Source organism: Zalophus californianus, chromosome 17 (genome assembly GCF_009762305.2).
Source record: "Zalophus californianus isolate mZalCal1 chromosome 17, mZalCal1.pri.v2, whole genome shotgun sequence".
NCBI classification, from domain to species: Eukaryota; Metazoa; Chordata; class Mammalia; order Carnivora; family Otariidae; genus Zalophus; species Zalophus californianus.
The window spans coordinates 49,325,731-49,397,819 of record NC_045611.1 but is presented as its reverse complement, the minus strand read 5'-3'; the positions used below and the strand labels follow the sequence as shown (position 1 = coordinate 49,397,819).

Sequence of the window (72,089 nt, the reverse complement as noted above, 5' to 3'; positions counted from 1 at the left end):
ATACAACAGCGTGAGTGAATCTCAGATTATGTTAAGGGAAAGAAGCCAGACTCAGAGGCTACATATTGTGTGATTCCATTTATATGACATTCTGGAAAAGGCAAAACAGCAGAGACTAGTAACACATCATGGCTTGTCTGGGGATGGGGAAGGGGGTGAGTATAAAGGGCATGAGGGAAATTTTGGGACTGATGGAAGTGTCTCATATCTTGATTTTAGTGACACATTAGTCAAAATTCATAGAACTGTATACTAAAAAGAATAAATATCATATGTAAATTACACCTCAATAAACTGCCTTGAAATGAATGCCTGGACATTGCAAATAAAATTGTATAGAAAAACTCAACGTGTAAGTGAAAGTATTTGAAAATTCAAACTCATGAACTCACCACTCAGATATATACTGTGAATACTTTGATCTATGCCTCATGTTACGTAGGCAAATGCTTCTGTATATTTTTCAAAACTACAATTATAGCATGCATACTACTTTCTAACTTTTAAAAAATTCATCAATATGTTAAAAGCATTTACCCTATCAACAAATTAATCTACTACATCCTTTGATTAGCTTACACTGTATTCTACTATGCTTATGTACCAATTTTTACTTATTTCTTACTGATGACTGTTTTTCACTCTTCCAAAAAGTCAATGGAAAATTGAGAACCACAAAATTTATATTCTTTAAATTCTCCTGTTAACTCCTGCAGTCACACAAAGTAATCAAGTGTCATAGCAGACTCACATGAATCGTAATTCTTGCACAATGATATTATTAATGAATCAAAGCATATTCACAAAAATCACATCCAAATGCAGCTTTCCTTTAGGAGGGCCACACTTTCCTTACAAGTCCTGTTTCTTGCACTGGAAAGCATTTTGGGGAATAACAGATGAACACTAAAAATGTGTGTCAATATTTGCCCAAATCAGGTCCAGATGTAGCATTCCTTTTTTGAGCAGCCTGAAATGATGAAGCACGGCTTGTAATTAGGCATTAGGTAGCATTTTGGCTTCATAGTAATAGCTGAACATCAACAATGTGTGTGATGCATGTCAGTTCACAGGAAGCTGGTTTGGGAACTCTTTAGATTTTTATATCTGACTATTCATTCATGTAAGGATAAAGAGATTCCATTATGCACTTTATTTCTTCAGCAAACCATATTCCATATGTACATAAATTCTGAGTTTATTTGCAATCGGCAGTTTGGATAGACCAGGTATACCCAGTTAAAACCTTACTTTTAAATTAGAAATTTATTATCTTCATGCTAGTAAATACTATTAGCATTTTTACATGGTGGTCTGATTGATGTCACCATTCCTAAGATAGTTCTGGGAGACGTGGTGAGTTACTAGGCCAATATTAATTATTTTCTTTCCATTTTTGTGGGAGAAATTTTTAAAAGAAAGATTATTGGGCCCAAAGATACATATTTTAAATTTGATGTTTCCTGAACACCTTCTTTCCAAAAAGTGCATAGGAGCATCCACATTCCCCACGTCCTCATGAATAATGGATATCTATTTCCCATCAAATAAAGGTGATCTGCTTTTCCCACCTTCCCCCAGAAAATTAATTCTTTATGAAACATGGTAAAATCATCCAGAACCTTCATAATTGTTCATACAAAATATCTGACATTCAAAAAATTATCAGATTTGCCAGAAATCAGGACCAGATGAACAAAAACAATTTGGGTGATCTAAATACTAGAGTTATCTGATAGACTTAAAAATAATATTGATTAAAACATTCAAGAAGACAGATGAAAACATGGAAAGTTCCACCAAGAATTTGGACTCCTATAGAAACCCTAGAACCAAAAAATACAACTAAACTTATTGTGGTGATAATTTTGCAGTATGTACAAATATTGAATCATCATGTTGTACACATGAAGCTAATATAATATGTCAATTATACATCATTTTTTAAAAGGTGGTTCTTCATCACCCAAAGCAACCTGGATTCCATGGACCATCTAAGTCTCCATGCATGGGCTTCAGAGAGTCAGAAAATCTTCCAAAATTATCTGTAAAATTGTTTGAGCATGTTTATTTGGGGAGGAAGAGGGTCTATAACTTTCATCAGCTGCTAGAAAGACCTGACTCTGACTCCAAACACCCCCAAAAACTTCAGAATCACTGAAAGTCCTTGCTTTCTTAGCATGGCCTCTGCCACACTCATGATCTAGCCTGTTTCTACTTCTGGACATCTTCCAAAAATAAATATAAATATAAAAAACAAACAAAAGCTACCTCCTTTATTGTCTACCTGTATTAGTGGGGATAGGCCAGCTTCTGTAAATCAACCCCACATCTCAGGGGCTTAACACAGTAGGATTTTATTTCTGGCTCATTGTTCAGTGGAGAGCAACTGATTAATGGGAAGCTCCCCTATGATGAATCAGAGACCCTGTCATCCCCGTGGCTCCAGCCTCCTCAGTGCCCTTTTCATTCTGTTGGCAAACGTGGGAAGAACAAAGAGGATCAAGCATTGGAGTTTCCCTGGACCAGGCTTATAAATGGTGTCCAAGGCTTCCCTTCACATTCCACTAGCCTGAACCCAGTCATGTGGCCAAATCTAACTATGAGGGCACCTGGGAGATGTGGTCAAGCCTCAAAGGAATAAGTGGGTTTGGGGAGCAGACAGCAATCTCTGGGCTGAAGGTCTACATCCCTTTCACTGTGACTCTCAGTGTGTATCGCTTTGGAGGCCTCTGCATAAAACAACAATTGAGGGGAAAGTTAAATGACAGATTTGTCAGGAAACTGTCAAAAAAAGAGAAATTTGTGCACTTAATTGTACATTAAGTACAGTTTACACTCTTGTCTCCATAACTCACATTTCTAGGAAGTTAATAGCTCAGTAACTCAAGCTTCTCCAGGCTAGATAATCTGCCTTAAATGCAGTATGTATGTAGTCAGTGTTTCCAGAACAAATGGGCAAAACAAATCACATTTTTGGTGGAGGGAGACTTGAAAACCAAGATTTAAGATTTCAACTAAGTTAAAGTTTCTTCTCAGGCTAAAGGACTACCATAACAATAGTAGAGTTCTAGAAAATGAAAACAGGAGAAGTTCCCACTCCTTGGTAACAGGAGTTTTCCCTGAGATATCCCCAAGGAAGCAGTTCTGTAGCCTCCTATTCAAGTTATTTAGGACCTAGATGATGTCATTGCATTCAGAAACTTGAGAAAAAGGAAAACAACATGATGTGTGAAGAAATCATGCAGGTGAGAGAGACCCAATAGTCACAACTAGTTAAATGTTTTCATCCTGGGGCCCTGTAGACCCCACCTGTCTAATCCAGGTAGAGCAGGCAACAGTGATGTCATGGGCTTTTCCTTCTTCCTCAACTATGCCTTGTTATTACACTGCTTTTCTTCAAAAAATAGGATATGTTACCTAAGTTCCAGGTAATTTGGGATTTCCATTATTTCTCCTAAAAGTAGTGTTCCTATTCTGACAAAGTGGATACATCCTAATTGCAGAAATGAAAAAGAAAAACAAAACCAAAAACAGACTCACACACTCACTGCTTTATTTCACAAAAATAGCAGAATCTGAACTGATTGGGCTATGATTGCTTTTGAGTTTTGCTGTAAATTTTTCAAATACTCAACAAGAGTAGTAAAATGGACTTCTCTGTTCCCATCTGATTCCACAACAATAAAGATTTTGCCATATTTGCTTTATTTGTTTATTTATTCATTTTTGCTGAGATATGTTGAGTTCCTTTTTTTTCAGCTTCCTCCTTTCTGAAATCTGTCTCCCATTCTCTAGTTGAGGTGGGGTGTGGTGCTGCTTCTTTGCTGACATTCACTCAGTGCAAGGGACAGGGATAGTAGCACCTGGTCTGGAGAGAGAGGTAGCCCCTCATTAGTGCAGGGCAGGAATGGACAACAAGGCTCTGCCCACGGCCTCCCAGAGGCTTTCCCTGAGATATCCCCAAGGAAGCAGTTCTGTAGCCTCCTTTCAGCCAGGCTGAATGAGGTGGGGGAGAAGTTTGGCTTTTTTTGTGTGGCATTATAAGAGAAGGGATTTAGTTAAAAGGGCTCTGTCCTGTAAGGCACACACACACACATATCAGGGAGCTCATCTTCAGATTATGCCTCAAGTTCTGATGTCTTAGTTTACCTGCCATCTTCTTTCCACTTTTCAGAATTTTATTAGTTTCCCTATTTTTTTGTGTGTAGGAGTTTTACTTGTAAATAGCAGGAGGAATAGGGTAGAATGTGATTAGTCCATCTTGTTCAGAACTAGAAGTCCACTGCTATCTTTTTTTAAATTTTTTGAGATGGCTATGTATCTTACTGGTTTTCAGCATTTATTCTTTTCCAATATACATATTTAATTATTTATATTTCCTTCAAAGTATGGCTTTGGTTGCATTCCATAAATGTTTGTATGTGTTATTTTTATTACCACTCTGTTTAAAATATATTCCAGATTTCACTGAGCCCATCCACTGAACTCTCATGGATGAAGAATCCATGGTTAAGATTGATTTTCTTTATCTTCAGACACATTATAATTGTCTAGTAAGGATTTTATTACTGATTTTTAGCTTTATTGAATTTTGGCCAAAGAATATACTTATATCATTAAAGTGTTTTGAAATTTTCTGCTATTGCTTTATGGTCCAGCATATGGTCAAATTTTGTAAACATCCTAAATATGCCCAACTAGATGTGTACTCTGCATAAAAGTATTAGATCAGATTTCCTGATAGTGCCAAATCTTCCATATACTTAGTGTTTTTACTGTTTTTATGCATGTGTTTATTCCATTAGGTAATTGGAGAATATTTCACTTTGTAGTTATGCCAATTATTTAAAAAATATTTGAGGACACTTATTACATGTATAAAGATACACATTTGTGTTATGTTCTTGGAAGATTGAATCTCTTTTTCATTATGAATCCATTAGTAATTCCAGCCTAGTGCCTTTGCCTTAAAGTTTATTTTGCCCATTATTTATGTTGTAGTTTTAAATGTAGTCATAATTTATAACCAAGGATGATAATGTCTTTCTTCCACAGAAAATTTTATTTGCTTCTGCGAGTTAGCTGTGAGGCCATCAGCAATCCAGGATCAGCTTAAAACACTCTTGTGGATAGAGATGACTTGGAACTGGGCTGAAGGTCTACTTCCCTTTCACTGTGACTCTCAGTGTGTACTGCTTTGGAGACCTCTACATAAAACAACAATTGAAGGGAAAGTTAAATGACAGATTTGTCAGGAAACAGTCAGACAAATCCAGTATATGGGAATCCTACGTGACAACTGATATGCTTCTTCAGCAGGTCAAGAGGATTACAAAAAGGAGGGACAGAGGTCAGTTCTAGAATACAACAGACTCATCAGACATACACAATGATCATGCAATGAATGGACAGGTTTTGATATGGATTCAAGCAAACCAAGTATAAGGACTTAAGAGAGAATTTGGAACTTCAAATAAGGATTATTTGAAATTAATGTAAGGAAGTATGGTTAATTTTCATTCAGTGTGTTATGGTTGTGTAAGGAAGTGTCCTTATATTTTTGAGAAATATATGACAAAAGATTGATAAAATGTCATGAATTCGTATTTAATTTAGTTCGGTAATAAAAAAGAAAACAAAGTGAGATATAGTAAGTGTGGCAACATGTCAATAATTGTTGAATATGGAAGATGAATTTATGGACATTTAATTACTTTTTCCTCAATGTGTTTTTTTTAAAGCTTTCATAATAGAAGAATGTTGCATTTTTGTGCAAGAGAAAAGCAGACAAGACAATCTTTCTGGGTTGTGTGTGTGTGTGTGTGTGTGTTTTCTCTTAGTGGTGGTTATTCCAAAATTTTTCTGGACTTCAGTCCATATCTCACAGAATAAATCATGGCCATTCTGATTTCAATTGGTTTGTGGAATAATAAGGTATGTTATTGATTTATTTTATTTGTTATTAAGGATAGGTTAGAAGTAGGTGATGTTAGGGCGCCTGGGTGGCTAAGTCGGTTAAGTGTTTGCCTTTGGCTCAGGTCATGATCCCAGGGTACTGGGATCGAGTCCCACATTGGACTCTCTGCTCAGCAGGGAGTCTGCTTCTCCCTCTTCCCCTTCCCTGGCTCATGCCCTCTCTCTTTCTCTCGCTTACAAAAATAAATAAAATCTTAAAAAAAAGAAGTAGGTGAAGTGATACTTAAAGATGAACACAAAGAAGAAACATTTTCAAGGGTTTTTTTTTTTAAGATTTTATTTATTTATTTGACAGAGAGAGACACAGCAAGAGAGGGAACACAAGCAGGGGGGAGTGGGAGAGGGAGAGGCAGGCTTCCCGCAGAGCAGGGAGCCCGATTCGGGGCTCAATTCCAGGACCCTAGGATCATGACCTGAGCCAAAGGCAGACGTTTAACGACTGAGCCACCCAGGCGCCCCCACTTTCAAGGTTTTATACAAGATTTACTCCTTTAGATACTGCAATGCTTTCTCCAATCCTCTGCTACTGAAGCTTTCATTCATCTAAAGAGACCACATTTCTTTAGAGTCAGCAATTAAAACCAAGGAAATTCGAGAAGTTTTTGCGGCTTCTACATGACCTGATTAACATTTGCATTTTTGTCGTTTCTTGGTACCTTGGAATCCACAACTCATGCCAGCCAACACTGTTAAGAGTTCCAGATGCATCCAGGTACACATGGAAAAAAGAAAGTGCAGTCCAAGTAAGATTGACATTGTGTTCCTTAAATTTGTTGTCCAGTGCAGTTCAGGCCAATCCTCCCTCAAGATCTCCATTTTTAACCTACACATGGCTTCCATTTTATGGTTTTTATTTTGTGTATTTCAAACTTTACTTTTCTCTCCTATACAAGATATTTTCTTGACCATTGCTGATTAGTATAGTTACATGTATAATTTTTTAAAAAGCGAGAAAAAGGAAAGACTGGGCTTGACCGGAGGCGCAGAATTCATCCAAAATGAGCCTGATTACAGGTTTCCACAATCTAAAAGTACAGCGTTCCTTCGAAACCTTTACTAAACCAAAATGGCATGGCAGAAGAGTATCCCCCACTTTCTGAACATTGGAACTACTTAGTTTTTATGAAAGACTTATATTAGTATGGTAATGGCTTTTTTCGTAAAAGCGAAAATGCTCTTTGGATTTCTTCTGGGTAGCAAAGCCAGTACTAATGTAAGTCTTTTATAAAAGCAAAGTGGGGCAAAGCGAACTTTAGGAAACAAGAGATAGCTGTATTCAAAATACCAAAGGGCCAGCTGGCAGGAAGCACTTTTGCGCCAGGCAAGCGTGTCTGTGGCGCTCAGTCCACCAGACTTCTGGGTTTTTGGAGACGTTTCGGCTCCAGAAAGACATGTCTATGGAATATTTTCCCCTCCAGGATTCTGGGAAATTTAATCCCAAATAGTGTGGTAATCCACATCTCTGCCAGAGTGTCGGAATTCTAGTCATTGTTACCCTTGGGCATTGCAAGAAGCAGAGTCCAGACGCTCCCAATGGCCCCAAGCACTTGTGTCCCTGGGAAGCAGGACCCGTGGACTCGCTCTCCCCGGACACTCTGGAAAGTGGAGTTTAGAAGCTCGGGGTAGTGGGAGGACTTCTGTTCCCCAAGGGCGGGGCTGTGGGTTGTGTCCTCGTAGGCATTCTGGGAAATGTAGTCCCGGAACTCCATGTAGTCTCAGGCACTTCCGTTCCCGAGAAGCCAGTCCTGGGAAATTCTGGGAAATGTTGATCTAGAGGGGCTAGTGGGGGCGGGCACTTCCGGCCCAGGTGGGCGAAGTTGTGACCATCTTTTCCCTCCCACTGGTTGTCAGTCGGGTATCCCGCTTCACTTTGGAACTTTTTTAAACCTGCTCTTGAATCAGCAACAACTCGTAGTCAGTTTGGGGGGGCGGGGAGGGAGGAAGAGCTGATGCTTGAGGTATGGGGAGAACAGTTGTAGTTCACTTAGACGGAGCCTTCTCGCGTTTGGGAAGGTTCTTGCCTCCCTGGGGCGGTGCAGCTTGGGTTGCAATTATCCGCGTTCCACTCCCCGCCGCCTCGCCCACCTACCAGCCATATAACAGTACAACATTGGGAAGAGTTACTTAATCTCTCTGTGCCTTTGTTTGCTCATCTGTAAAATAAGTTGAGAATAGTGCCTTGCTAATAGTGTTGGAATGGCCAGTGTAGTTTGTTCCAGCAATGGTGATATTTCACAGCCTCCTTTCCTTCCCCAGCCCTGATTTCTCAAGAAGCACTGCGTGGAAGTGGAGGCAGTGACCCCTTGGCTCCTGGCAGCAGGGCCCCATGTGAGTAGGACTTAGCATTCTTCTCCTACAAAAATATTCACGTAAGTTGGAGAACATGTGGAATGTGTACTTGGTCGTGAGTAATGCCAGTAAGTAAGCCTTAGTTTTTAAGTTCCAGTCTAAGGGCTTTCTTTGTACTGTGAAAAATAATAAAGGGAAACCTCATTTAAAAGAGTGGGGAGACCAGAAAGGGGAACTCTCACACCCTATACCAATTGAGGTCAATCACAGAAAGAATTGTCAATTACAGACCCTTACAGAAGAATCTTCAACAGGAAAAGAATTAATTAAGGCCCCCACAGGAAAAGAGGTACATTGCATCTCCTACAAGGAATTGCCCCAACACCATAGCCAATGAGAAACCTCATCACTCTGAACTGTTGCCTTTCTCCAATGGACTTTCATTCAAAACCCCTCCCAATTTCCTCCTTCTCTATAAAATAACGTGCCTCTCCTTTGTTGCTCTTGACTATGGTTTTGCCATAGCTTCCATGTCCCAAATTGCACTTGTCTGCTATTCCCAAGTAAACCCGTTTTTCCTAGTAAAATAACTTTTATTATTTTTTAACTTTATTTATTATGTTCAATTAGCTGTTTTATTTTTAAGGTCAACAATACAAATTACATTTAGAGTGGTGCTATGAAATGTATATTGCTATTTAGGAATTAGTACTTAAGCTTTTAGTTTATTAATTTATTAAAAAAAAAAACCAAACCTATAACATGAGACCATAAGTAACAGCATTTATGAGGAAACTGTATTTCCAAAAACAAATTTAATGAGAAAGGTGGTAATGTTTTAAATTTTTGTAAATCTCTTTAATTTTTCTGCCTTTAAGAAAAACAGCTAGATTTTCTTATCTTCTGTGTTCTATCTATTGTGATAATATTGTTTTGGTTGAAGTAGTGAAGATAATCCAGCCTCAGTTAACCCATAGTTACAGTTGGAAAATAATTACTTTATCTTTTTCAAACTTTATTTATTTTAGGGGTGAGGGGCAGAGGGAGAGAATCTCAAGGAGACTCCCCACTGAGCATGGAGCTGGACCAGGGGCTCAGTGTCATGACCCTAAGATCAAGACCTAAGCCAAAATCAAGTGCCAGCCACTTAACCAGCTGAGCCATCCAGGCACCCCAGAAAATACTTTAATACACTACAGTATCTTCTTTGATACTACACCAAAGCTCCACAAGTGATAGTTTCTTCTTCTTTTTTTTTTTAAGTAGACTCCATGCCCAGTGTAGAGACTGACAAATGATAGTTTCTTAAAGATTATTGCAATGTAGAACCTGAAACCATGTTAGTGTACTTTTTGTGCTCTGTTACATTAAAATCCTTTAGTCATCTTGTACTTTGAGGGTTTTTTTTTTAAGATTTTTAAAAATTTATTTGGCAGAGACACAGTGAGAGAGGGAACACAAGCAGGGGGAGTGAGAGAGGGAGAAGCAGGCCCCCCACCCCAAGCAGGGAGCCTGATCCCAGCACACTGGGGTCACGACATGAGTGGAAGGCAGACGCTCAACAACTGAGCTACCCAGGCGCCCCTTGTACTTTGAGTCTTTTATACATTCGTGGTTTTGTGACATTATGTATTGCTCATTTAGAAAATATTAAATGGCTGCGTTTTGCATATCTTTCAGATATTGACACATTTGATTTTACAATATTTTAAAAAATTACAATCATCAATATCACCACTCATATCATCAGAAAAGTTTTGTTTCTAAAGACCTTAAGTCTTTAAGTAATGGGAACTTGTCAAGCTCTCAATGGTGCAATTTTTTCAAAGTTCTGATATTTGCTTTACCTCATAAATTTTGTCATTGACAACAAATGCTGTCAGTAATTTTCTCTCAAGTGAGTCTTATTTTGTTCATTTCCAAAAGTTCTGCCAAATACGTAGGTGTGAGCAACTATAGTTTGTCAGTTCTTTCAAGAGAGGGGTGTCCAATGGGAAAAGACGCCTAATTCACCTCATAGCTCAAAGAATGGCACAACTGCTTTTCCTATGAACAATCATTGTATGCAGCAGTGCTTTATGCTCATCTGATAAGTAAGTAAACATAAATTTTACCACAGAATATTACAAGAACATATACTCAAGGATTGAGATGCAATAAAATTTATAAGTTTACTATTTCATCAAGTAATTCTTAAGTGAAACTTGGGGCTCCTGGCTGGCTGAGTCAGTTAAGCGTCTACCTTCAGCTCAGGTCACGATCCCAGCATCGTGAGACTGAGCCCCACATCAGGCTCTCTGCTCAGCAGGAAACCTGCTTCTCCCTCTCCCTCTGACCCTCACTCATGCCTGTTCTCTCTCTCTAGTGCTCTCTCTCTCAAATAAATAAATAAGTAAAATCCTTTTTAAAAAAGAGTTCATAATAGTTGCTGACTTACAAGTGTTTATAAATCTAGAAAATATGATTAGGTGTACATGTTGTGCATTAAGATATAAGCTCTATGAGAGCAGAGACGTTATTCACTGCTGAAGCTACAGTCTTTTTTTGCCCAAAAAGCTTATGTTTTATTTTTTAAATATTTATTTTATTGCTTTAATTCCAGTACAATCAATGTACAGTTTTATATGAGTTTCAGGTATACAGTATAGTGATTCCCCAATTCTATACATTACTCGGTGCATCATGGTAAGTGTTCCCGTAATCCCCTTCACCTATTTCACCCATCCTCCACCCACCTCCCCTCTGCTCACCATGAGTTTTTCTCTATAGTTAAAGAGTCTGCTTATTTTTTTTAAAGATTTTATTTATTTATTTGACACAGAGAGATAGAGAGCACGAGCAGGGGGGAGCAGCAGGCAGGCAACGGGAGAAGGGGAAGCAGGCTCTCTGCTGAGCAAGGAGCCCGATGTGGGGCTTGATTCCAGGACCCTGGGATCATGACCTGAGCCAAAGGCAGCTGCTTAACCAACTGAGCCACCCAGGCGCCGCAAGAGTCTGCTTTTTTGTTTGTCTCTTTTTTGTTTGTTTTGTTTCTTAAATTCCACATATGAGTGAAATCATATGGTATTTGTCTATCTTTCTCTGAATGACTTATTTCACATAACATCATACTTTCTAGCTCCACCCATGTTGTTGCAAATGGCAAGATTTCTTTCTTTTTTTGTGGGTGAGTAATATTCCATATATATATACATATATGTGGAGACTGTATATATTTCTCACATCTTTATCCATTCATCTATGGATGGACACTTGGGCTGCTTCCATAACTTGGCTATTGTAAATAATGCTGCAATAAACATAGGGGTGCACATATGTTTTTGAATTAGTGTTTTTGTACTCTTTGGGAAATAACCTGTGCTGGAATTACTGGGTCATATGGTAATTCTATTTTTTAATTTCTTGAGGACCCTCCATCCTGTTTTCCATGGTGGCTGCTTGAGTTTACATTCCCACCAACAGTGAAGGAGAGTTCCTTTTTCTCCACATCTTTGCCAACATTTTTTGTTTCTTGTGTTTTTGATTTTAGCCATTCTGACAGGTGTGAGGTGATATCTCATTGTGGTTTTGATTTACATTCCCTGATGATAAGTGATGTTGAGCATCTTTCCATGGGTTTATTTCTGGGCTATTTTGTTCCATTGATCTGTGTTTATTTTTGTGTCAGTATTATACTGTTTTGATTACTATAGCTTTGTAGTATATCTTTTAATATGGGATTGTGATGCTTCCAGTTTTGTTCTTTTTCAATATTGCTTTGGCTATTTGGGGTCTTTTGTGGTTCCATACAAATTTTAGGATTATTTGTTCTAGTTCTGTGAAAAATGCTGTTGGTATTTTGATAGGGATTGCAATAATCTGTAGGTTGCTTTCGGTACTCTGGATATTTTAACAATCAATATTCATTCTCCCAATCCATGAGCATGGACTATCTTTCCATTTGTTTGTGTGCCATCTTCAATTTCTTTAATCAGTGTTTTATAGTTTTCAGAGTACAGGTCTTCTTTCACTTCCTTGGTTAAGTTTCTTCCTAGGTATTTTTTAAAATACCTTGTAAAATAGGATTGTTTTCTTAATTTCTCTTTCTGCCACTTCATTATTAGTGTATAGAAATGCAACAGATTTCTTTATATTGATTTTGGATCCTATGACCTCATTGAGTTCATTTATCAGTTTTAGTAGTTTTTTGGTGGAGTCTTCAGGATTTTCTATATATAGTGCCCTGTCATCTGCAAATAGTGAAAGTTTTACTTTTTCCTTGCTGATCTGGATGCTTGTCATTTCTTTTTCTTGTCTGATTGCTGTGGCAAAGGCTTCCAGTACTGTGTTGAATAAAAGTGGTGAGAGTGGATGTCCTTGTCTTGTTCCTGACCTTAGGGGAAAAGCTCTCTATTTTTAACCATTGAATATGATCTTAACTGTGGGTTTGTCATGGCCTTTATTATGTTGAGGTATGTTCCCTCTAAACCTACTTTAAGAGTTTTAGTCATGAATGGATGTTGTACTTTGTCAAATGCTTTTTCTACATCTACTGAAATGATCATTTGGTTTTTATCCTTTCTCTTGTGATGTGATGTTGATTTGTGAATATTGAACCACCCTCACATCTCAGGAATAAATCCCACTTGCTTGTGGTGAATGATTTTTTAATGTATTGTTTGATTCAGTTTGCTAATATTTTTTGAGGATTTTTTGCATCTATGTTCATCAGAGATACTGGTCTGTAGGGTTTTTTTGTAGTGTCTTTATCTGGTTTTGGTATCAGGGTAATGCCTCATAGAATGAATTTGGAAGCTTCCCTTTCTCTTCTATTTTTTTGGAATAGTTTGAGAAGAATAGGTACTAACTCTTCTCTCAGTGTTTGGTAGAATTCACCTGTGAAGCTGCCTGGTCCTGTACTTTTGTTTGGTGGGACTTTTTTGATTACTGATTCTGTTTCATTGCTGGTAGTTGGTCTGTTCGAATGTTCTATATTTCTTCTTGATTCAGTTTTGGGAGGTTATATTTTTCAGGGAATTTATCCATTTGTTCTAGGTTGTCCAATTTATTGGCATATAACTTTTTCATAATATTCTCTTATAATTATTTGTATTTCTGTGGCGTCAGTTGTTATTTCTCCCCTTTCATTTCTGATTTTGAGTCCTCTCTCTCTATCTCTCTGATGAGTCTGGCTAAAGGATTATCAATTCTGTTGATCTTTTCAAAGAACCAGCTCCTGGTTTCATTGATCTGTTCTACTGTTTGTTTGTTTCTATTTCATTCACTTCTGCTCTAATCTTTTTATTTTCTTTGAAGTAAATATTTATTATTTAAAGGTGTGATCACTGTGGCCATATCTTTCTTTTTTAAATTTTATTTTATTATGTTAATCACCATACATCATTAATTTTTGATGTAGTGTTCCATGATACATTGTTTGCGTATAACACCCAGTGCTCCATTCAATATGTGCCCTCTTTAATACCCATCACCAGGCTAACCCATCCCCCCACCCCCTCCCCTCTAGAACCCTCAGTTTGTTTCTCAGAGTCCATAGTCTCTCATGGTTTGTCTCCCCCTCCAATTTCCCACCCTTCATTTTTCCCTTCCCACCATCTTCTTTTTTTCTTTTTTTCTTTTTTTAACATATAATGTATTATTTGTTTCAGAGGTGCAGGTCTATGATTCAACAGTCTTACACAATTCACAGTGCTCACCATAGCACATACCCTACCCAATGTCTATCATTCAACCACCCCATCCCTCCCACCCCCCACCACTCCAGCAACCCTCAGTTTGTTTCCTCAGATTAAGACTTCCTCATATCAGTGAGATCATATGATACATGGTCTAATCTTTATTTCCTTCCTGCTACTGATTTGAGGTTTTGTTTGTTCTTTTTCTAGTTCCATTAGGTATAAGGTTAGGTTGTTTATTTGAGATTTTTCTTGCATCTGGAGTTCAGCCTGTATTGCTAAACTTCTGTCTTGGAACAGCTTTTCCTGCATCTCCAAAATTTGGGACTGTCGTGTTTTCATTTTCATTTGTCTCCATGTTTCTTTTTATTTCCTCTTTTTTTTTGAGCAGTACAAATAGGAAAGTTTATTAAAGTGAGAGTATACTCTTGAGACGTGAGAGTGGTGCCTGGGGTTTGGGTCTCTTTTATATTCAGTTAGCCAACATATAGAACATCATTAGTTTCAGATGTAGCATTCAGTAATTCATCAGTTGCATATAACACCCAGGGCTCCTCACATCACGTGCCCTCCTTAATGATTTCCTCTTTGATTTCTTGGTTGACCCATTCATTATTTAGTACCATGTTATTTAACCTCCATGTATTTGTGTTCTTTCCAAATTTTTTCTTGTGGTTGATTTCTAGTCTCACAGTGTTGTGGTTGGAAAAGATGTAAGGTATGACGTCAGTCTTTTTGAATTTGCTAAGACTTGTTTTGTGGCCTAATTCATTTGGGACACATTCCTCTGTCTCCTCATTTTGTCTAACTCTCTGTATCTGTTTCTATGGGTTAGGAAAGTCAGCTATGTCTCTTGATCTTGAAAGTAGTGACCATATGAAGAAGAGGTCCTGTAGTGCCCTGCAGTGCAATACCCCCTATTCATGAGAACCTGGCACTTCAAGTATGTTTCCTCTGTGTTATGTGCACCTGACTGTTGTGGCTGAGCTGCATTTGCCTTCAGTCCAGTCATGTGCAGTGCCTCTATTTCCTGGCTATGGGCAGGGTTTGGTCCTTGTGTTGTTAGTGGGAAGTCTGAGGCCACCTTGGGCTTGAGTTGGGTCAGATCAGGCATTTGCCAGAGATGCAGTAGTACTGAACTGCAAGGCACTCTCCCTGTGTTGTCTCCTGAGAAGCTTTCATTGGTTGGCAGGGCCTGCAATCAGACCAAATATTTGCCCCCCAGCCCATTGCTAGGGCCACAGTTGGATGGATGTGTGTGCTTATCTTTCCTTATCCCTGGAAAAGGAGTTACTTTGGAGTGGTGCCAGCCTCTGTTGTGGCTACTTGCAGACTGCCATGCTTGTGTCACCACTTTGGATGGACTCCTACTGAGGGTGTGTGCAGGAGAGTGCAAGGCATATGATATTAGCCAGGTTTGCACAGGTCTGCTTTGGGGGACCTGTAGCCACTTTGGAATACTGCTGAGGGTGGGCTAGAGGGGGTCATCTGCAGGAGATGTGGTGGTGGAACACACTGTTAGCAAGCTAGGTGGAGAGTGTTCACACTGCACTGGTTCCTGCAGGTATCTGTGTATCTAGACTGGGGGTTGTGGAGGGAAATTGTGCCTGCCAGTTCTTTTGATCTTGCAGAAGTCTCCTAAAAATCCCTGCCCCTCTAGCACATGTTCTGAGATTAATAAATAAATCTCCTTCCCATATACCCCAGGCATTTTTCAAACTGCTGCTTCTGTGCTGTATCTCAGTGGGGCTGTTTGTTATGCTCTTTTTAAGTGGGAGGGTGGGGAGGCTCTGTTTCCTATCACCCTCCAGTTCTCCCAGAGCCAAGCCCCACTTATTTTTAAAGTTCCAGGTATTAAAGCCCACTGATTGTAAGAACTCATGAGGTTAAGCCACTGGTTTTCAAAGCCAAATGTTCCTGGGATTTGTCTTCCCATTTGTCTTCCCCCATGCCTAGGGTGCCTGATATGGTCTGCTTCTCTCGCTTCTCTGTTCTTGAGGCATCCTCTCTCATGTACAGCCCTGCAGGTCAGCTTGGTTCCTATCCACATCTTCACCCTTCCTACCCTTTTTGATGTGTCCTCTTCTCTACATTTAACTGTAGAGAGTCTGTTCTGCCAGTCTAAGGGTCATTTTCTGGGTTACTTACACTGATGTGGGTGTTATCTAGACGTATCTGTGGGACAAGGAGAGCTTAAGATCCTCCTACTCCCCCCTTCCTGAAGCTACACAGTCTTACCACTGCTTAGCACTTTGTAGTTGTGCCCAGAACTTACTCGTTAAACAGGTAAAAGGGAGAAAATGATATTGAGTTAATCTCAAAAATTTCATATAAAATTTATTCAGAAGAATCCTGCAAAAGGTCTTAATAAAATGAATTCAGGTAAATAAAATGAAGGCCAGTGATACTGCAGTCTGTGGTACTAATTGGGCATGACACTGTTGTGATCAGCTGTATCCTCTCCAAGGCCTCTGTTCCTGTAGCTCGAGTATTTGGGGGGTGATCAAAGAAAAAGACATGACCACGAATTGGCAGTAACACACAATGAGTTTCATTTGGGTGGTGCTTTGACAGATATTCATGTGAGGGGGAAGTTTCTCACAACACAAGAGCTTCCAGAGACAACAGGGTTGTGGCCCCCACCCAGAAGACGAAGAGGCAAGGGAACTCGAAAGGGAAACAGAAACTGGAAAGGGAATTTATAGGTCCAAGTGATGGTGCAATAAGGAGTCTCTGGGGCAAAGACTGCAAAAGGTGGGAGCAGTTTAGGGTCTGTTATAGCTGTAGGATTTGCTTTATCTATGGCTGGCAGATACTGGCTGCAGTTTTGCAGAATATACAAAAGAAGCATGCCCTAAATGATTAAAAATGTGCTTATTTGGGCTATAATTAAACAATTGAATGTGTTTAATTGGATTTGAGTGTGGCACCATCAGGCTTCTAAGCTAGTGGTCCCAGCATGCTCTGAAGAACTGAACAACATAGGGCCAAGATACAGAGGCCATCTTTGGCTAATTTATAAAACAGTTCTCAAGTTGGTTTCTTATCATTTGGGATTCTGTCTAGTGTTCCACTGCTTATATACAATGTGAGTTTAACCATCCTTTGTGATTTTTATGACAGTACAGCCTAACTGAAAATTATTTTTGTTAGCTTTTCAGTAACAAGATACTACATAACACTTGAATCTTATGTCCCCACTACAGTGTTAAAGTAGAATTTTAATGTAACACTTAGAAAGTGTCAAAAGTACATAATGAAAAATAAAAAAAGTAGTTACTAATGACAAAAATTGTCATAGTAAACTCTCAATTGGTAATTGCTTTTTTATTCTGTATATTTTCTTTCTTTCTTTCTTTTTTAAGATTTTATTTATTTATCTGACCGAGAGAGAGATAACAAGAGCAGGAACACAAGCTGGGAGAATGAGGGAGGAGCAGGCTTCCCGCCGAGCTGGGAGCCTGATGCAGGGCTCCATCCCAGGACCCTGGGATCATGACCTGAGCCGAAGGCAGACACTTAACAACTGAGCCACCCAGGTGCCCCTATTCTGCGTATTTTCACTGAGGCTTTGATATGATTGTATTCAGAGTGTGGTAACATTTCTTCCATCAACTTTTCAGGTAGGGTTATGTTGAATTTAAAGGATAGTAGTTTTCTCAAGTTCCCTATCCAATATTCTCTCTCCCAACCCCCAAAGGAAAAGATTGTTTTTTTAATTGTTAGCATTTGGTCATTTAATTTTTCTTTTAAAAGTAGGCTCCATGCCCAGCATGGAGCCCAACATGGGGTTTGAATTCATGATCCTGAGACCAAGACCTGAGCTGAGATCAAGAGTTGGACACTTAACCACCCAGGCACTCCTGGTCATTTAATTTTCAAATGTATTCATTATTGGGACAGGGTTGACATCTTTACACACTTTTCTCTATGGGTGCCAGTAAAAACATGCATAGAGGTTGGAAAGGAATTGGCCAGTATATTTTAAACTGTTTAATGTGTATCTCTTAGATCTACAAATCCTAGAATAGGAAATTTAAAACAGAAAAGATAAGTATCGTATCAATGATGTCATTGAGTTTTTACAAATGGTTATAACAAGTGTTCATCAATAGGATTCCGAAAAGATTTGATATATTCTGTAACAACATGGAGTTGTTAAAATGATAGCATAAACATGACAAAACATGGGACACCTGGCTGGCTCAGTCAGTGGAGCATGTGACTCTTGATCTCGGGGTTGTGAGTTCGAACCCCATGTTGGGTGCGGAGATTACTTAAAAATAAAATCTTAAAAAAAAACATGACAAAACATAATGTAATTTACAGAAAACAGGTTTTAGTTTTCACAGATTAATATCAAAAATATGTGTTTGTGTCTGTATACATGCATCAAATAACGTGCAGGATACCTCACATAATTATTCTGATAAGGAAGATTTTATGTGGGTTTCTTCTGCTTTTAGATTTTGCAGTGAATGTCACTTTACCAAAGTAGTAAATCTATATGAAATGTAGTATCTGAAATTATTAAGTAAATATTAATCCTTTCTTAATTTCAGTTTTGGATTGTCCATTGCTAGTGAATAGAAATTAATTTTTTATGTTCATCTTCTGTAGTCTTGCTGAGCTTACTTATTAGTTCTAATAATTTTAAGTCAACTTCATAGGATTTTCAGTATACAAGATTGTCATATGCAAATATAGTTTTACTTCTTCCTTTTCAATCTGAATGCCTTTTTTTCTTCTTCTTGCCTACTGGCCCTGGCTAGAAACTCCAGTACAGTGCTGAAGTAGCAAGAGCAGATATTCTTGCATTATTCCTGAAACCATTCAGTGTTAGCTGAATGTGGGTTTTTCACAGATGTCTTTTATCCAGTTGAGGAAGTTTCTTCTATTCCTAGTTTATGGACTTAATAATGTGGGTTTTGTCCTTTATTCTATCTGTATGGTACATTGCATTAATGATAACTCAGATATTAAACCAACCTTGCATTCCTGAGATAAATCCCACTGGTCATGCTGTATAATCCCTTTTATGTACTGCTGGATTAAGTTAGCCAGTATTTCATTCAAGATTTTTGTATCTATATTCACAAGGAATATTAGTCTTTAGTTTTCTTTATGATGTCTTTGTTTGATTTTGGTGTTAGACTAGTACAGGCCTTTTAGAATGAGTTGAGAAGTTTCCCTTGCCTTCTATGTTCTGGGAGAGTTTGCAAAGAATTGGTGTCAATTTTTCTTTAAATATTTGGTGGAATTCACCAGTAAATCCATGGGCCCTTTTGTAGGCCTTTGAGGCTTACCCCAACCTGAGGAGGGCTCTTCTTAGCCATCTCTCTCTCTAAGAGGTATTCTGATTTGGTTGCTGCTACCATGGAGGTACCAGCTTCCTCTTAATTCCTCTTCTCCAAAATCTCCCTTGTTTTGAACAATGACCTTAGGCTTGAACTCACCCACACTCTTTCAAACAAAGTCAGTCCCTTTAGGGAGAGCTACAGAGTTCTCTGTTCTTATGGTCTACCTCTCCTCCTGGGCAGAATGACACTCCTCTGGGGCCCACAGGGGCTAGGACAGTGACCCTCCTCTCCATAAGCAAGGTACTATATAGGGATAGTAGCCCTTGGTTTATTAGCTAGCTTTTCCTGAGGTAAGACTTCTGTCCCACGAGCAGACTGGGACAGGATCAGTCAGGGTCCATTTTTCTGGTCCTCACTCCAAGTGGGGACTGAGTGTGGAAAGGAGTCCCAGACCTCTTGGCCATGCTTGCCTGGAATAGCGTTTCTGCAATATAAAGCTGGAGGGGAAGACAAATGATGTTAGCTTGTCCCTCCTGGGTAGAAACCATAGCCCCATACTGGGAAATGGAGGGATAGGGTCTTTTCTTCTTGGCCCTACTTGCCTAGAGTAGAGCTTATGTCACACTGAGCTGGGGGATTCAGTTAGAGGAGATGATTCATGGCTGACATAGCATGGACTCATTGGTCCTAATGAGATTTAGTGGATTTTCTTGAATAAGTGTTTCTCCATTTCCTGTATGCCTTTGGGACAATTTACAGAGACTAAGTGATTGTTGTTTTCAAATTTTCACCATTTTGGTGGTTTTTCTGGGGCGAGGCCCTGTGGAGCTCCTCACATTGCTATTCCAGAAGTACTTCTGAAAAACTTCACAAGAGACAGGGAATTAGATGCTTACACAACTGTGGGCAGGGCTAAGGAAAATAAAGATCAGCATCAAAATGGGTGGTTTTCAGGAGCTTCCCCTGAGACTTCTGTCAGTCATAAGACTTTCTGGGATGACTCCATCAACAATCTGAATTTGTAGCAGGAAAGTGGGTGATCTGGAAATTGTTTTATACTTTACTTCTTCCTCCAACCACCTTCAGAGAATAATTTCTCTCTTCTTCCACCTTCTAAATATTACACAAGGGCTTCCTTAATTGTTATTTGTAACTTAGAACCATGTTGGGAGGAGTATCTGGGAAATGGAGAGATACTGACTTATTTTCTTCAATGTAGAGTAGTCCTTAGAAGGGATCAGTGATGGTGCCAGGTCAACAGCCAATCCAACACAGGACTTTAAGGACTTGGCATACAGCACAAGTCTCAAGACACATCAGAATCCACACACCTGTGTCCAAACCATATAAAGGCATACCTCAGCGATATCACAGGTTTTGTTCCAGACCAACACAATAAAGTGAATATCACAATAAAGCAACTCAAATGAATTCTTTGGTTTCCCAGTGCATGTAAAAGTTATGTTTACACCATACTGTAGTCTATTAAATGTGCAATAGCATTGTGTATAAAAAAGTACATACCTTAATTTAAAAATATTTTTTTTATTGTTGAGAGAGAGAGCACAAGTGGGGTGGGGGCAGAGGGAAAGGGAGAGAGAGAATCTCAAGCATGGAGCCCAATGCGGGGCTCGATCCCACAAATCCCTGAGATCATGACCTGAGTCGAAATCAAGAATCTAACACCCAGGGCGCCTGGGTGGCTCAGTTGGTTAAGCGACTGCCTTCAGCTCAGGTCATGATCCTGGAGTCCCGGGATCGAGTCCCACATCGGGCTCCCTGCTCAGCGGGGAGTCTGCTTCTCCCTCTGACCCTCTTCCCTCTCGTGCTCTCTATCTCTCATTCTCTTTCTCTCAAATAAATAAATAAAATCTTAAAAAAAAAAAAAAGAGTCTGACACCCAACCAGCTGAGCCACTCAGGTGCCCCTAAAAATATTTTAATGCTGAAAAATGTTAACCATCATCTGAGCTTTTAGCAAGTCATAATCTTTTGGCTGGGGGAGGGTCTTACCTCTATCTTGATGGCTGCTGACTGATCGGGGTGATGGAGCAGCTGTGGCAATTTCTTAAAATAAGACAGCAACAGGCGTGCCATGTCAATTGACTCTGCCTTTTACTTGAATCTTTAGAGGCCATTGTAGGGTTACTGATTCATCTATTTTCAGTGTTATTTTGTCAGGGAAGAAGGGGCCCTGCAAGAGGAAAGGAGACAGGGGACCAGCTACTGAGTGGAGGAGTTAGAACACATTTATTGACTAAGTTTGCCATCTTATATAGGTACAGTTCCTGGTGCCCCAAAACCATTACAATGGTAACATCTAAGATCACCCATCACAAATCACCATAAGAAATATAATAATGAAAAAGTTTGGGGCGCCTGGGTGGCTCAGTTGGTTAAGCGACTGCCTTCGGCTCAGGTCATGATCCTGGAGTCCCGGGATCGAGTCCCGCATCGGGCTCCCTGCTCAGCGGGGAGTCTGCTTCTCCCTCTGACCCTCTTCCCTCTCGTGCTCTCTCTCTCTCAAATAAATAAATAAAATCTTTAAAAAAAAAAAAAAAAAAAAGAAAAAGTTTGAAATATTTTGAGAATTACCAAAATGTGACACAGAGACATGAAGTGAGCAAATGCTTTTGGAAAAATGGGGCCAATAGATTTGCTTGACACAGGGTTGCCACAAACCTTCAATTTGTAAAAAATATATATAAAATATCTGTGAAGCGTAATGTGATATGCAATAAAACAATGTATGCCTGTATGTGTTGCTGCAGTAAGGGCTACAAGTTCTTACCTGCTTGTAGACATCAGAGTGGTTGACCATCCCTATCAGTGATGTGTGAGGCAAAGGTTTTAGTGATAGCTCAGATGGAATATTTTCAGTGTGTCAAAAAAAACCCAAAGGATTAGAAATCAAAAGAAAACCAACAACACACATATTTAAAAAATCAAAAGGTAAAATTAATAGAAAAAAATTGCCACAGGAAATGAACATGCAAGTCACTGAAATAAAAGTCCAAATTGTCAGTGAAGATATGAAAGGATATTCAACCTTCTTGGTAATTGGAGAAATCAAAATCACAACCAGATCCATCCCTCCAAGGTTATAAAAATTAATTTTGATATCAACTATTAAAGGAATGGAGAAGCAGCTACTCTCATAAACTGCTAGTGGAAGTGTAAATTAGTGCAGTCACTTTGAAGGATTACTCAGCAGTAGCTATGAAATACTTAAATGTGCAGACCACATGACCTTACAATTCCATTCCTAGGCCTCTTTCATAGAGGGTGCTCATACTTGAATGATCACAAGCATGCATGAACACGATGTTTTCTGCAGCTTTGTTGTAATAGTGAAAAACTGAAAACAATTTCAGTATCTTCCATCAGCAGGAAGATTAAATAAACCATATGGGCACATTTGTAAAATAATTATGCAGCATATAAAGTGAATGATATTGTTTTCATCTTATAACAACATAATCTACACATTTAAATGGATAGAAAGTAGTCTTAAAGGATAGATACTAAACTGATGTTGGCTTCTACCTCAGGGAGTGGAAATGGGAGAGTACTAGGCAGCTATGGTGGTCAAAGGAGAATTTTGCTTTATCTCTAATGTTATGTTTACAAGAAAATAGTTTATTGTTATTTTTATGATTAGAATCAGTGTGAACATCACTACTAACAATAATGGAAATTAAATTAATAAATGGCCCATGGCATCATAGGAATAGAAAATGCAGTTTCTCAAGCTTGAATGAATGGAGGAAATATTTCTCAAAAGTTTAACTAAATATACTAACAACAGAAGTGTGTACTGGGTGATATTCCAGATTGGCATCCTTTCAGGGAAAGCAGGCTTTTTGCCCCACAGAGAGCCATTGTTGCAAGTTGGGTTCTTTGGGCAGAGGCTCTGAAATGGACATGCAGATTGTTGATACAAGTACTCTTGAGATCACCACCTGAGGAAGGGCCAGGAAGAAAGCAGGATTGGGCAGGGGGAGACACTGACCTGCAGTTCAGTCTAATAAAAGATTCATCAGACCCCTTGGGGAGCATGAAGATACAGTGGCCCTTCAGAGTTGTCCCAAGTTGGAGCAAAGCGCTAGGTCATTATACCCCCACGTCAGCTAGTCATTGGATGTGGGTCACCCCAGGAAAGACATGTGGCTTAGGAGATGTGTCACTTTAGCTGAGGAAGTTCCAAATGCACTTAAAATATTTGTTGAATGGGGGCCACTTGGTGGTTCCATTGGTTGAGCATCTGACCCTTGATTTCAGCTCAGGTCTTGATCTCAGGGTCATGAGTTGAAGCCCTGTGTTGGGCTCCACTTTGGGCATGGAGCCTACTTAAAAAAATATTTGTAGGGGCACCTGGGCAGCTCAGTTAGTTAGGCATCCAACTTGTGGTTTTGGCTCAGGTCATTTTCTCATGGGTCTTGAGATCAACCCCTGTGTCAGGCTCCATGCTCAGCCGGGAGTCTGCTTGGATTCTCTCTCTCTGCCCCTCCCCCCTTGATAAATAAATAAATCTTTTAAGAAATATTTGAATGAAGGAATGAATGGAAAAAAGTACAGTATTTCAATGCGCCAAGTTTATAATTCTTGCCAGACTTTCTCATTCTGGATATTTGCTTTCTCTTTTTTTTTCTTCCTTGCTTCCTTTCAAACAATTGATTTAAATTTAGTTACTACATAATCACAATTACAGCTGGGATGTATGCACCTCTTGAGCACAGCAAAACTTCTCAAACCTTGACATCAGACTGGATACTGATATCCGCACTTCCTCACTCTTGAGACACCCACTGAGGCCTTTTCCAACAAAGAGGAAGAAAGCTCTGGCTCCCTCACCTGGACTACAGGGAAGCCCATAGTGTTATTCACCTACAGGTCTGAGCAGCTGTGGGCTGTCTCAAAAAATACAGGTAACTGGGAATTAGGAGTAGAGAGGAAGGGGGGCCCATTCAGGACATCCTGTTCCTGTAATGAGTTGTTTGTTTGACTGTTTTTCTATTGGTTTGTGCCTCTTCTAATATTTTTAATATAAGCCCTCTGTCAGATATATATGTACTGTACATATCTTCTCCCACCCTGTGATTTACCTCTTCACTGTCTTATGACCTGTTTGTTTTTTTAAAGAAAAAATTTAAATGCATATAATATAACGAACCATTCTATACTTATTACTGAGTTTTAACAAATAACTCCTCATAGCTAATCTTATTTTATCTCTATCTCCACCTGCTTTTCCCAGCCTGTATTATTTTGAAGCAATTTCCAGACATTTCATCCACATGTATCTCTAAGAGAGAAGAATTTTATTTTTAAAACATACCACAATACATTCTCTTCCTCTATTTCTTTTACCCCTTCTTCTCCTCTCTGCCCCAAAGAATAAAACATTCCTTAACATCAAATATCCAGTCAGTATTCATACTTTCCCAAATGTCTTAGAAATGGGATTTTAAAAGTATTTTTGTTCACTGTTAAAATGAGGTCTCATAATGTTTTGTGATGAACAGATGCATTCTTAATTTGAATAGGGTCTAATGTAGCAATCTTTCCTTTTATTATTAGTGGACTTAGGTGCTTAATAACTTTTCCTACCCTGAGATCATAAAAGTATTCCCCTATGTTATTAGGTGGTACGATGACTTCTGATTCTAACTACCCAGAGGTAGGTCAGACTGCACATTTTAAGGGCACAGTCCCCATAAGACTTCAAGTCCTCTCAAGAGCTGCAAGTTCAGGGGCTCCAATGCCACCATTGCTTCTGACCAGCTGACCACCAACCCCTCAGGTTTGATAATGCACTGTAACAACTCAGAACTCAGGAAAGCACTATATTTACAAATTATAGTTTTATTTTAACAAAAAGATATAAATCAGGACCAGCCAAAGGGAGAGACAAATAAGCCGAGGTCTGGGAGGGACATGTTGCCATCTCAGCACACAGATGTGTGACAGCACACAGACTATTGCCAACTAGGGGGGGTGCCTGGGTGGCTCAGTCAGTTGGGCGTCTGCCTTCGGCTCAGGTCATGATCTCGGGTCGTGGGATCAAACCCCAAGTTAGGCTCTCTGCTCAGCGGGGGTCTGCTTCTCCCTCTGCCTCTCCCCACTGCTTGTGCTCTCTCTCTCTCTCTAATAAATAAATAAAATATTTTTTTAAAAAGAATATTGCCAACTAGGGAAGCTCACCTAAGCTTCAGTGTCTGTAAACTTTATTATGTATACATGATCGATTGAATCATTGGTCTTGTGGCTCAATCTCTAGCCTCCTTCCTCCCTACAGATTGATATCACCTGGTTCAAAGTCCCAGCCCTCGAATCACGTGGTTAGTTTTTCTGGTGTGATCAGCCCCCATCCTGAGTCATCCCATCATCAGAAACTATCTAGGGGCCCCCCATAACTCATCTTTCCGGCATAAACTAGCAGGTGTAGTCTGAGGGACCCCCATGAATAAGAAAGACTCCTATCACTCAGCAGATTCTAAGGATTTAATGGCTGTCTTCCAGGACCTGGAGACAGAGTTCAGCCAACCTATTTATTATACAGGTGCATACAATTTAGAATTGTTCTGTGTTCCTAGTGAATTTAACATTTTATCATTATGAAGGGTCTCTCTAGCAATGTTTTTTAAATGGCTGTATTGATATAATTCACATATAAAATTCACCCTTCTAAAGTATACAATTCGTGGGTTTTCAGTATATTCATAGAATATGCAACCATTATTCTTACTCCAGAACATTTCCATCACTCCAAAATGAAACTTGATACCTATGCACAGTCACTCCCATTCTGCGTTTCTCCTAGCCCCTGGCAACTACGGATCTACCTTCTGTCTCTATGAATTTGTCTCTTCTGGACATTTCATGTGAATGGAATCATTTAATATGTAGCCTTTTGAGCTGGTTTCTTTTATTTAGCATAATGTTTTCAAGGTTCATCCATGTATCAGTACTTCATTCCTTTTTTATGCCAAGGTATATTCCACTGTGTGGATAGACCACATTTTATTTACCCATTATCAACTAATGTGATAGACACTGGTTTCCACCTTTTAGGATATTGTGAATAATAGGCTATGAACATCCATGTGCAACTTTTCTGTGGTCTATCAATGCTTTTTGCCTTAAAATATGTTTTGTCTGATATTAACATTAAAAAATTTGTCAGAATAATTTCAGGCTTAAGGTGTTATCTTTTGTCCAAAGAGGATATTCACTTGACTCTCAGGTAGCTGAGGGTATTAGCAAATTCAGGATTCTTTTTATACAGTTTAAAGGATATAGCTAATTTGGATTTGGGCTTCAGACCCCTGCCAGGGCAGATCTATAAGCTGTTTACTCTTTCCCCTAGGTGCAGTGGTTCCTGGTATCAGGAACACAAAATATGTGTGTATCCAACACAAAATATAGGAGTTTTTTTTTATTAAAGATTTTATTTATTTATTTGACAGAGAGAGAGAGATAGCGAGAGCAGGAACACAAGCAAGGGGAGTGGGAGAGGGAGAAGCAGGCTTCCCGCGGAGCAGGGAGCCAATGTGGGGCTCCATCCAGGACAGTGGGATGATGACCTGAGCCAAAGGCAGACACTTAACGACTGAGCCACCCAGGCACCCCAAAATATAGGAGTTTTATCAGTTACCTACTTTTGGCAGGTCCTGGACTCAAACTTTTATAACCCTATACCCATGCCCATGTCAAAAATAAGTGTCTTGCTTCTCAACCTTACTGTTTGCAGAACTGGCCTATGCCCCTGAGGGGAATAGGAGCTCCAAGTAACCAGCTTTCTCTCTAGATTTCCCTATTCTCCTGAATTACAGGCTTATTCATTCTGTACACATTGTCAGCTTACTGATGCTTTCCAATAGACTTTGTGTGTGTGTGTGTGTGTCTAAGTTAATGGTAATTGCCTATTTTGCCATTACTCAAAATGGAAGCCTCTGTTATATTTTTTAATTTGGCAGTCATTTTTGTCTTTCCTATTATCAGATTGATCCTGTTTAATATAAGAAACTGCAAAACAAATATTACCAAACATTTTTACTTTTAGAGGAATCCTTTGATCTTAAAAATGGTTAATCCTTAAAATGGTTCTTTTCTTTAAAACCATTATTTTTCACATATTTACTGTTATTTTTCTATTCAGAGGAACACTGCCCAGGATTTGAATTGGCTTCAGTTGGCCTTGTTCAGATATTTCCAGTATCATCCATGGCTTTTTTGTCAAAAGAGATGAACCTAAATCTAATCAGGACTTTAGATGTAAACTTTACAGGAATTGAATCACTATATTGTACACCTGAAACTAATATAACACTGTATGTTAACTAATGGAATTAAAAACTTGAAGAGGTGCCTGGGTGGTTCAGTCGGTTAAGCGCCTGCCTTCAGCTCAGGTCGTGATTTTGGGGTCCTGGGATTGAGCCCTGCATTGGGCTCCTTGCTCGGCGGGGTGTCTGCTTCTCCCTCCACTACTCCCCCTGCTCTTGCTCTCTGTCTCTTGAATAAATAACATCTTTTCAAACAAAATAAAAACTTTAAAAAATAGGGGTGCCTGGCTTGTTCAGTCAGAAAAGCATGCAACTCTTGATCTCAGGGTCATGAATTTGAGCCCCAAGTTGGGTGTAGAGATTACTACTACTAATAGTAATAATAAACAACTTAAAATAATAAACTTTACGGGAAACACATAGGATAGAGGAACAAATTATTTAATGACACAAAACATAATTGGAGAGATCCAGGATGTGGGACATCATGACAACTGACCCGATTCCTCAACAGGTCAAAGGTTTGAAAAAAGGAACAGAAGGGTAGTATTCAAGAATAAATGTGCCTGAGCAGATAAATAGAATGAATGGACTCTGTTTGGACATTGACTTGAACAAAGCAGTTATGAGATTTTGGAGGTAATTGACAAATTTGAATAGGGATTGGGTATGTCAAAAAGCAATTTCTGCTTACTGAATAAAACAAAGCAGAAGGATGTGTTTACTGCAAGGCTTTTGACCTGCAAACCAGGAAACTCGAGGCTACAGAAACAATGAGTTCTGAGTTGTTCACAGGCTAAGGGATATTTATGGGATAAATATAAAAGTCATTTGGCTTTTTTAGTTGATTGGTTGCCTAGTCATCTTCTTTCTTATTTGGATCAGGGTAGCTGAGTTAAGGAAAGGAAGTCCAGAGATGGCCATGAAGAGACCTGGCATTTGGGAATTGGCTGGTGTCTTCTGCTGATTTCTGGGAAGAGATGTAAATTCCTTGAAGGTTAGGTTATAAGTTTCCTTTTTTGCACTTGCATTAACCATCTCCATTTTGTCCCTGATATAAAGAGACTCCATCTTAGTTTGTTTCTGTAACCAAACTAATGTGAGTTTGCTCCTTGGTGAGTTACAGATAGAGACTGTACCAGGTGGAGTTGTCACACAAGGGAAATTTTATTTGCAGCAAATAAGGCGATCACAGGAAATAATTTCCAAAGCTGTGACTCCCCTAGCAGGGATGAAAGGTTTCTTTTTAGGGGTTAGAATGAATATTCAGCAAAGGGAGAGTTGTCATTGTATGCAAAGGTGGGCATAGGTTATGCATACTATTTAGAAAACATGCCTATACAGGCATTCTGTATTATGTAAATGAATCTTGAGTTCCTCCTAGGGTGAAAACTTTAGTAGTATAATGAAGCAGAGGTAACTGTCGGACTACGGTAAGGGGCTATGGGCATTCTCTGAGACCCAGTATAAACTGAATGAAGGTCTTGGTCACATTGTCTTGGGTAAGGAACGCAGGGTCTTGCTTACTTTTGAAACAGCACTGGGAGTTCTACCACTGATTTATTGTCTCTGATATGGTTAGGCAATATCCTGGGCTGCTAGAGACAATTTTTGCATTTTCTTTGTTCCCTTAAAATCCACAACTACTGAGGTTTTTGCATTTCTTTGTAATTCTGACACCTCCTAGGAAGTTCTCAAAAGGTGTGCTAAGGCAAGTGGAGCCAGTAGGGCATGGATAATGGAAAATAGCTGGGGGTCTAAAGTAACTTCTGCCATGAAAGCCGTCTCTGCTTTCTTTTTCTGGAGACCCCTAACTCTTTCTGCTTACAGTTCTACAGGTATTAGGAGATATGAAGGATTTATTGGTAATTATTTATTGAGTGTGATAATGATATTGTGGGTTTGAAAGAAAATATTTTAAGCAAATACTTAGCAAAGTATTTAGTGGTTAAAAACATGATGCCAGGGGTTTGCCTGGGTGGCTCAGTCGGTTAAGCATCTGCCTTCTGCTCAGGTCATGATCCCAAGGGTCCTGGGATCGAGTCCTGCATTGGGCTCCTTGCTCAGTGGCGAACGTGCTGCTCCCCCTGCTTGTGCTTTTTCTCTAATAAATAAAATCTTAAAAAAAAAAAAATGATGCCAGAGATTTGTTTGAAAATTCTGTAACTAAAATTTAAAAATGACAGATGAATTAGATGGTTAAAACAGTATTAACTTAAATTTGGGATATGATTATATGGGGTACAATTTCCCTGCTTTTGTATATGCTTGAAAACTTTCATAATAAAAAGCTACAGATGCATTTCTGGCTGAGGAGAAAAGTCGTGGCTTCCTGGTTTCACTTGGGTTATCAATCACAAAATATTTATGTCTGGAGCAAAACAGTAAAAGTATGTAATGAAATAATCTGAAGCTGAACGTGAATTACAAAACAATTTAAATTTTATATAGACACACATCACTGTATTTTCTGAAATTCCCTGCAATAGAGCTATTTTCATCTGCCACAACTATAGAAAGAGAAAGAGAAAGAAAGGAAGGAAGAAAAAGAGAGAGAAAGCAAAAGAGAAAGAGAGAGAAAGAAAAGAAAGAAAGAGAAAAAGAAAGGGAAAAAAAAACAAAACAACTAACGAACAGGATTAAGGAGTCACTTGCCCCCAGGACAGCAAACTAAGACTTATTTCCCAGGAGTGGAATTTTAAACCCATCAGCCTGGAATTCCCTGGTCAGCATTAGTGAGGTAATTTGCTTGGTAAGACTCCCTGCCTTCCCCTAAGACAAGGTAACCTGGCCTGAAATAATCCTTTCCTTCTTTCTTTCTTTCTTTTTTTTTCTTTTTTTTTTTTTTTTGCTAATAACCTCCTTATATGGGAGCTCCCTTCCATTTACTAGAAGGGAATGCTGCTCAATTCATGAATCGTTAAATAAAGCCAATTAGATCTTTAAATTTGATTTTTTAACACAACTCATTTTTGTAAATGAAATTCAAGATATTTCTCTTTGGAGCATAATCAATGTTTGTATCAACTTTTTCTAAATTCCCAGCTTATTGGAATGAGTAGCTCATGCCACAAAACAGTGTCAAGTGCCCTTAGGTGCCTTGTGGAATAAAGGAGGCAGAGGAGTCAGATTCCCCTTATCTCTGTTCCCTCCCCTCCCCACAAGACACACTGCGTGGACAGCTTGGACAGTGAAGAATGAAACTTCCTATCTACCTCCCTCCCTTCCCACAATTTACCGTCTATGTTAACCTGTTAAGTTGTCATTAGCACGCCTTTACTATTCCAGGAGATTCCTGTCCAAGCAAATTGCTTGATTGTTCATCACAGGTTACATCAACTCTTCAATCTTCTATCAGCTCTTCAATCTCTTCGAAAGAAAGCAACAGTTGGCACCTAAAAACCCTTGCTGTTCCCCCCAATCCTGAACTGTAGTACCATGATCCTTGCGCAAACCTAATCCAGTCCGTCGCATTGAAACCCAACTTGTAATTCTCAGTGAATTCCAACCTTGACCTCGTGGCCGCGTCAAGGGGCTGTATGTAAATTACGTTTATTATCGACGGTTGTATTGGTGATATCGGAGGAGCTGACATTTGATGCAGGTTTAAGATCTTAAGTTCGGCGTTAGGCGGTTCAGCCTGAGTCATTACGTTTTCCATTTTTAGCCTACCTCTTGCTCCCGCTAAAGATTTTGGTTAACTTCACAGTGCAAGCTTCGTTTTTCTCTTTTATTCCACCGAATTTTTTCAATTCGCGATTACTTTCTCGTGAGCTTTAAGAAATGTATAAAACAAAAATAAATCTGACAGTTACAGCGCCAGTGAATGACTCAAACTGAACCCCCTCTCGGTCCGAAACGAGAGCCAGCTGGTGGGAAGCGCGGTCCCGCGAGCTGCATTCTGGGAAATGTAGTCCAGCAGGTGCGCGAAACCCGAGGCGCTTCCCCTTGGGCATTCTGGGAAGTGTAGTCCAGCAGCTGGGTACAGTCGGAGGCTCGGCGGCATTTCCGCTCCGGGAAGGCGAGGTCGGGGCCGAGATTGCTGGCCGTGAGGTGAGTTAACCCGCGTCCCTGCGGTCCCTCCGAGGCTTCTCGGCCTCGGCGTGGGGCCAGCAGCCAGCCGGCGCTCGCTCCTGGGGAAGGGGAGCCGCGGCCGGAGGCTGAGGGCGGGGACAGAGGCAGCGGCGGCAGAGTGCTACTGCTCGGCGGAGCCTCCGCGTCAGGGCGGGCGCGCGTGGCTAGCGGAGTTTGAAGGTCTCCCGCGCTCTCGGCGCCCTCAGCCTGGGTCCTGGACCTGCCAGCTGGCTCTGCGTCCGCCTCGCGGTAAACCCTGGGCGAGTGACAGAGCATCTCCTTGCCTTGGTTGCCTCTTGGCTAAAGAGCGTTAGTGTCTTCCCAGTGGTGGTCTGAGAATTAGATATGAAAGCTAAAAATCAGTGCCTAGTGCAGTATTGGATGGATCCATGAATTCTGTCATCATACTCGGGCCGCCTGTTGTTGGGAAGATCCTGAGAGCCTGCGTGGGCTTGGAGCCCCACCTGCAGCTCCGCTGGCCCTTCACTGATCTCTGCTGCGGGGCCGGTCCTGGATTCCTGGACTCTTCCGAGACACTTGTTTAGGAAGGAGAGTTATCTTCAGCCGGACCCTGAGGAAAGTTCTCTGTGGTTTATCGCAGAGAAACTATCGTGATTAGGCTTCGCAGAGTACCTGCGGCGTAGCGAGTCCTTAACTGTTCACAACGTGTCGTTAATTTAACAGCTGCGTGTCGTTAATTTAAATGCAACAGGATTTCTTAGTCTGCGGTTTTTATTAGTCGTTATTTGCCTCCGTGCACACGGGAGAAGAAACTTTGTTGAGGCCCTTCCAGCTTAATAACATGCTCAAGTAATTACACCTGTTAAAATGGTGTAATTGGGGGGAAAAAATCATGGCAGCTTATCATTAGCCGCAGAACAAATTATCTGTGGGACAACCAGTCAGAATTAGACTTTCCTAGGGTAACGGTAACTCATGGCTCTGAATTCTGGGTTTCATAAAACACTCATTTTCTGAACACATCTGCAAGGGAGGTTTTATGAAGCACAATAGCATCTGCTTGTCTGACACCGCAGGAAATAGGGAATACCGGCATTATTATGATCCCCATTTACAGGTGACTGGATTGAGGCACAGGAAGATTAACACCTCGCTCAGGGTTTACACTGCTAGGAAGTAGAAAGCAATAAGTAGAAATGCAAAACTTGAACCCAGGGACTTTGGCCCCATTAAGTTATATTAAATTATATTGCCTGGCTGTCTCTCATTACCTCTCCTACCCAGGCTCAGGAATCTACCAGAAGCACTTGAGTTAGGGACTGTTCATGAACAAAGGCAGCTGACTGAGGGGGCCCAGGGGATGCTGGAATCCAGCCCCTGTTCTAAGTTCTGCCTGGAGAAAGCAGCTTCCTGTTGGCACAAAGCGCCACACCGACTACCAGCTCTCTCCTGATGACTTTCCCTTCCACAGTTTTGCCTTTCCAGAGCTCTGCCTCTCCCCAGAAGGAAAAGGAGAAAAATGACCAAGTTCCAGGTAAGTTGGGTTTGCCTTTCTGTTACTTAAAATGACATTTCATAAAGATTGGATGCATTTTTCCCTTGCCTGGGAAGGGTAAAAAGGAACCCAAGGCACCTAATTGTTGTATACCAGGCTCTTTTTATTTCCAAATAATAGTGTGAAAAGTAATAGATATTTAAAAAAAAATAACTCCCACATTACAAACGTGTTTACACATCAGCAGTTTTAATTGTCCCGCATTCTTTCTCATTTGTGTTGACATGTCTAGATTTATAATCATAGTTTAAGTACCATTTTGGGTTTTTCAAATGTAATTTTATATTACCTACAATTTAAATGGTCACATCATTTCCCATAATTTACCTACTGCTTTATCCCATTCTCCATTTATATGTGGATTTTACCATTTTAAAGATGTTTGCAACAACAGTTTGCTAACATATAACCTTTCTTCCTGTACAGAAACAATGAGATTTCAGCCTTTTTTTTTTTTTTTCCCCACTCTTTAAAGTTCCAGGGACTCCATGGTTTTCTCACATGTGGTGCCTCACATTTTGTGATAAGAATGTCTAAAGTACGGTTTGGTGCAGCAGAGTCCACCTCAGACTGAACTCAGAGAAAATAATTTTAGTTGTTTTCAAACAAGAAGAGTTAGATTTGGAGTGTGCCTGGCTGGCTCAGTCCATAGAGCGTGCGACTCTTGATCTCGGGATCTTGAGTTCAAGCCCCACATTGGTCGTAGAGCTCACTTAAAAATAAATAATTTTAATAAAAAAAAAGCTAGATTCCCTTTTTTATTTTAAGTTAAACTGTGTGTGTATTATAGTTAGATGTTTATTTTATTCATTGACATGTTAATATGTTTAGTTTTAAAAATCCTTAGTACTAGGGATTTGCCAGGCATTTACTCTGTGGAACAGCTGTGTGAGGATATAGATGGTCTTACCTGCATTTTAACATGAAGAAACAGATTTGTGAACCTTCAGATACCTACTGAAATCCACTCAGTGCCCAGTGACACTAAAGTTTCTGTTGTCTAAGCAGGGAGTTTCAGGTGTTTAATCACAGTAAATGGAAAGACCCAGAAGAAAAGAGACTTCTATTTGGGGACCTGAGGCAGGCTGCATGTGTGCATGTCTGGTAGGCGGAAGGCTACAAAAATAATATTGTCCTCAGCTAATTCCTTTCCTTAGTGGCTTTCTCTCCTTTGTCAGATATATCAACTAGTTGTTTAATATATAGATGCTCAGAACTCTAGCTAGAGTTGAGATAATTTTTATTGCCATACAGAAAAAGTTGTGAGACATACAGGAAACAGGAGCCGGGGGTGGGGTGAAGGTGGGAATTTATACATACTAGGAAAAAGGCTTAATATTCTCAGTAGGAATTTTACTGATATATAAGATACTCCAGTAGGATTATGAGCAAAGGAAATTAACAGGTAATATATTTTAAAAAATCAAAAGATTTTTTATTATTTGAATATAGTAAAGACAATTTTTTTAAATTAAATAAGTGGAGGGCGCCTGGGTGGCTCAGTTGGTTGAGTGTTTGACTCTTGGTTTCAGCTCAGGTCATGATCTCAGGGTCGTGAGATCAAGCCCTGAGTCAGGCTCCGAACTCAGCACAGAGTTAGCTTGAGATTCTTTCCCTCTCCCTCTGCCCCTCCCCCTGCTCGCATACACACACTCTCTAAAATAAATACTTTTTTAAAAATTAAAAAAAAATTAAGTTAGTGGAAAAATTTTTAAAAAGTTTATCACTTACCAAATTACCCAAGATTTTAAAAATAAGATATTGTCCAATTTTGGCCAGAAGATAGAGAATCAGGGATACTTCTAATCTCTTACAGGAAGAGTTAATTGGGAAAATTGTCATTATATTAGCAAAATAAAGGTGCATATTTTTCAACAGTGCAATTGCCACTTCTTGGAACTTATCCTAGGGAAATAGGAAGCCACAGGACAGTTGGCTGAGATCTGTATAAAAATGTTTTCTGCAGCATTAATAATTAAAAAACATTGTTTCATTACTTGGAATCATTAAATATATTCTAGATCACCACTTTTATGGAATACTATGCAACGAGGAACAATGATGGTAGCAGTAATAATGATGGCTGACATTTGTTGAGTACTTAATGTGTGTCAGATGCTGTCCCTAAGTCCTTTATGTATTCTCTTTGGTCCTTTCAAGTACCTTATGATGTGGTACTATTACACAGATAAGGACATTGAAGTATTGAGAAGTTAGGTGACTTGACCAGGGTCCCAAAGCCAGTATTGGACAGAGCCTTAGAGGCATGTAGTCTCCAGAACATATGCTCTTAACCTCGACACTGAATGCTGCTGTGGTTGACAGATAGGGCATGCTCCTGAGATCATAGAGAATGAACTGCGCACCTGCCTGGGAGGGGTGCTGAAGGCCTGTTAGATGTGCACACGTGGACAAAATAGTGGTACTGCCCAGTGAGAGAAGGAGACAGGCACTATTAAATACTGTTGGGATGAATTCCTGTAACATTTCTTATAAAATTTGGCACTATCAGTCAAGTTCTAAAACGTATATATGCCATGATTTGATCATGACAGTTCTAGAGACTTAACTATATAAAGGGCACCATGTCACATGTACATAGGTATTTTTCTTTTTCTTCTCTTTTCTTCCCCTCCCCCCATGACTCTCGAATTTTTGGTATGATTGTGGAAGGGGAGGAGGAGAAACTATTAAGAGTTGCTCAGATCCCTCAGAATCTGGAACAACTTCCCACATAGCTCCTCCACCTCCTCAGCGTTACCCTGCTCCCCATGGCCACCGGGTGCGAGATTGAGGTTGCGTGTGCTCGGTGTTGTAGGAGACAGTGACATTCAAGGACGTGGCCGTGGTCTTCAGTGAGGAGGAGCTGGGGCTGCTGGATTCCACCCAGAAGAAGCTGTACCGAGATGTGATGCTGGAGAACTTCAGAAACCTGGTCTCTGTGGGTGAGCACAGGATTTTTCTGTAACTCATCCCCTCAAGCAGGGTTTCTTAACCTTGGCACTATTGACATTTGGGGGCAGATGATTCTTTGTTTTAAGGACTGTCCTGTGAATATTAGAATGTTTAGTGGCATCCCTGGCCTCTGCCCACTAGTTCATGGCTTCAGGACTCCTCAGAGACCAGAGTTTTCCAGTCCCTTTGGAGAATGGAGACAAGACGTTTCTAGTCTTTGTTCCAAGGCAGACATTGTCACATGTAAATGAACTATAAATGAACAGTTAAGCTTGTCTTCACCTGGCTCCATATTTCATAGATATTTTTTAAACATGTAGATCATGACCTATTGGTGGGTCAGGAAACTAATTTAGTAAGTTGCATCAGCAGTCTTACAGAATACTTACAGAACTGAGTAATAGTATCAGAGCTCCTTAGAATGGTGCACGTTGGTGCACATGGTAGCAGTAACAGCAGGCTGTTTCTAGTGAGGGGTGTCAGACTGGGAAGGATGTGACAAAAACAGACATTGGTTAGAAACCGCTCATTTGAGGGGTGCCTGGGGTATCAGTCGGGTAAGCATCTGACTCTTGACTTTGGCTCAGCTTACGATCTCAAGGTTGTGAGATGGAGCCCTGAGTGGGGCTCTGAACTTGGCATGGAGTCTACTGGAGATTCTCTCTCTCCTTCTGTACCTCCCTCCACCCCCTCTTAAAAAAAAAAAAAAGAAGAAACAGTTCATTTGATCATTTATTTCCAGACTTTGTGTGGTAATGATGTATCTCTAATGATACCAAGTGTATTTCTTACTATGGGTGGTGATAAGAAAGTGTTTGATAAACACTGCTTTGGGGAGGGGCAAGCCTTGTATTATGGGATGAGAACCAAAATTTTTCAGTACTTTCGCCCTTAATGTTTTTCACTTTTATCTTATCTTTTTATAGGGCATTCATCCTCCAAACCAGATATGATATCCCAGTTGGAGAGAGAGGAAAAGCTTTGCATTAAGGAGATCCACACTGAGAGAGGTAGGCACTCGGGTAAAAATTGTGCAGCTGGGGTCTTTGTAGGTGGCAGCCCCATTGTTCTGCCTGTGTTCTGGATAATCTTCATGCAGCAGCCAGAGAGACCCTTTGAAAACATTAATCATATCATGTCACTCATCTTTTTCAAACCCTCCACAGGCTTCTCCCTTCCCTCAGAATAAAACTGAAAGTGTTCATGGCACCAGGGTGGCTCAGTCATTTAAACATCCAACTTGGTTTGGGCTCAGGTCATAATCTCAGGGTTGTGAGATTGAGCCCTGCATTGGGCTCCATGCTCAGTTTGGAGTCTGCTTGAGATTCTCTCTCTCCCTCTGCCCCTGCCTGTGCTCTCTCTCTCTCAAAACAAAACAAAACAAAAACCAAAATGGGTGCCTGGGTAGCTCAGTTGGTTAAGTGCTTTCAGCTAAGGTCATGATCCTAGAGTCTCAGGATCAAGCCCTGCCATCAGGCTCCCTGCTCAGTGGGGAGTCTGCCTATTCCTCTGCCCCTCACCCTATTCATGCTCTCTCTCTCTCAAATAAATAAAATCTTTAAAAAAAAAAAAAAACAAAAAGAAAAACCAAAGTGTTCAAGCGACCTGGAAGGCCCTATGGTATGTGCTCATTCCCCCAGCTTAAACATTCATTCTACCTTTTTCTCCAGTCATCTCCCCCCGCCCCACTGCTGTGTCTGCCAGCCTCACTTTTGCCTCAGACAGCACAAATATGCTCTACATCAGGACCTTTTCCATTCTCTTCTCTGGCTGGAATGCTGCCAGCCCGTACACATCCAATCGCTCTGGCCTTCTTACTCATGTCGGTGAGAAGTCCTTTCTTCCAAGGCCTTCTCTGACCACCGCTTAAAATGCCATCTCCCGTCACTCTCCATATCCTTGACTTGCCTTAATTGTGTGTAAGCGCTATACCACCAGGCTTACTAGCATATATGATGTTTAAATTGTGGTAAAATATACATAACATTAAATTTATTTTAACCCTCTCTAAACATACAGTACAGCCCAGCGGCATTAAGTACATTCACGTTGTTGTGCAACCGTCAACACTGTCCATCTCCAGAATGTTTCCATCATTCCAGACTGAACTCGACACATCAAACAATGACTCCCTGTTCTTCCCTTACCCCAGTTCCTAGTAGCCACGGTTCTCCTTTCTGTGTCTATGGATTTGACTCTTTCAAGTACCTCACATAAGTGGAATCATGCAGTATTTGCCATTGGTGTCTGGTTTATTTCTCTTAGCATAATGTCTTCGAGGGTGATCGTGTCGTATGTCAGAATTTCCTTTTTTTATGACTAATATTTCACTGTACATACCACATTTTCTTCATCCGTTGATGGACGTTTGGGTTGTTTGTACCATTTGGTTATTGTGAATAATGCTGCTGTGAACATGGGTGTACAAATATCTGTTCAAGTCCCTGCTTTCCATTTTTTGTGTACATACCCAGAATAGAAATGCTGGATTGTATGGTAATTTTTAAAAAATTTTTTTTATTTGAGGGCGCCTGGGTGGCTCAGTCATTAAGCGTCTGCTTTCGGCTCAGGTCATGATCCCAGGGTCCTGGGATCGAGCCCCACATCGGGCTCCCTGCTCCGCGGGAAGCCTGCTTCTCCCTCTCCCACTCCCCCTGCTTGTGTTCCCTCTCTGGCTGGGTCTCTCTGTCAAATAAATAAATAAAATCTTTTAAAAAAAACTAAAAATTTTATTTATTTGAGAGAGAGAGAGTGCATGCATCCACAGGGTCGGGAAGGGGCAAGGGGGCAGGAGGGGCAGAGGGAGAGAGAGAAGCAGACTCCGTTGAGCGGAAGTCTACCAAAGGCAGATACTTAACTGACTGAGCCACCCAGGCACGCCTTGTATGGTAATTCTATTTTTAATTTTTGAGGAACTGCCATACTGTTTTTCACAATAGCCACACTATTTTATGTTCCCACCAGCGATACACAGGATTCCAGTTCTTATTCTCACCGACATTTGTTGTTTCCTGTCCTGTGGGAGTTTTTTCTTAATAATAACCACCTTAATGGGTATGAAGTGGTATCTTGTTTTGATATGCATTTCTCCAATAATTAGTGATACTGAGCGTCTTTTCATGTGCTTATTAGCCATTCGGGTGTCTTCTTTGGAGAAATGTCTGGGCAAGTCTCTTGTCCATTTTTGAGTCAGGTTGGTGGTTTTCTGTTGAGTTTTAGGAGTTCTCTGTATTCTGAATATTAATCCCTTACTGGATATGTGATTTGCAAGTATTTTCTCATTCTGTGTGTGGCCTTTTTACTCTACTGATAGTGTCCTTTGATGCATAAGAATTTTTAATTTTCATGAAATTTTCAAATGTGTTTCTTTTATTACCTGTGCCTTTAGAATATTATCCAAGAAATCATTGTCAAGTCCAGTATCATGAAGCTTTTGCCCTATGTTTTCTCCTAGTAGTTTTATAGTTTTAGCTCCTATGTTTAGATCTTTGATGCATTTTGAAGTAATTTTTGAATATAGAATAAGGAAGCGTCTGACTTCATTCTTTTGCATGTGGATATCCAATTTCTCTAGCACCATTTATTGAAAAGACTGCCCTTTTCCCATTGAATGGTCTTGGCACCCTTGTCAAAAACCATTTGACTTTGTATGTGATGGTTTAGTTCTGAGCTCTCTAGACTATTCCCTTGGTCTGTATGTCTTTATGCCAGTACCCCACTATTTTGACTACTGCAGCTTTATAGCAAGTTTTGAGACTAGGAAGTGATTACCTCCAACTTTTTTCTTTTTTTAAAGGTTGTTTTGGCTACTCAGGATCCCTTGAGATTCCATGTGAATCTTAGGATGGATTTTTCTGTTTCTGTATTGTTGGGATTTTGATAGAGATTGCACTGAATCTGTAGATCCTAAACCTTCCAATCCATGAACATGGTCTGTCATTCAATTTTTTTGTTTTTAATTTATCAGTGTTTTGTAGTTTTCAGTGTACATGTCTTTTACCTCCTTGGTTAATTCCCGAGTAGTTTATTCTTTATGATGCTATTGTATATGGAATTGTTTTCTTAATATCCTTTTAGATTGTTCATTGTTTATATATAGAAATGCAACTGATTTTGTGCATGACTTTGTACCTTGCTACTTTGCTGAATTCATTTATTAAACAGTTTTTATATGGAATCTTAAGCATTTTCCACATATAAGATCATATCATCTATGAACAGTTTTACTTCTTTCCAATTTGGATGCCTTTTATTTCTTGCCCATTTCTCTGGCTAAAACTTCCAGTACTATGTTGAATATTAGGGACAGAAGTAGGCATCCTTGCCTTATTCCTAATATTAGAGGAAAAGCTTTTATTCTTTCACCATTGAGTCTGATGTGTACTGTGTGTTTTTCATTTAAGACTTTTATTATGTTGAGGCAGTTTCCTTCTATTCCTAGTTTGTTGAGTGTTTTTTATCATGAAAGTATTTTGAGTTTTGTCATATGCTTTTACTACATCAACTGAGATGGTTATGCCGTTTTTTCCTTTATTCTGTGAATGTGGCATATCACATTGATTTTTTGTGTGTCAAACCATCCTTGCATGTCAGGAATAAATCCCACTTGGTCATGTGGTAGTATTCTTTTAATATACTACTGAATTTCATTTGCTAGTATTTTTTAGATCAGTGTTCATGAGGGATATTTGTCTTTAGTTTCCTTTCTTACTGTGTCTCTGTCTGGCTTTAGTGTCAGGCAGTACTGGCCTTACAGAATAAGTAGGAAGTGTTCCTTCCTCTACCATTTTTTGGAAAAGCTTAACAAGGATTGATATTCTTCATTTTTATTTTTTAAAAGATTTTTATTTATTTGAGAGACAGAACGAGAGAGATCACAGAGGGAGAGGGAGAAGCAGGCTCCCCGCTGAGCAGGGAGCCTGACATGGGGTCCGACCCCAGGACCCTGGAATCACAACCAGAGCCAAAGGCAGATGCTTAACCAACTGAGCCACCCAGGCACCCCAAGGATTGGTATTCTTTAAATGATTGGTAGAATTCACCAGTGTAACCATCTGGTCCCTGCTTTTCTTTGTTGGGAAGTTTTTGATCACTTATTCAGTCTTTGTAGTAGTTATAGGTCTACTTAGGCTTTCTGTTTCTTTGTGATTCAGTCTTAGGTTTGTTTCCAGGAATTTGTCCATTTTGTCTAGGTTATCCAATTTATTGGCATACAATTATTCATAGTACTGTCTTACAATCTTTTGTGTTCCTCTACAGTCAGTAGTAACATCCCCACTTCCTAATTTTAGTAATTTGAGTCTTCTCTCTTTTCTTAGCCACTCTAGCTAAATTTTTGTCTATTTTGTTGATCTTTTGAAGAACCAACTGTTTCTCATTGATTTTCTCTATTGTTTTTCAATTCTGTATTTTATTTATCTCTGCCCTTTGTTATTTCCTTCTGCTAGCTTTAGGTGTTTAGTTCTTTTTCTTTTCTTTTTTTTTAGAGAGAGAGAGTGTGCATGAGCAGGGGTGGAGGGCAGAGGGAGAGGAAGAGAGAATCTCAAGCAGGCTTCACACTCAGTGCAGAGCCTGATGTGGGGCTTGGTCCCACGACCTTGAGATCATGACCGGAGCTGAAATCAAGAGTTGGACACTCTACTGTTTGAGCTATCCTGGCACCCCAGTTTGTTCTTTTTCTAGTTCCTTATGATGTAAAGTTTCATTGTTGATTTGAGATCTTTTTAATTTTTTCCAGTATTATTGAGGTAAAATTGACATATAACACTGTCCACATTGTACAACATAATGATTTGATATTTGTATATATTACAAAATGATTAATAAGCTTAGTTAACATGCATTACCTCATATAGTTAATTTTTTTCCTTGTGATGAAAACTTTTAAGATCTACTCTTTAGAAACTTTTAAACATATAATACAGTATCATTAACTATAGTTATCATGTTGTACATCTCCAGAACTTACCTTTTTTTTTAAAGATTTATTTGAGAGAGAGGAGGGGAGAGGCAGAGAGAGAGAGAGAGAGAAAGGGAAGGACTTTTGCCATTTTATTTGTTTCATGTATGTCTTTTTTTTAATTTAAATTCAATTAGTCAATATATCATTAGTTTCAGATGTAGCATTCAGTAAATCATCAGTTGTGTATAATACTGAGTGCGCATCACATCACATGCCCTCCTTAATGCCTAGCACCCAGTTAAATTCAATTAGCCAACATATAGCACATCATTAGTCTCAGATATAGTGTTCAACAATTTATCAGTTGCATATAACACCAGTGTCTTAAACCTTTTTTGCCCCTATTTCATTATCACATTTGTTTGTGTTTATTTGATTTTTTTTGTAGTGACACATTTCAATTCTATAATTTTTTAAAGATTTATTTATTTTAGGGCGCCTGGGTGGCTCAGTTGGTTAAGCGACTGCCTTTGGCTCAGGTCATGATCCTGGAGTCCCGGGATTGAGTCCCGCATTGGGCTCCCCGCTCAGCGGGGAGTCTGCTTCTCCCTCTGACCCTCCCCCCTCTCATGCTCTCTCTCTCATTCTCTCTCTCAAATAAGTAAATAAATCTTTAAAAAAAAAGATTTATTTATTTTAGGGGCGCTGGGTGGCTCAGTCATTAAGTGTCTGCCTTTGGCTCAGGTCATGATCCCAGGGTCCTGGGATCGAGCCCCGCATCGGGCTCCCTGCTCAGCCGGGAGCCTGCTTCTCCCTCTCCCACTCCCCTGCTGTGTTCCCTCTCTCGCTGTGTTTCTCTTTGTCAAATAAATAAAAAAAAAAATCTTTAAAAAAGAAAGATTTATTTTAGAGAGAGACCATGTAAGCAGGGGGAGGAGCTGGGTGGAGGGTAAAGAATCCTCAAGCAGACTCTCCACAGAGCACAGATGCAGGGCTCAGTCCCACGACCCTGAGATGATGACCTGAGCTGAAATCAAAGAGTCAGACCCTTAACCAACTGAGCCACTCAGGCACCCCTCAATTGTGTAATTCTTACACCAGTTCTAACATGTGGAGGTTATTGCCATACTAAGCAATTAGTCAAGATACCAGCTGGGTGTCATACATTTCTACTCAATTTTGACACCATCTGTCTAGAAATATAGCATCAGATCCTACAGGTTAAGGGCTTGGTCCTACAAGATTCTCACTCCTCACCCTTCAACGGCCTTTCAACGGCCAGTCACAAGTCCAGGTTGTTAACTGTGCCTTAGAGGTTCCTGCAGCCCCCACCTCGGGTTCAATTAATTTGCTCAGTGGCTCACAGAACTCAGAGATATAGTTTATTTACTAGATTGTCAGTTTATTCTAAAAGGATATAACCCAGAACAGCCACACGGAAGAGATGCACAGGGCAAAGTATGTGGGAAGGGGTGCGGAGCTTCCAGGCTCTCTCTGAGCTCACCACTCTCCCTGCATGTCCACTGACCTGAAAGCTCACTGAACCCCTTCCTTTCAGGTTTTTAGGGAGGCTTCATTACTTAGGCATGATCAGTTAGGTCATTGGCTATTAGTGATTGATTCAGCCTTCTGCCCCTCTCCCTTTCCCAGAGGTCAGGAGGTGGGACTGAAAGTTCCAAACCTCTAGTCATGGTTGATTGCCCCACATCATGGCAACCAGCCTGCCATCCTTAGGGGATTTCCAAAAGTTACCTCATTAACCTAAATTCAGATATAGTTGAAAGAGGTTTATTAGAAAGTACAGGACCCATGTCACCTGTATGGCTGCAGAAGGGTTTCAGGAACTGAGAACAAAAGACCAAATATTATAACAGAGATATTCCTGTTGTTCTTTTGTCTTAGGAAATTCTAAGGGTTTTGGGATGTGGGCCAGGAACTGATGACCAAAATACATATTATAAATCACAATATCATATTTTATAGTATTCAGTGGATATGTTTTATTAATCTTTAATTTTTCAGAAGTTTATTTGATGCTAAATAGAACTGTTTCATTTTTCAGTTATTTGCTTTTACAACTTAGGAATATAATCAGTTTTTGACATCAACCTTGTAGGCTGCAGTCTTCCCATGTTGGTATATTCTAGAGGCATTTTTGTACTTTTTTTTACATTCCTAAAGATTTTCTATGTAGAAAATTGTGACACAAAAATGTACATTCTTCCTTCTTTTCCAACGTGAACACCTTTTTTTGATGGCTAGTTTGTTCACCTGAATGCATGTGGACAGCATTCAGTCTTTCACCACTGATAATGGTGTGAGCCACAGGTTTTCTTATTGGGTTGAGTTCCCGTCTGTTCTTAATTTCAGAATTTTTATCATGAATGGGGATCAATATATGTATATATGTATTTCATAATATGCTTAGTCTGCATTTACTGAGATGATCATAAGATTTTCTTCTTTATGCTGTGAATATGGTAAAATGCATTGGTGATTTCACATGTTAAAACAACCTTGCATTCCTTCTAAACAAAATTCAGCTGACTACATTTTCAAGATCTTACTGGCTTTATTCAGTGATTCATGAATCCGGCAACATTCATTACAGGAGATAGAAAAGCTCCCTGAGGAGCTATATAAAATAAGAGACTTTTATAGGCAGAAGGGAACAGGAACCAGGAAGTTAGATGAGGCAAAAAGAAAAAAAAAAAAAGCCAGTTGATTATTGCAGGGTTAGTTTCCCTTAAAAAGATAGCAGGGGTACCTAACTAGAGCAGATGGGGATTGGTTTAAGATTTTGTTTCTGGGTCAGCCAAAATTGTAATTAAGTCTCAGTTTGGTGGCATGGGGCTTGCAACTCCATTTGGGGCCTGTTGTCTTGTTTTAACATGTGGGGATTAACCCCACTTATTCATGTACTAGTATTCTTATTACGTTTCTAGAAACAAAGAAGATTTGACCTTTGTTAAGGATTTTTGCACCTGTGTTGAGGAGGGCTTTTGTCATTTTCTTGGGACTTGATGTCTTTGTCTGGTTTTGATATCAAGGTAACACTGCCCTTAAACAATAACTTTCAAGTATACCTTCCTCTTCTGTTTCCTGAAAGGACTTTGTATAGGACTGGTATTACTCTTTTCCTGAGTGCTAAGTGGAATTCACTGGTGAAGTCATCTGGTCTTTTTGTGTGAGTGTGATAATTTATGAATTAAATTCCTGAACTATTTAGATTTTTTGCTTTTCTTGCAACAGATTTGGTAATTTGTATGTCTCAGGGTATTAGTACCTTCTTAAAAAATCTAAGTTGTTGAATATATCTCCTTATTTTAATGCCTCTAAGATCTATAGTAAAAGTCTATCTTTCATGCCTGAAGTTGAATTTTCCCTATTGTTTCCATTTATTTGATTTTTACTCTGATTTTCTTAATTTCCTCTTTCATGACTTCTTGAGATGGAAACTTAGAAAACAAAAAGTCTAAAATCAAAAATCTAATATAAACGTTTAAAGCTATAAAATTATCTGAATGCTATTTAACTGCACATCAGAAATTGTGATTATTTTCATCATTTCAAAATTTTTTGAGAGCCAAATTGAGACTTTTTTTAAATTATGTTCAGTTAACCACTGCATAGTATATCATTAGTTTTTGATGTAGTGTTCAGTGATTCATTAGTTACATATAACACCCAGTGCTCATCACAGCACGTGCCCTCCTCAATACCCATCACCCTGTTACCTCCTACCCCCCCCCCTTCCCCTCTGAAATCCTCAGATTGTTTCCTGGGGTCCATAGTCTCTCATGGTTCATCTCCCTCTCTGATTTCTCCCCCTTTGGATTTCCCTCCCTTCCCCTATGGTCCTCCGTGCTATTGCTTATGTTCCACATATGAGTAAAACTATATGATAATTGTCTTTGCTTGACTTCACTTAACATAATCCCCTCCAGTTCCATGTGGGTGAGAATGGTGGGTATTCATCCTCTCTGATGGCTGAGTAATATTCCATTGTATATATGGACCACATCTTCTTTATCCATTCGTTTCTTGAAGGGCATCTTGGCTTCTTCCACAGTTTGGCTATTGTGGACATTGCTGCTATGAACATTGGGGTACATGTGGCCCTTCTTTTCACTACATCAGTATCTTTGGTGTAAATACCTAGTAGTGCAATTCCTGGGTCGTAGGGTAGCTGTATTTTTAACATCCTGAGGAACCTCCATAAATGTTTTACAGAGTGGCTGTACCAGCCTTGTATACCCACCAACAGTGTAAGAGGGTTTCCCTTTCTCCACATCCTCGCTAACATTTCTTGTTTCCTGTTTTGTTAATTTTTGCCATTCTAACTGGTATAAAGTGGTATCTCATTGTGGTTTTGATTGATATTTCCCTGATGGCTAGTAATGTTGAGCATTTTTTCATGTGTATAAATATTTTCTAATTTTCCATGCAATTTCCTGTTTGACATGTGGGTCAGAGTGTATTTAACTTTGATATATTATTAGGACATTTCTGGATATCTTACTGGCTTTTTTTAAATCTAATTTTTTTATTGAAGTATAGTTGACATAATGTTACAGTAGTTTCAGGTGTACAACATAGTGAATAGACAACTGTATACATTGTTACTGTGTGTCACCATACAGCACTGTTACCTGACCGTTGACTGTGTTCCCTATGCTGTACTTTTCATCCCTATAACTCATTCATCCCACAGTTGGAATCCTGTACTTCCTACCCCCCCTTCACCTATTTTGCCCATCCCTCAACCCCCTCTGGCAAGCACCAGTTCTCTCTTATTTATGGGCCTGTTTCTGCTTTGTTCACGTGTTTTGATTTTTAGGTTCCACATATAAGTGAAATCAAAAGGTATTTGTCTTTCTCTGACATATTTCACTCAGCACAATACCTTCAAGGTCTATCCATGTTGTTGCAAATGGCAAGTTTTCATTGTTTTTTTATGACTAATCCATTATGTGTATGTATGTCTGTGTGTGTGTATGTGTACATCTTCCTTATTGGTTCATCTGTTGATGGACACTTGGGCTGCTTTCATGTCTTGGCTCTTGTAAATAATGCAGTAAATATAGGGGTGCATATATCCTTTTGAATTAGTGTTTCATTTTCTTTTGGTAAATATCCAGTAGTGGAATTACTAGCTTATGTGGTAATTCTAATTTTTTGAGGAACCCTCATACTGTTTTCCATGGTGGCTGCAAAAATTTACTTTCCCACCAGCAGTACACAAGGGTTCCTTTTTCTCCACATCCTCACCAAAACTTATTTCTCATCTTTTTTATTCTAGCCAGTCTGACAGGAGTGAGGTGATATCTCATTGTGGTTTTGATTTGCATTTTCCTGATGAGTGATGCTGAGCATCTTTTCATGGGTCTCTTGGCCATCCATAGGTCTTCTTTGGAAAAATGTCTATTCAGGTTTCTGCCCATTTTTTAATTGGATTATTTGGGTTTTTGGTGTTGAGTTATAGAAGTTCTTTATATATTTTAGATATTAACCCCTTATCAGAGCTATCATTTGCAAATATCTCCTATTCACTAGGTTGCCTTTTTATTTTATTGATGGTTTCCTTTGCTGTGCAAAGGCTTTTTATTTTGATGTAGCCCCCATAGTTTATTTGTGCTTCTGTTTCCTTTGCCTGAGGAGATAATCTAGAAAAATGTTGCTAAGACTGATGTCAAGGAGATTATCGCCTGTGCTCTCTTCTAGGATTTTTATGGTTTCAGGCCTCACACTTAGGTCTTGCATCCATTTTGAGTATATTTTTGTGTATAGGATAAGAAAGTGGTCCAGTTTTCCCAGCACCAGTTATTCAAGAGACTGTCTTTTCCCCATTGTATAATTTTGCCTCCTTTGTCATGCCTTCCTTAATGCCCTTCACTGTTTTACCTCATCCCCCCACCCCACCCCCCTTCTGTAAGCCTCAATTTGTTTCCCAAAGTCCAGAGTCTCTCATGGTTTGTCTCCCTCTCTGATTTCTTCCCATTCAGTTTTCTCTCCCTTCCCCTATGGTCCTCTGCTCGTTCTTTATGTTCCACATATGAATGAAACCATATGATAATTGTCTTTCTCTGCTTGACTTCACTTAGCATAATACCCTCCAGTTCCATCCGTCTTGATGCAAATGGTAGGTATTTATCTTTTCTGATGGCTGAGTAATATTCCATTGTATATATGGACCACATCTTTATCCTTCATCTGTTGAAGGACATCTCAGTTCCTTCCACAGTTTGGCTATTGTGGACATTGCAGCTATGAATATTGGGTGCAGGTGCCCCTTCTTTTCACTACATCTGTGTCTTTGGGGTAAATACCTAGTAGTACAATTGTTGGGTCATAGGGTAGCTCTATTTTTAACGTCTTGAGGAAACTCCATACTGTTCTCCAGAGTGGCTGTACCAGCTTGCATTCCCACCAAGAGTGTAAGAGGGTTCCCCTTTCTCCACATCCTCGCCAACATCTGTCATTTCCTGACTTGTTAATTTTTGCCTTTCTAATTGGTGTAAGATGGTTTCATTTTGGTTAAAGTGGTTAACTTTAGGGGTTCAGATTTGTTTTGTTTCACTGATTTTTTTTTTATGGTCTAATTGTTTTTTCAGCAACTAAGAGAAGTGTGTTGAAATCTCTAACTGTGGTTTTGTCCATTGCTCAGTTTTTGCTTTATTTTGTAGTCTTTGTTAGATACATAGGCATTTGTAATTGTTACATTTTGCCATATTGACACTTTTGTTACAGCTCTGTCTTTAATGGTGTTCTATTTTGTAGTCACTTTTTTTCTGATATTAGTTTAGCCACTTAAGCTTTCTTAGGCTTTGCAGAATGTATTTGTATGTCTTTCTATTCTTTTATTTGTATTTAGAATAGGTTTTTTGTTGACAGCATATAGTTGGATCTTTGTTTTTATGTGATCTGCCAACATCTGACTTCTGATTTTAGAGTAGTACATTTACACACAGTGTATTTATTTGGGTGTGTTTACATTTGCCATCACGCTTTTGTTTTAGTCTTCTATTTTTGCTCATCTGTTCTTTCCTGTAATATTTTGGGCAGATTGAATATTGTTTAGTTTTGCTCTAATGTCTCTATTGACTTGTGGCTGCTGCTTTTTCAGTCCATGCCCTTGGGGTCTTTGCTACATCAGCATAGTTGAGAGATCTGCCAAAGATGTGGGCAGAGTTTAGTCCTAGTTAGGGACTGACGCTCTGTGATTCCCCTACCTTTGATTTTTCTCCCTTAAATTTCCAGTGGTATTTCCAGCCTTGAGTTCTGACCTCTGACACCTCAAACTGTGTGTGGGTTAAGTAATGCATTGAGTCAAAAGAGAATCAAACGCAAATTTTACCCTGTGCCATTAATGGTCAGCCAGGGATTTGGGAGGAACTTAGATTAATGTTACTCCTGTGGCTCTCAGGGCAGAAATTCTGGGAGCCAAAGTTTCCTACTCCCTGGCCCTGAACAGTTTTGGCTTTTTTCTGTCTGATCTGGAAGGGGGGTTAATTTGGGAAGCACTCTAAAGCAAAAAAAGTCTTTAAAAGTTGTACAAAATTCTCATTCCCATTTGTAATCTCTCCCTCTCTCTCCTTCTTGTCCCATGCCTGTCCCTAGGCAACTACTGATCTACTTCCTGTCACTCTACATTACTTTGAATTTAAAAAAATTTTTTTATAAATGGAATCACACAATATTTTTTTCAGTTGTCTTATTATACTCAGTATAAGTTGAGATTCACCCATGTTGTTGCATCTATCAGCAGTTCCTTTTTATTTCCAAGTAGTAGTCCAGTGTGGATATACTACAATTTATTCATTCACCTGTCGATGGAGGTTTGTTTCCAGCTTTGGGCTATTACAAATGAAGATCCTGAATGTTCTTCTATCCATGTGTGTATTGCCATAGGCCTTCATTTTTCTTGGGTAAGAATAAGGAATGGAATGGTTGGATCATGTGGTTGGTATATATGTTAATTTTCATTTTTTTCACTGATTGTGTGTACATATATATAACACACAATTTTTCACACCACTTTTAGGTTTACAGCAAAAGTGAGAAGATAGTTCCCATAGATCATGCACACATGCGCATGCACACACATCAGCTTTCCCCTACCAACATTTGATACTAGAGTGGTATTTTTGTCATAACTGATGAACCTACACTGATACATCGTTGTCGCCCAGTGTCTATAGTTTACAGTAGAGGTCACTCTTTGTCTTGTACGTTTTGTGTGTTCAGATTTATAATGGTATGTATCTACCCTTAAAGCACCATACAGAATAGGTTGCCTTACAATTCTCTGTGCTCCACCTGTTAATTTCCCTTCCCCTCTCTCCACAGTCAACTAGCGATCCTTTTGTCTCCACAGATTTGCCTTTCCCAGGACACCCTACAGGTAGACTCTTAGAGCTTTTAGTTGTTTCAGACTCACTTCTTTCACCTAGTAATTTACAGTTACTTGAAGGCTCGGTAGGTCTTTTCTTTTGAGCACTGGATAATAGTCCATTGTCTGGATGTACCAGTTTATTCATCCATTCAGTTGATTGCTTCCAAGTTTTGACAGTTACAAATAAAGCCGATGTAAACTTCTGTGTGATGATTTTTGTATGGACATGTTTTCAACTCATTTGGGTAAAGACCAAGGTCCACAATTTACTTTTGTAGTTTTAAGAGAAACTGCCAAATTTTCAGCAACGGTGAATTGAGAGTTCCAGTTGCCCCACATCCTCACCAGCAATGGTGTTGTCATTGTTTGGGATTTTGGCCATTCTAACAGGTGTAGTGGTATCTTAATTTGCAGTTCACTAAAGACATATGACGATGTCGAACACCTTTTCGTGGGCCTGTTTGCTGTCTGTATAATTTTCTTTGGTGATGGGTCTGTTCATGTCTTTTTACCCATATTTTATTTTTTTTAAAGGTTTTATTTGACAGACAGCGACACAGTGAGAGAGGGAACACAAGCAGGGGGAGTGGGAGAGGGAGAAGCAGGGTTCCCGCTGAGCAGGGAGCCCGACATGGGGCTCGATCCCAGGACCCTGGGATCATGAACCAAGCTGAAGGCAGACGCTTAACGACTGAGCCACCCAGGCGCCCCTACCCATATTTTAAGTGGATTGTTTTCTTATGGTTGACTTTGAAGAGTTCTTTGTGTATATGTTGAGTAACATTCCTTTACCACATATATTTTTCACAAATATTTTCTCCCTGTCTGTGGCTTGTCTTACTCTCGACAGTGGCTTTCACAGAGCAGAAACTTAGGAGTATGACAGTTTTGTATTTACATTAAGGTCTATGATTTAATCTTTGTGAAAAGTTTTTTTTTTTTTGCATGTGAATGTCCAGTTCCAGCACCATTTGTCAAAAAGACTATCTTTGCTTCATTGTATTGCCTTTACTTTTTTGTCAAAGATCAGTTGATTATATTTGGGCCTATTTCTTAGCTCTTTATTCTGTTCCAGTGGTCTATTCATCTGTTCTTTTGCCAGTACTACACCATCTTGAATACTGCAGCTTTAGATAGTAAACTTAGAAGTTGATTAATGTCAGTCCTCCAGCTTTGTTGTTCTTCAATATTGTTCTGGCTCTTCTGGGTCTTTTGTGTTTCCATATAAACTTTTAAATCTGTTTGTCAGTATCCACCAAATATCTTGCCAGGATTTTGATTGGGATTGCAAAGGACTGACATCTTGACAGTATTGAGTCTTTTTATCCCTGAATTTAGAATATTTTTCCATTTACTTAGATTTTGTTCATCAGAGTTTTATAATTTTTCTCATACAGATCTTGTTAGATTCATACCTACATAGTTCATTTTGGAGGGTGCTAATGTAAATGATAATGTGATTTTAATTTCAAATTCCATTTGTCCATTGCTTATGTATATGAGAGCAATATACTTTTCTATATCTTGTGTCCTACATCTTTGCTGTAAGGGTTTATTAGTTCCAAGAGTTTTTTTGGTTGATTCTTTGGGGGTTTCTACATAGACAGTCATATCATCTACCAACAATGAGTTTTATTTCTTCCTTTGCAATCTGTACCCTTTTTACTTCCTTTTCTTGCATTTGCTGGGACTTACAGTATTGAAAAGGGGTACACTTCAAATCAAAAGCGATTTTAAAAAAGACATCCTTTTTCCTGATTTTAATAGGAAGGTTTTGGGTTTCTCACCATTAAGTTATGGATAAAGAAGATGTGGTCCATATATACAATGGAATATTACTCAGCCATCAGAAAGGATGAATATCCAACTTTTACATCAACATGGATGGGACTTAAGGAGATTATGCTAAGTGAAATGAGTCAAGCAGAGAAAGTCAATTATCATATGGTTTCACTTATTTGTGGAACATAAGGAAAAGCACGGAGGACATTAGGAGAAGGAAGGGAAAACTGAAGGGGGGAAATCAGAGGGAGAGATGAACCATGAGAGACTATGGACTCCGAGAAACAAACTGAGGGTTTTAGAGGGGAGGGGGTGAGGGGGTGGGCTAGCCTGGTGATGGGCATTAAGGAGGGCACGTACTGCATGGAGCACTGGGTGTAAAACGAAAACAATGAATCGTGGATCACTACGTCAAAACCTAATGATGTACTGTATGGTGACTAACATAATAAAATTAAAGATATTAGCTGTTAGTTTTACAGTTGTCCTTTATCCAGTTGAGTAATTTCTTCTATATTCCTAGTTTGCTGAGAGTTTTTATTATAAACGAGTATTGGATTTTATCAAATGCTTTTTCTCTCTTTTGATAGTATCATGGGATGGATATTAATTTTCACGTTTTGAACCAGTCTTACATGCCTGGTGCACTTGGTCACAGTGTGTAATTCTTTTTATACATAGTTGCATTTGATTTGCTAATATTTTTGATGATCTTTGCATCTTTTTTTAATTTAGGTTAGTCACCATACATCATTAATTTTTGATGTAGTGATCCATGATTTATTGTTTTCATATAACACCCAGTGCTCCATGCAGTACGTGCCCTCCTTAATACCCATCACTGGGCTAACTCATCCTGCCACCCCCCTCCCCTCTAAAGCCCACAGTTTGTTTCTCAGAGTCCATGTGTTAATGAAATACATTGGTCTGTAGTTTTCTTGTATCTTTGGTTTTGGTGTTAGGGTAATGATGGCCTCATAGAATGAGGAAACATTCCCTCTGCTTCTGTCCTCTGAAAGCTCTTGTAGAGAATTAGTATAATCCCTTTCTTAACTGTTTGGTAGAATTCACACGTGAACCCACCTGGGTCTGGTGCTTTCTGTTTTGAAAGATTTAGGTCTATTCAGATTGAGATTTGGCAAATTGTGTCTTTCAAGGAATTGGTCCATTTCATTTAGGTTATTAGATGTGGGCATAGAGTTATTCATAGTGTCTGTTATTTTCATGTCCATAGTATCTGTATTGATGCTTTTTTTTTAAAGATTTTATTTATTTATTTGACACACACAGACACAGCGAGAGAGGGAACACAAGCAGGGGGAGAGGGAGAAGCAGGCTTCCCACAGAGCAGAGAGCCTGATGTGGGGCTCAATCCCAGGAGCCCGGAATCATGACCTGAGCCAAAGGCAGACGCTTAACAACTGAGCCACCCAGGCGCCCCCCTTTTTCTAATTTTATTGTTATGTTAGTCACTATACAGTACATCATTAGTTTTTGATGTGGTGATTCATGGTTTTTGTATAACACCCAGTGCTCCATGCAGTACATGCCATCTTTAATACCCACCCATCACCAGGCTAACCCATCCCCCCACCCCCCTCGCCTCTAAAGCCAACAGTTTGTTTCTCCTTTTTCTTTTTTTATTAAGATATAATTGACCTAAGCACTAAAATTTTAAGGTGAATATCATGATTTGATTTACATATATTACAAAACGACTTACCATAGTAAGTTTAGTTAAAATCTATTACCTCGCATAGGTTTTTAAAAAACGGTTTTTTGGGGCGCCTGGGTGGCTCAGTTGGTTAAGTGACCGCCTTCAGCTCAGGTCATGATCCTGGCATCCCGGGATCGAGTCCCGCATCGGGCTCTCTGCTCAATGGGGAGTCTGCTTCTCCCTCTGACCCTCCTCCCTCTCGTGCTCTCCATCTCTCATTCTCTCTCGCAAATAAATAAAAATCTTAAATAAAAATCTTAAAAAAAAACGGTTTTTTCCCTTGTGATGAGAACTTTTAGGATTTACATTCTTAGCAATTTTCAAATATGCCATAGAGCAGCGTTAGCCATATTCATTGTTACAGTACATCCTCAGTACTTATAACTGGAATTAGGGACCTTTTGATCCCTTTCATCCATTTCCCCCATACTCAGTAACCACAGATTTTATCTTTTTTGAGTTTTTTTCCTACCTATGAGAGATTATACAGTATTTGTCAGACTTATTTCACTTAGCATAATGCCCTTGAGGTCCTTCTGTGTTGTCATAATGGCAAGATTTAATTCTTACGTATGGCTGCAGAATATTCCCCCCCCCCCCCACTCACACACAATTTCTTTACGCATTCATCCATCAACGGACACTTGTTTCTGTGTGTTAGCTATTGTAAATGCTGCTGCAGTGAACATGGTGCAGATATCTCCCCTGCATACTGATTTTGTTTCCCTCAGATATATACCCAGAAGTGGAATGCTGGGACATGTGGTAGTTCTGTTTTAAATGCTTTGAGGAGGGACACCTGGGTGGCTCAGTCAGTTAAGCATCTGCCTTTGGCTCAGGTCATGATCCCAGGGTCCATCGGGCTCCCTGCTCAGCAGGGAGTCTGCTTCTCCCTGTGCCTGCCGCTCCCCCTGCGTGCGTGTGTGTGTGTGTGTGTGTGTCTGCATCCTCTCTTTCTCTCTGACAAATAAAATCGTAAAATCCTTTGAGGAACCTCTACACTGTTTTCCATACTGGCTGCCCCAGTTTACAATCCCACCAACAGTGCACGAGCTTCCCTTTCTTCAACATCCTCTCCAACATTTATTACCTCTTGTCTCTTTTGATGCTAGCCATTCTAATAGGCATGAGGTGGCACCTCATTGTGGTTTTGATTTGCATTTACCTGATGATTAGTGATGTTGAACATCTTTCATGTACAGGTTTCCCCTGCTCTCTGAAAGGGGGTTCCTATGGGAAAAAATATATATATATAAAAGGACCTCATTCATAACAGCAACAATGACAAAAAAGATAAAACTCTTTGGGATTAACTAGAAATATGCCAGATTTATATGAAGGCAATTATAAAACTTTCCTGAAGGCCATGAAGAATGGCCAGAATCAGTGAAGAGACATATTGTGGTCCTGAATGGGAAGAGTCAATCAATAGCTTAAAGAAGTCAGTCCTTCCCAGATTAATTATACAGCCAATGCAATATCAATAAAAATGCATGAATTAAAAAATATTTTGTAAACAAATGGCATAAAGAAACAATTACCAATAATTTCTATGGAAAATTTTGGCTGTTCCCAGACCGCAAAAATAACCTCTCTCGGGCTTTTTTGGTACCTAAGACACATCTTGCTAGTGGATGCACGGAATAAGTTGAGATAAAGCACAGATGCTCCCAGACACAGTTCAGAGCTATAGTGGCTTCAATGCCGAGATGCTGAATGGAGTTCCTGAGAGCCTAGCTGTTTGCCGCTGAGGGTACACACTGCGTCTATAAGGGCTCACTGCAAAACAAACACTAAATTCGATGTTCACTTTTCACCTATTTTCATAAAAGTGAAAATCCTTTTTGGGTTTCTTTTGGTTAGCAAATGCCAGTACAAATGTAGGTTTTTGTCAAAATGAAGTGGAGTTAACACAAACTTTCAGAAAGCAGGTGATACCTGTAACTGTTGGCTATTTGAATACAGGCGTACCTCACTCTACAGCACTTCGCAGATACCGGGTTTTTTGTACTTCTATTTGTGGGTTTGTTTTTTTTTTAAATGTTAGTCACCATACAGTACATCATTAGTTTTTGATGTAGTGTTTCATGATTCATTGCGTATATACACCCAGTGCTCCATGCAGTACGCGCCCTCCTTAATACCCATCACCAGGCTAACCTATCCCCCCTACCCCACCCCCAAAACCCTCAGTTTGATCCCGGTGTCCATAGTCTCTTATGGTTCATTTCCCCCCCCCGATTTCCCCCCTTCTCCTAATGTCCTCCATGCTATTTCTTATGTTCCACAAATAAGTGAAACCATAGGATAATTGACTTTCTCTGCTTGACTTATTTCACTTAGCATAATCTCCAGTCCCATCCATGTTGATGCAAAACTTGGGTATTCATCCTTTCTGATGGCTAATATTCCATTGTATATACGGACCACATCTTTATCCATTCATCTGTTGAAGGGCATCCCGGCTCTTTCCACAGTTTGGCTATTGTAGACATTGCTGCTATGAACACTGGGGTGCATATGGCCCTTTTCACTACATCTGTGTCTTTGGGATAAATACCCAGTAGAGCAATTGCTGGGTCATAGAGTAGCTCTGTTTTTATACACTGAAGGTTTATAGCAGCCCTGCATCAAGTCTTTCAGCACTGTTTTTCCAACAGCATTTGCTTGCTTCATTTCTCTGTGTCACCTTTTGGTAATTCCCACAATATTTCAAACTTTTTCATTATTATATTTGTTGTGGTGATCTGTGATTATGCCTTGTTCCTGATCTATAGAGGAAAGTGTTTCATCTGATTTTTGAATGTTAAACTAACCTTGCATTCTCGAAACAATCACTCCATGATTTAGTGCCCTTTTTATACATCATTGGATTTAGCTGGCAAAGCTTTGTATGGATCTGTAGTTGTCTTTTCTTGTAATGTCTGTGTCTGATTTTGGTGTCAGGGTAACGCTGGCCTGATAAAATACCTTGGGAAGTAGTCACTCTTATACAGACTCCTCCAGAAGAGTGAATGTCATGATTACAGTTTTGTAATTCAGCTTGAAGTCCGAATTTTGATGCCTCCAGCTTTGGTTTTTTTTTCAGTATTCCTTTGGCTATTTGGGGTCTTTTCTGGTAGGTTTGGTTTTTTGGAGATATTTTCCTTTGTAGGAGTTAGGTTTCCTTGTTTGCAACCAGGAACTGGGCAGCCTCCTCCCACCCTTGCCACACACTCACCAGGAGGGGTGGGGCGGGCAAAAACTCTGGGAAATTGGGGGCGGAGCAAGATGGAGGAGTAGAAGACCTGGATTTCATCTGGTCTCAGGAATTCAGCTGGATACGGATCAAACCATTCTGAACACCTACGAACTCAACAGGAGATCGAAGAAAAGAATAGCAACAACTCTCTGAACAGAAAAGCGACCACCTTCTGGAAGGTAGGACGTTCGGAGAAGTGAATACGAGGTGATATTCGGGAGGGTAGACAGCAGGGAAGGGGGCCTCCGTCCGCCGCTTCTGGCAAGTGATAGAGCCCTGGAGCAGCCAGGGCGGGACAATTCCGCCTCAGGCAAAGACATTTGGGAACCACGGCAACAGGCCCCTCTCCCAGAAGATCAGCACGAACAGCCAGCCAAGACCAAGTGTACCCATCAATGAGAACAGAACTCCAGCACTAGGGGAATACTGCACATAGAATTCATGGCTTTTTTACCATGATTCTTTAGTCTTTCAAAGTTAATCTTTAAGTTTTTTTTGAATTTTTCTTTTTCCCTTTTTCAACCATTTTATCCTTTTAAAAAAACATTATTATTTTTAGAGTCATATTCTAGCCCTACAGTAGTTACCCTTAGTTTTGGCATATATATATATACATATATATATATATGTATATATAATCTCTTTAAAATTGAGATGGTTTCTTCTAACAGATCAAAATATACCCTAAATCTCTAGTATGGCTTTGTTCTAGTCTCCTGCCTGATCACTTTTTTTAAATCTTTTTTTCCAAACTTAATTCCTTTTATAAAATTTTTTATAATTTTCATCTTTATAGTCATATTCCATCCCTTCATCATATCAACCCTTATATAGAAGTCTTTAAAATTTTGGGAGGCACTTCCTTCTAACAGACCAAAATACACCCAAAATCCAGTGTGTGGCACTGATCTATGCACCAGCTGGATCATATTTGATCATAGTTTTTTTTTTCCTCTTTTTTCTTTCTTTCCCTTTTCCCCTGGTTTCAGGTCTTTTCTGATTTGTTTAGAGTATATTTTCTGGGGACGTTGTTACCCTGTTAGCATTTTGTTCTCTCATTCATCTATTCTCTGGACAAAATGACAAGATGGAAAAAAATCACCTCAACAAAAAGAACAAGAGGTAGTACCGTCTGCCAGGGACCTACTCAATATAGACATTAGTACGATGTCAGACCTAGAGTTCAGAATCATGATTTTAAAGATACTAGCTGGGCTTGAAGAAAGCATGGAAGTTATTAGAGAAACCCTTTCTGGAGAAGTAAAAGAACTAAAATCTAACCAAGTCGAAATCAAAAAGGCTGTTAACAAGGTGCAATCAAAAATGGGGGCACTAACTGCTAGGATAAATGAGGCAGAAGAGAGAATCAGCAATATAGAAGACCAAATGATGGAAAATAAAGAAGCTGAGAAAGAGATAAACAACTACTGGATCACGAGGGCAAAATTTGAGAGATAAGCAGTACCATAAGACAAAACATTAGTATAATTGGGATCCCAGAAGAAGAAAGAGGGGCAGAAGGTATATTGGAGCAAATTATAACAGAGAACTTCCCTAATGTGTGGAAAGAAATAGGCATCAAAATCCAGGAGACACAGAGAACCCCTCTCAAAAATTAATAAAAATAGGTCAACACCCCGACATCTAATTACGAGTCTCAGAGACAAAGAGAAAATCCTGAAAGCCGCTCAGGAGAAGAGATCTGTAACCTACAATGGTAGAAACATTAGACTGGCAACAGACATATCCAGAGACCTGGCAGGCCAGAAAGGACTGGCATTATATATTCAGAGCACTAAACGAGAAAAATATGCAGCCAAGAATACGATATCCAGCTAGGCTGTCATTGAAAATTGAAGGAGAGATAAAAAGCTTCCAGGACAAATAAAAACTAAAGGAATTTGCAAACATGAAACCAGCCCTACAAGAAATATTGAAAGGGGTGCTCTAAGCAAAGAGAGAGCCTAAAAGCAGCATAGACCAGAAAGGAACGCAGACAATATACAGTAACAGTCACCTTACAGGCAATACGATGACACTAAATTCATATCTTTCAATAGTTACCCTGAATGTAAATGGACTAAATGCCCCAATCAAAAGACACAGGCTATCAGATTGGATTAAAAAACAAGACCCATCAATATGCTGTCTGCCAGAGACTCGTTTAGGACCCAAAGACACCCCCAGATTGAAAGTGAGGGGGTGGAAAACCATTTACCATGCTAATGGACACCAAAAAAAAAAAAAAAAAAAAGCTGGGGTGGAAATCCTTATATCAGACAAATTAGATTTTAAACCAAAGACTGTAATAAGAGGTGAGGGAGGACACTATATCCTACTTAAAGGGTCTATCCAACAAGAAGATCTAACAATTGTAAATATCCATGCCCCTAACATGGGAGCAGCCAATTATATAAGGCAATTAATAACAAAAGCAAAGAAACACATTGACAACAATAATAGTGGGGGACTTTAACACCCCCGACTGGAATGGACAGATCATCTAAGCAAAAGATCAACAAGGAAATAAAGACTTTAAATGACACACTGGACCAAATGGACTTCACAGACATATTCAGAACATTCCATCCCAAAGCAACGGAATACCCATTCTTCTCTAGTGCCCATGGAACATTCTCCAGAATAGATCACATCCTAGGTCACAAATCAGGTCTCAACCGGTACCAAAAGATTGGGATTATTCCCTGCATATTTTCAGACCACAATGCTTTGAAACTAGAACTCAATCAGAAGAGGAAAGTCGGAAAGAACTCAAATACATGGAGGCTAAAGAGCATCCTAATAAAGAATGAATGGGTCAACCAGGAAAGTAAAGGATTAAAAAAAATTCATGGAAACAAATGAAAATGAAAACACAACTGTTCAAAATCTTTGGGATGCAGCAAAGGCAGTCCTAAGAGGAAAGTATATAGCAATACAAGCCTTTCTCAAACAAGAAAGGTCTCGAATACACAACCTAACCCTACACCTAAAGGAGCTAGAGAAAAAAACAGCAAATAAAGCCTAAACCCAACAGGAAAAAGAGAAGTAATAAAGATCAGAGCAGAAATCAATGAAATAGAAACCAAAAGAACAGTAGAACAGATCAACGAAACTAGGAGCTGGTTCTTTGACAGAATTAACAAGATTGATAAGCCCCTGGCCAGACTTATCAAAAAGAAAAGAGAAATGACCCAAATCAACAAAATCATGAATGAAAGAGGAGAGATCACAACCAACACCAAAGAAATACAATTATAAGAACATATTATGAGCAACTCTATGCCAGCAAATTAGATAACCTGGAAGAAATGGATGCATTCCTAGAGATGTATCAACTACCAAAACTGAACCAGGAAGAAATAGAAAACCTGAACAGACCTATAACCACTAAGGAAATTGAAGCAGTCATCAAAAATCTCCCAACAAACAAAAACCCAGGGCCAGATGGCTTCCCAGGAAAATTCTACCAAACATTTAAAGAAGAATTAATACCTATTCTCCTGAAACTGTTCCAAAAAATAGAAATGGAAGGAAAACTTCCAAACTCGTTTTATGAGGCCATTACCTTGATCCCAAAACCAGACAAAGACCCCATCAAAAAGGAGAATTACCAATATCCTTGATGAACATGGATGCAAAAATTCTCACCAAAATACTAGCCAATAGGACCCAACAGTACATTAAAAGGATTATTCACGACCCACACGACCCACCCACACACGACTAAGTGGGATTTATCCCTGGGCTGCAAGGTTGGTTCAACATCTGCAAATCAATCAACGTGATACAATACATTAACAAAAGAAAGAACAAGAATCATATGATCCTCTCAATAGATGCAGAAAAAGCATTTGACAAAGTACAGCATCCTTTCTTGATCAAAACTCTTCAGAGTATAGGGATAGAGGATACATACCTCAATATCCTAAAAGCCATCTATGAAAAACCTACAGCGAATATCATTCTCAATGGGGAAAAACCGAGAGCTTTCCCCTTGAGGTCAGGAACGCAGCAGGGATGTCCACTCTCACCACTGCTATTCAACATAGTATTAGAAGTCCTAGCCACAGCAATCAGACAACAAAAAGAACTCAAAGGCATCCAAATTGGCAAAGAAGAAGTCAAACTCTCACTCTTTGCAGATGATATGATACTTTATGTGGAAAACCCAAAAGACTCCACCCCAAAACCGCTAGAACTCATCCAGGAATTCAGTGAAGTGGCAGGATATAAAATCAATGAACAGAAATCAGTGGCATTCCTATACACCAACAAGACAGAAGAGAGAGAAATGAAGGAGTCGATCCCATTTACAATTGCACCCAAAACCATAAGATACCTAGGAATAAATTTAACCAAAGAGGCAAAGGATCTGTACTCAGAAAACTATAAAATACTCATGAAAGAAATTGAGGAAGACACAAAGAAATGGAAAAATGTTCCATGCTCATGGATTGGAAGAACAAATATTGTGAAGATGTCAATGCTACCTAGAACAATCTACACATTCAATGCAATCCCCATCAAAATACCATCCGCTTTTTTCAAAGAAATGGAACAAATAATCCTAAAGTTTGTATGGAACCAGAAAAGACCCCGAATAGCCAGAGGAATGTTGAAAAGCAAAGCTGGCAGCCTCACAATTCCAGACTTCCAGCTCTATTACAAAGCTGTCATCATCAAGACAGTATGGTACTGGCACAAAAACAGACACATAGATCAATGGAACAGAATCGAGAGCCCACAAATTGACCCTCAACTCTAGGGTCAAGTAATCTTCGACAAAGCAGGAAAGAATGTCCAATGAAAAAAAGACAGTCTCTTCAACAAATGGTGTTGGGAAAATTGGACAGCCACATGCAGCAGAATGAAACTGGACCATTTCCTTACACCACACACAAAAATAGACTCCAAATGGTTGAAAGACCTAAACGTGAGACAGGAGTCCATCAAAATCCTAAAGGAGAACACAGGCAGCAACCTCTTCGACCTCAGCCGCAGCAGCTTCTTCCTAGAAACATCGCCAAAGGCAAGGGAAGCAAGGGCAAAAATGAACTATTGGGCCCTCATCAAGATAAAAACTTTTGCACAGCAAAAGAAACAGTCCACAAAACCAAAAGACAACTGACAGAATGGGAGAAGATATTTGCAAATGACATATCAGATAAAGGGCTAGTATCCAAAATCTATAAAGAACTTATCAAACTCAACACCCAAAGAATAATCCAATCAAGAAATGGGCAGAAGACATGAACAGACATTTTTCCAAAGAAGACATCCAAATGGCCAACAGAGGCATGAAAAAGTGCTCCACATTGCTCGGCATCAGGGAAATCCAAATCAAAACCTCAATGAGATACCACCTCACACCAGTCAGAATGGCTAAAATTAAGTCAGGAAACGACAGATGTTGGCGGGGATGTGGAGAAAGGGGAACCCTCCTACACTGTTGGTGGGAATGCAAGCTGGTGCAACCACTCTGGAAAACAGTATGGAGGTTCCTCAAAAAGTTGAAAATAGAGCTACCATACGATCCAGCAATTGCACTACTGGGTATTTACCCCAAAGATACAAATGTAGGGATCCGAAGGGGTACGTGCACCCCGATGTTTATAGCAGCAATGTCCACAATAGCCAAACTGTGGAAAGAGTCAACATGTCCATCGACAGATGAATGGATAAAGAAGATGTGGTATATACATGCAATGGAATATTATGCAGCCATCAAAAGGAATGAGATCTTGCCATTTGCAACGTGGATGGAACTGGAGGGTGTTATGCTGAGTGAAATAAGTCAATCAGAGAAAGACATGTATCATATGACCTCACGAGGATTTCTTAATCTCAGGGAACAAACTGAGGGTTGCTGGAGTGGTCGGGGGTGGGAGGGATTGGGTGGCTGGGTGATAGACATTGGGGAGGGTATGTGCCGTGGTGAGTGCTGTGAATTGTGCAAGACTGTTGAATCACAGATCTGTACTTCTGAAACAAATAATATAATATATGTTAAGAAAAAAAAAGATAGCAGGAGGGGAAGAATGAAGGGGGGTAAATTGGAGGGAGAGACAAACCATGAGAGACGATGGACTCTGAAAAACAAACAGGGTTCTAGAGGGGAGGGGGTGGGGGTATGGGTTAGCTTGGTGATGGGTACTAAAGAGGGCACGTTCTGCATGGAGCACTGGGTGTTATGCACAATGAATCATGGAACACTACATAAAAAAACTAATGATGTAATGTATGGTGATTAACAATAAAAAATTTAAAGAAAAACTTGGGAAATTTTGTAGAGCTTTGAGTACATCTTTTACTTGGTTAAACATTGTATTATTGCTGCACCTTAACTGGTTTTCAGAGTTCTCACAAAGTCATTGTTGTCTGTGTGGTGTTGTTTATCTGTTGCTCCTGTGTGGTACCGAGGGCTGGACCATCCCATTCTGCCTTCCTGCTTACATTGCTCTCTCGTTTAGCTCTTTGAGTGTATTTCAGACAGTTCTAAAGACCTTGTCTGACACTGCTGATACCCGTCACAGACTATTCGTTGCTGCCACTTTATTCCTCCAAATAGGCATTTTTCCTGTTTTTCTTTTTCTTTTTTTTTTTTTTTTGGTATGCTTTTGAAAACAGCTCTTTTTTTCAGGGAAGACCTTCACTAATGTGCAGGGTGTGTTGTGAACCCCGGGGTCTCCCCATGGTGAGGGCTTAAGGTCTTCTCAGGAATGTTCTGAGCCTGTGTCTTGCCTGGGCTTATGTGTGTGTGTGTTTCTCAACTCTATCATATACAAAGATGCTTTTAAGTGTCTGAACCTCCCAAAGATTGTCACCCTAGCTTTATGGGGACATAGGTGTTCTTTTGCATTCCTTCACATGTAATCATTCTCCCCAGCCTTCTGCAGGTCTGTAATCCCCCTGCAGCTCCCCCGAGGCCCTGTCTCCTAGTCAGACAGAATCGACACTGGTCCCTCCAGCAGCCCCCAAACAGGTTAGACCAATGCAAATAAAGTCTGCTCTGCTCTGCCCAGTTTGAAGTAGGGAATTGCGAGGTGGGCTCCTGCATCCTTCAGACTGTACCTTACCATAAGTAAAACTGCCACTACATTTAAAAGTAGCTGCATATGGAGAATGAGGAAAAGCCCACACAGCCCCAAGGTAAGACATACTCAGTAAAGACCTGAGAAGACCTTAAACCCTCACTTTGGGCTGATCCCAAATTTCCTCCCATTTTAAGTGTATTTTTTTCTACTGGATGGTCCCTTGTTTGCTATAGATCTTTTTCAGCTAGCCTTTTTTTTTTTTAAATGTTTTCTTTGGGGAACAAGGGCTTGGAGTTTCTGTTTACCAACTTGCTGATGTCACTCTTTCTGTCCCTAATTCTTTATCCTTATTCTTTCAGGAGGTAGGAATCAAAATGAGGTGGAGACTCTTCATGAAGCAGGAATAAGGTGCCTTTCGTTGGGAGAGCTTTCATGTTGGCAAATCAAGAGACGTGTTGTGAGCAAATTAAACAAAAATCAAGACTCTGTGATAAATATTCAAGGAAAGAGTTCTCAGTTCCCTGACCAGTGTGATTCCCCCTGTCAAGTGGGAGCAGGAATATGTATTCAGGCTTCTGTGGAGGACAGCTGTATCATGAATCTTCTAGAGGATCATTCCAAGATTATTGAAAAGCAAGAATTTCTGGCTGGGATAGCTCATAATTCTTGGAGTAAAATATATCTAAGTGAAACACAGAATTACCAGAGAAGTTGTAAGACTCAGATGAAAAGCCAATTATGTATATTTGCTCCATACGTTAACATTTTCAGTTGTATTTCACACCACCATGATGACGATACAGTGCACAAGAGAGACAAAGCTCACAATAATGACTGTGGTAAGGTGTCCCCTCTTATCCAGCAGACCTACCACTGTAGTGAATGTGAGAAAGCATTCAGTGATGGCCCCAGTCTTGAACTTCATCAACAGGTACACTCGGGAAAGAAGTCCTCCCCTTACAGTGCACATGAGAAGGACACCAGTTATAGCTCAGCTGTTCCCATTCAGCAAAGTGTTTACACAGGAAAGAAACGCTATTGGTGTCATGAGTGTGGGAAGGGTTTCAGCCAGAGCTCAAACCTGCAAACTCACCAGAGAGTCCACACAGGGGAGAAGCCCTATTCGTGCCTTGAGTGTGGTAAGAGCTTTAATCAGACCTCACATCTTTATGCCCATTTGCCTATCCACACAGGAGAGAAACCCTACCGATGTGAAAGTTGTGGGAAGGGCTTCAGTCGTAGCACTGATCTGAATATTCATTGCAGAGTTCACACTGGAGAGAAACCTTACAAATGTGAGGTATGCGGGAAGGGCTTCACTCAGAGATCACATCTTCAGGCCCACGAGAGAATCCACACTGGAGAGAAACCATACAAATGTGGAGATTGTGGTAAACGCTTTAGTTGTAGCTCAAATCTTCATACCCATCAAAGAGTCCACACTGAAGAGAAACCATACAAGTGTGATGAATGTGGGAAGTGCTTCAGTTTGAGCTTTAACCTTCACAGCCACCAACGAGTCCACACCGGGGAGAAACCGTATAAGTGTGAAGAGTGTGGGAAGGGTTTTAGTTCAGCCTCAAGTTTTCAGAGCCATCAGAGAGTTCACACAGGAGAGAAACCATTTCGCTGCAATGTGTGTGGTAAAGGCTTCAGTCAAAGTTCATATTTTCAAGCCCACCAGAGGGTCCACACTGGAGAAAAACCATACAAATGTGAGGTGTGTGGGAAGCGCTTCAATTGGAGCTTGAATCTTCACAATCATCAGAGGGTTCACACAGGAGAGAAACCTTATAAATGTGAAGAGTGTGGGAAGGGCTTCAGTCAGGCCTCAAATCTTCAAGCTCATCAGAGTGTCCACACTGGGGAGAAGCCATTCAAGTGTGAAGCGTGTCAGAAGCGATTCAGCCAGGCCTCACATCTTCAAGCCCATCAGAGAGTCCACACTGGAGAGAAACCATATAAATGTGATACGTGTGGTAAGGCCTTCAGCCAGAGGTCAAATCTTCAAGTCCATCAGATAATTCACACTGGAGAGAAACCATTTAAATGTGAGGAGTGTGGGAAAGAATTTAGTTGGAGTGCTGGGCTCAGTGCTCATCAGAGAGTTCACACAGGAGAGAAACCCTATACATGTCAGCAGTGTGGTAAAGGCTTCAGTCAGGCCTCGCATTTTCACACACATCAGAGGGTCCACACTGGGGAAAGGCCATACATATGTGATGTCTGTTGCAAAGGCTTCAGCCAGAGATCACATCTTGTATACCATCAGAGAGTCCACACTGGAGGAAATCTGTAGACATGTGAGGTGTGGTGTAGCCTTCAAAGTTCACATCCTCCTCTCTACTGGAAAATCGATGCTGGGAATTGTGGGAAGTTCCTTCAGAATTCAGAAGCCTCAAGGAATCTTCACATGCAAGTAAGCTCTGTAAAGTGCTGTTTTAAGGACTCGGGAGATAAATTCTTTACAAACATCAGATTTCACAGAGAGAAAACCTATAAATACAGTCAATGTTTGAGTTCTGAATGTCCCAATTTTCAGGATGCAACGCAAAAGAATTTCAAAATTCATCTGAGTCTACCCAGGAAAGAGGCCTTATAAATGAAGATTAGGGGCAGAACTTTAATGAAAGTATCATGAGGGACAAGTAAAATTAACGGCAACGGCAATGTAACCTCCATGTAGGGAGGGATGTTTTTCACTGCTTTATCTCTACCATGTAGAAGTGTGCTTGGCTCCTAATAGATGCCCAGCAATTACTGAATAAAGGGAGAAAATCTATCATTAGGACAAGTATTTAAAAATTGTACTCCCCTACCCAGATTTCATAATAACATACTCAAAAGGAATCCTGCAAGTAGCCTTAATGAGATTTCAGGAAACGTTCAAGTACAGAAAATCATGTCATGCTGTCATCCACAGTAAGGCAAATTTGGATGAAATTTGTGAATGGCCCCCATCCTCCATCCAGCCCTGGTTCTTTGTAGTATGTCAGCCCTTGTGTACAGTGTAATATTTAGTATCATTAGTTTGTATTTTATAGACTGATAATACTGTTTTTAACTAATAACATACTACAATTTATATGCCTGGAAATTTTGGACCCTAATTCATTAAGGTAGGATTTCACTGTTACTCTTTGAAAGTGTTAAAAGTAGTTACTAATGACAAGAAGTTTTTTAGTAAACTTGAATTGTTAGTAATTGGTTTCTTCTCATTATTTCCCTTCATGCTTAGGTCAGATTGCCTTCCCTATGCACAGTCCTTCATCCAGACCTGTGTAGGCAGGGGCTTTGGCAGATTAATTTTGTCACACCCCATCCCCACCTCTCCCCCACCCCCCATGGAAGGCAGAGCAAGAAACCAGTTGGGTTTTTATTGAAATTTCATTAAATGTAACAATTTAGGTGGATTACTGTTTACAGGGCATTCTGTGTTCAATACCTCTTGTCAGGAGTGGACATTAACTGGTCAATATATATCAAAATACCCTTTGACCTGGCAATCCTAGCACTAGATGCTTTGCTTAGGAGATTATAGCAAAAGTGAGAGTGTACACAAGGATGTTTATACTGATTTTTTTAAAGGAAATAAGTATTAGCAAAGTAGTGGAATAAATATATTCTAATACACAGCCACACACACAAAAAAAAAGGACATGGTCTGTAAGGACAGAGAACCATCATTCATGAGAAAGCTACATTAGAGCCTTCCCAGTATGTGTGGCCCAAGTAATAATATGTATACCTACAGATGTGCTTACATACAAGGAGGTAATATGTAGAGGGACGTTCATGGACATGCTACCTGGTTTACTCTGGCAGAGAGGCTTAGGGTGGTTTTAGCTTTTTGAAAAATTATCTACAGTGACATTACTGTTTACCAAAACAGTAAGACTGTGAGACAATAAAATTGCACAAATAAATAGTCCTTAATGCTAAATCTAATCTAAATCTAAAGTTTGGGGTGCAAGCATCTGCCTTCAGCTTAGGTCATGATCCCAGGGTCCTGGGATCAAGCCCCACATCAGGCTCCCTGCTCTGCAGGAAACCTGCTTCTCCCTCTCCCACTCCCCCTGCTTGTGTTCCCTCTCTGGCTGTCTCTGTCAAATGAATAAAATCTTTAAAAAATAAAATAAAAAATAAATCTAAAGCTTAAAGCTAAATCTAATAATCTTATCTCACCATAGGGCATGAAACCTATTTACAGATCCACATGAAAAGATGTTCATTGTTTCATTGTTGGTAATGGCACAATTTGCATTCATCCGTTAGATTGACAAAACAATTTAGGACTTATCCATTCAGTGGAATATTATGCAGAATGCAATGAAAAAATAAATTTATGGTTACTAACATTGGTAAATACCCAGGATATACATAGAAAAGTGGCCAGAGACATAAGGTTTTGTAGGAGATACATATACACGTAAATCTCTAATGCCCCCTTTAAAGGTAACCAGATCATATTCATACCTATAAGTGTATTGTGATCTATATGTAGAATATTCTCATATATGTATAAATATGATCTGATTTTTTATTAGTCACCATACAGTATTTCATTAGTTTTTGATGTAGTGTTCCATGATTCATTGTTTGCGTATAACACCCAGTGCTCATTGCAGTACGTGCCCTCCTTAATACCCATCACCAGGCTAACCCATCCCCCCACCCCCTCCCCTCTGAAACCCTCAGTTTGTTTCCCCAGAGTCCATAGTCTCTCACGGTTCGTCTCCCCCTCCGATTCCCACCCCCCTTCATTTTTCCCTTCCTGCTTCTGATGTCCTCCCTGCTATTCCTCATGTCCCAATGTTCATAGCAGCAATGTCCACAATAGCCAAACTGGAAGAAGCCAAGATGCCCTTCAAGAGACAAATGGATAAAGAAGATGTGGTCCATATATACAATGGAATATTACTCAGCCATCAGAAAGGATGAGTACCCACCACTTGCATCGACATGGATGGGATTGGAGGGGTTTATGCTAAGTGAAATAAGTCAAGCTGAGAAAGACAATTATCATACGGTTTCACTTATTGCCACTACATTTTTAAACTTGTAATGTTTTGAGAGTTTTAAAGCTTATATTTTCAATGTATTCTCAACTTTCAAGAAAGATGCAAGAACAATAAAATTCCTATATAGCCTTAGCGTATCTACTGTGATTAGAGTCCAACCAGATCATTCAGTTGTCTAGCACCTGAGCTGAGAGAACCCAAACAGCTTTTGTTCCTCAAGCATGTCTTTCTAGCTTTATGTGGACCCTTTGGCATGGCCACTTCATACTGACTGGATGCTATGTGGAGGCTCAGAGTATCCCAAGAGAAACCAGCAGGAGTACTATGGCCTTGTCTAATCTACCCTTGGAGGTTACAATGTTAGAATTTGAGGAGGCAGTCACAAAAACCTATCTAGGATCAAGGAGAGGGAGCATGGACTCCACCTCTTGATAAGAGAAATGTCAAGGAATTTGCAAACAAATTTTAAGACTACCAGACTTTGCTTATAATATTTTCTAATCTACAACTTATTCAAATTCCACAGTTGTCCCACATATCAATTTTTTTTTTCCTATTCCAGGATCAAATCTTAAGATGGGTCATACCCTGCATAATGTTGTCATGTTTTAGTCTTTGAATCTGGATCAGTTACACGGCCTTTCTCTGTCTTTCATGAAATTCGTATCTTCAAAGAGTATGGGGTATTTTGTAGATTATCCCTAAATATGGGTTTGATTCCTTGTGATTAAATTCAAATTAGCATGGCAAGAGTATTCCATGAGTGACACATAGTTCTCAGTGCATTACAACAGGAAACATATGTTTTATCAGTGATAGTTTTGATCCCTTGAATATACTGATGACTTCAAGGTTCTCCACTATAAAGTTGCTGTTTTGCCCTTGAAATTAGTAACTAATTTGTGGGGAGATCTTTATGTAATAACTACCTCATTATCTTTCACCTACTAGTTTTAGTGTTCACTGATATTTTTGTCTGAAACATTACTATGATGATTGCAAAGTGATGGCTTTCTTGGTCCGTCTTCCTCTTATATTTAGCGTTTGGCATTCTATCTGTAGAGCTTTCCCCTCTTCCCTAGGTCTCTTTTCTCTATCATCAATATGAATGCTTGTTTTCTGGTATAATATCATCTTGGGTTTATCTTGTATACTGTCTGCTGCAGCCACAGAGTCTACAGTAGAGACCCGATTCCTTTGAGTGGTTTGGTATTTAGAAACTAAGATCTGGGTGCTGTGTGTTATCATTATTGGGATACCAGTCTTTCATGTTTGTTTATGTATGTATGTGTAAAATGTGGATACCTTCAAGTAAGTATTTCTAGTTTTTCTGTATTCCATGTTAACTTCCAACAGTCAAATTGGCTCCTACTATCATCAATCTATTTACTGATTTGTTCAGTCTTCTAATACATAGCAAGTAGTTTGGAGTTGCTACACAAGAGCATTGTAAAAAAACAAACCTGATTGTGTTCAGGATTTGTTTATGGTTCTTTTTTCTCTTTAGACCAAGTATATATAGACAAAGTACTTTGTTTAAAAGTTAGTTTGCCTATTTCTTTTATCTCCATTCAACCAGTTATATTATTCATGTGAAACAAAGATAGATTATTTTCTTAAATGTTGATATTCTCTTTCAGGTTCTCCTCTCCCCATCTTGTAATTTATAAAAATTGGGAAGGGAATTAAATTCAGATGAAACTCTAGTTCCAAAAGTACCCTAATATATTTTTTATTCGTATTGATTTTATTTAGATATATGGTTTAGACATGTTTATTAAAGTTTTTGATTTACCGCCTTAGAAATATACAGTAAGTACTTTTTTTCATGAAATTAATCTTTAATGACTGTATTATAGTCCTTTGGGTAGACAGGTCACAGGAATGGGGAGGTTATAATGCATGGTGGAAATTGGGTAGATTCACAAAAGTTGGATGGTTTGGAAATGGTTGGATGGCTTGTAAATGGTTATATTTTTCTTTATATTTGAAATGTGCCAGGATTAAAATTTATATATATTTTTATATATAAATGAAAAGAGAGCTAGTGAGTATAGACTTTTAGGGTCAAAGAAAGTTTACCAACTCCACAGTTGCTACAGTTGCTCTGAGGCTTGGACAGTTTAATGGGAAATAAATTCTACCTGTAAATGAGGCATTGTTAATAACATTATGAAAGTTCAGTGAAGAAAGTTGTCACCCCACCAAGGACTCAAACTCTTCCAAATTGTATCCTGTTTTCTCTCATGCTCCTTGCACTAGTTACCAGGCTTGGGCAGAGGATGTATCTATCTTTGTTCATTTTCCCTTCCAAATGATTATCTCCCTCTCCCCTCATTAATTTGCACAAACTACCCACTATTCCTTCATGCAGCCACCTATCAATCTCTGTTCATTCTTCCTTGTTCCTTGATTTTATCTCCAGAACCAGTCTTGCTACCTTGTCACTACTCTTGTCAGACTACTTGTAGATTATTATATCCACTTCCAAAACCCTGGCCTCTCAGTTCCTTGACTACTCTGCCACCAATGGTCTTGTCTTCCAAAGCACCTCAGCTCCTGGCTCCAAAGGTAACATCTTGCCAGCAAGAAAGTAAACAGAGGGAATGTGATGTAATGAGCACTGGGTGTAATATGCAACTGATGAGTAACAGAACTCTACATCTGAAACTAATGATATACTGTATGTTAATTAATTGAAATAAGATAATGTAAATGGAAACCCCTCTGTAATCTCAGATTCAAAAATTCCATTCTATCTAATCACCAATTCTTGTTTTACCAGCTTATACCCTCTTTGTTCTCATTTTAATAACTCTTGGAACTCACAAGGACCTAAAATCCATTACTTCTACCCCCTCTTCACTCTCTCTTAATTCTCCCTATATCTGGAAAGGAGAGCAGACTTCCATTTACATCCCA

The 72,089-nt window shown here is 39.6% G+C and overlaps 1 protein-coding gene across 1 annotated transcript; it reads left to right on the top strand.

Annotated features, from left to right (window-relative positions):
• Positions 1 to 31,522: 31,522 nt before the first annotated feature.
• ZNF235 (zinc finger protein 235) lies at positions 31,523 to 67,377 on the top strand. The gene is made up of 5 exons (XM_027618686.2): positions 31,523 to 31,580; positions 32,847 to 33,096; positions 35,936 to 36,062; positions 36,999 to 37,082; positions 64,506 to 67,377. The coding sequence occupies exons 2-5, from the start codon at positions 33,082 to 33,084 to the stop codon at positions 66,443 to 66,445; spliced, it is 2,166 nt and encodes a 721-aa protein (XP_027474487.2). The 5' UTR covers positions 31,523 to 31,580; positions 32,847 to 33,081; the 3' UTR covers positions 66,446 to 67,377.
• Positions 67,378 to 72,089: the final 4,712 nt, after the last annotated feature.

Coding starts and splice junctions, on each gene's coding strand:
- ZNF235 (XM_027618686.2), top strand. Junction 36,063..36,998: donor CAGAAACCTGGTCTCTGTGG/GTGAGCACAGGA, acceptor ATCTTTTTATAG/GGCATTCATCCTCCAAACCA. Junction 37,083..64,505: donor GGAGATCCACACTGAGAGAG/GTAGGCACTCGG, acceptor TTATTCTTTCAG/GAGGTAGGAATCAAAATGAG.